At 42.9% G+C, this 72,089-nt stretch overlaps 1 protein-coding gene across 1 annotated transcript; it reads right to left on the bottom strand.

Annotated features, from left to right (window-relative positions):
- Positions 1-19,307: 19,307 nt before the first annotated feature.
- On the bottom strand, positions 19,308-53,067 carry GRPR (gastrin releasing peptide receptor). The gene is made up of 4 exons (XM_032100713.1): positions 46,325-53,067; positions 44,898-46,036; positions 27,457-27,808; positions 19,308-24,945 (listed from the first exon to the last, which is right to left on the bottom strand). The coding sequence occupies exons 2-4, from the start codon at positions 45,314-45,316 to the stop codon at positions 24,553-24,555; spliced, it is 1,164 nt and encodes a 387-aa protein (XP_031956604.1). The 5' UTR covers positions 45,317-46,036; positions 46,325-53,067; the 3' UTR covers positions 19,308-24,552.
- Between the last annotated feature and the right edge of the window lie 19,022 nt (positions 53,068-72,089).

Here is a 72,089-nt window from a genome sequence, read left to right as displayed (position 1 = left end):
CTGATCCCTAGCTATGAAGCTTCTAAAATGTTTAGTCTCTTAGCTTGACAAACAAGTCCAAGAATGTAGGGAAAAAGCACTAGGAATACAGAAGTTGTAAAAAGGTATAAATAACAGAGGTATAAAAGAAAAGGCAAAAAATTTTCATGGCATCATGGAAGCCACTAGGAATGGTGAGCATTCTCATTATTTACACTAGACCTGATCAGCTGATCTAGGATATGAATTCAAAAGCAGTCATTTTGCTTCCCTCCTTTTCTGAAGGACCCATCTCAGATCAATGGTAGTGACTCTCCCAATAATCATAAAAAAGTGGATGTGGAGAATTACATGTCAGTGAGCTTAAGAAATTATTTTAACCAAATGATGAACTATTCAGAAAGTACCTGAAAGATAAAGAAAGGTAAGGAGGCAGAGGGGATTTGTAAGGAGCAAATAGTATTACAAAACATCTAATTTTCCTCTGCAGCATAAAAGCAGATCTAGAACTAATCTATTAAACTTTACTTTGGGAACCCTTTTGATTTGATCTCACATGACATTCTTATAATCCAGCGAAAGAAATACGGCATGGATTAAATCACTAGATGATGTATACAAAACATGTTCTTTATCTATACTGAGAATTGCTTCATCCCAATCACACGCTTACGGATGATACAAAGTTGGGTTGGAATACAAGTTTGAGGTTCAAAGTTATCTTGGCAATATAGAGAAAGGGCATGAAACCCAAGGATAACTGCAAGGGAATGCTCCAAGAGATGAGCACTCAACTGCTTGGGCACAGTACATTTAACAAGCAGCCAGGTTGCTGTTTTGGAGAAGGATCGCAAGCAGAGCACAACAACGTTGTACTGTTATGAAAAAGGCAAACAGCGTACTGTGATCTATAAACACACGTGGAGTTGGCAAAACACCTAATGTATCAGTAGCATCCACACAGGAATATCTTGTCCAGTTTTGGGCACTGTGGTTAAATGAAGATAGAGGCCAACAGGGGAATGTCAGAAGAGCAATGTGAGCACATCTATACTGTGGAACTATTTTACCGTCTAAAACTGGCTGTAGACAGACAGTTCCCTGACCTGCACTAACTCATCAGGTATGTCCTGCAGCTCTCCAGGAGCATGCAAGCTCTCCCAGGTCCAGCTGGGCCACTGACTGGTTGTCATGGCCTAAAGGGCTATCCAGCCCATGGATATATAGAGATCATGACCGTGGGTTTGCAGGATTTTTTAACACACAAGCACACAGAGGCTTTTTCTTCTAAATTTCTCGATTTTTATTATAGATCACCACAAATGGTATGCAAGGATACATATTATCAATAAAGTTTATATCTCTATCTCTCAAGCCCTTACAAATTACTATCAGCAGTCAACACAGCACCAACCAGTGGTATAGCAACCATCAATTGTATAGCAGCAATCGATATTGCAGTAACCAACAGCCAACCATCACTAACAGGTGTAGGTACTATTACGGGTTACTGCAATCTCATCACTAGTGGAAAAAGCTTATCAACAATTAGCAGCACATATGCTTATGGAAGATTACTTGTAGAGATATATAATACCCATGTCAAATGAATTAGACAGATTGCAGAAGGGGCCAAAACATCCCACAGGTGGGAGAACAAACCAAACTGACTCCAAAAATGGGCCCAAAGGGTGTCTAGGAAGATAACAGAGAGACTCTCACTTCAGAGATTATCTCACATCACAGAGCTTGCAGTCTGTCAGCCGGATCCCCTGTGAGAGTCCAAGAACTTGTAAGGAGTTCATGTGGAGAATTCAGCCTGCTTAAGTAAGAAAAAATGCATGCAACATGCATTGTTCTCTGTTGTTTTACTCATTTTGCATAAAAATTAAGTCCTTTTTACATCATAGAGGCATAAGAGGATGTAGACATCATCCCTTAAAGCAGCCAATAGATCTTGTAAAACTTGATTTTTCACATATAACAAAAGATAGGTGACGTTTTCTGATTTTTTCAGAGAAATTTTTATTTTTGTAGACTCTTTCTCACCTTTTCAGATGATAAGTGGTGATTACAGTCCCTTTTTTTTTTGCACGTTTTGGTGGTATCTCAGGATGTCTCTAGTTTCTAGGCACCCTGGGTGTATTTCAAAGAGACCAGCTGCTGCACTTTTCAAGTATGTTTCTGGTTCTCATGCCTGGTTCCCAGGCTCACAGCTCTCAGGCTGGCAGGAATGTTCTCTGTCAATATATTTCAGCAGGCATTTTGTTCTGTTCAGTAATTATCCCCTTCCAGCCAGGTTGCATTTGAGGCTGCTCACATTGCTTCTGTGTCCAGAAATAATCTCTGATGTTGTTTGAATCATAAATACAGACAAAATGGATGATTTTATGGCCTTTGTCCTGGCCTGAATAGCCTAGCACCACCATATGAAAGACAATCACAATTTCTTTTAAAGTTTTAAACATGGTGCCTGAGAATTTAATCAATTGACCTTAACCCGTTTTGTTGTAAAAAATAGTGAATATGAGTCCCTATTCACTGCTACATGCCATTCATGGCTGTATATACATGAAGATACACAGGTTCCTTTCTGAGCCTTTTCTTTCAAAGACGAACGCATTTTGAACTCTTTAACCTTCATACAAAAGCTGTTCCAAGGCTTTGACTGCTCTTGCCTTCATATGTGTGTATTCTACTTCTGTTTTCCTGGAGGAGGAAAGAATCTGAACAGCACATAACATTCACAGTATAATCATGAAGTGACAGAGGATTATTATTCTGTTTGTTCTCTGTTCCTTTCGCAAGAATTCTTAATGTTCTATTTACTTTCTTGATGGCTCCTGAGCATGGCATTGAGATTTTATTGGAACTGTCAATGGTAACTCAAAGATCTTTTTTTCTTGCTTGCTGATAGCTAATTTAGAGCTCATCACCGTTATGCATGGTTAAGAATGTTTATTTCCATGTGCAATACTTCATATTTATCAGCATCTCATCTGCCATTTATCTCACAATCACTCGATATTGTGAGCCATCTGCAACTCTTCACAGTTGAATCCCATTTTATTGCCTTAAATAATAGAGTATCACCAGAAAATTTCATTACTTCATTTTTCCAGATGGCATATGAACATGTGGGATAACATGAGTTCAGGCACAAATGCTTTCAAAGAGCTACAGAGTGTAAAGTCTGTTTGTTAACTTAATGATTTAAGGACATATAATGACAAAAAAAAGGAGATTTCTTAATAGGTGAGCAGTAGATGTGTCTCTGTCTTTCCCTGTGATATTTTTTTGCCTTTAGTAGTGCTATGGGGACTCGGAAGAATACCTACAGAGGATATCACTGAATATTTCTAAAGATTCTGCCTTTTACTCTTTTGACTGTTCTGTTGGTTCTACTTTTGCACAATAGTCTGCTCTGCTCTGTATCAGGGCAAGATCTCATCACCCAATGGGTGCTACTGGTCCTTCATGCCATATTGTACTTAGTCTTTCATCATCTGATACAGAGAGATGTTTCTCATTTTCATCCTATACTCTACATCTGTAATGTCACAGCATGAGAAGCCTTTAAGTCATTGTTGTGGAAGCTTCAGACGAAGTATATTAGAGAAGCCCTGCCTCTGAGCCATGAGGTACAGAAAAGACCCCCTTGTGTGCTAAACTCTTTCTCAGAGAGGAACCCAGGGGCAGATGGATCTGATCTTAGCCTCAGACTGTCAATGGGTTAAGTAACTTTGTCCTGCAGGCTTTAATGATGGCAAATCAGATATATTTATATAAAACAAATTATTTATTATGACAAATGATTAGACAAAAGATCTTAATCAAGAGTTACTTACTACACAGTATAAAAAGCTAAAACTGCTAGCAATGCATAGTACAGTATAGTGCACTATATCTAAGCAATTATATTAAAGCTAGCAAAAAGAAGCAATTATTAAGCAGAGATTGTTATAACTCACCAGTGCTTGTGGGCAGATCCCTTTCTCTTAAACTTGAGGGGTATCTGTGGGGGGCCTCTCCCCTACCCAAGGGAGTTAAACGTCACACAGTCCAAGGAGGAATATGTGGAAGAACCTAACTGTATGAAAGTGGACTGGCCTTTTACACTATAAAGTGATTGACTGCCCATCATATATCTCCAGGTGAGTTTAGCATCTTATCTGCCAAATCTTTGCCTCGCTGTCAGGATGATAATTTGGGGTTAGTTAGCCAGACAGCTTTTAGCATAATTCAAAATAGCAACACCAGCACACGGTAAGCCCTCTCAATCCGCTACTGATAGCTTTGCAAACAGGACATTGTCCAAGCTGCTTGGCCATGTTCCAGGGCAGAGCACCTTGCTACAGTCATGCCTTCCCATGGGATTTTCAAACAAATTTTGCAAAATCAATTGTGCTTTCATATCATGCCTTTAGTTTGCTCCACTGCTCCATAGCACATATGGGAATGTCTGCATCCCCACCACTGTCCTTTTTCCCAAATAAAGTAAAAGGGTGGATAACAAAGAACTTTCCAGAGGCCACATGTTAATGGCTTCTTAAACAGCTAATTTGTAGTCATCAGTTTTTCCCCTTTCCCAAGCTTTTTGCATTGTATACAATGGCTTTGTATTTAACCCAGGGGCCTGGTGTACTGTCAACCATATCCCAGTTTCATCTATTCTAAGACATACCCACATATGCAGTTCCTTTCTTTTCAGCATTTGAGGCCAGGCTTCAACAATTACACTTTTTCCCAGGCATGGTGTCATGGCAGGATACAGTCTCAGTTGCAGCATCAAGAAGTGACATGCATCATTAGGCCTCTGAAATCCTCCCTGCACAGAGAAGAGGATTACTCAGCCACAAGAGCATTAATTTCTCACTTTCCTTGGGGCAACTGAGGGAGGATGATATTCATGGTTTTGTTACTTCTCTCTCTTCTTCTTGGTTTGTGGTATTTACAGATCAGGAATGACTGTACATTTATAAAGATACTTGCCTGCATGACTACACCCGCTCCCTTAGATGGTGCAGGAAAAAAGGTCACATTGAAGCCAGGAATCAGGGTACAAGAAGAAGCACAATTCTGCACCTTTTCCCCATCATGGCTTTCCATCTCTTGTTGGTACCCGAGCACACAGATGGGCAACCAGGATGCCACAGTGGGCTGCTCCCTCCTCCATACAGAGGGAATGTAGGCCACTGGAGACAATGAGGATCCCTGCATGGTTTCCAAGGTCCACTTGCTACTGATAGAGCTCTGCCATGGACATTGCACTACATCAAGCCTTTGCTTTGCCTAAATCCCTCTAGGAAACTTTGGGAATTTGCTTTATCTATTTGCCCACCAAAATCTTCATATTCTGCACTTGCAACACTCAGGGAAGATGAAGCATGCATCCCTTTCCACAGAGCAGATATACTTGGGCTCATGTCCTGAAGGGAGGACATTAGGCTGAGTGAATGGATGGAAAAGACAGAGGAACACAGCTAAGTTAATGTGTGGTGTTTCTTTGGGATATCTGCTCAAGTAATTCGTAGTGGATGAATCCCTCTTCCCTGACAAACCAGAGTCAGAATGAAGCTCTCACAGGGATTTGGTGTGGGAACTGGTGTTCCTCATGTTTGGTGTGGTGAGAAAAGCCCCCAGCAGACAGATATCTCCCTCTTTTCTGGAAGATGACTGAGATGGCATTGCAAAGTGGAGCAGGATGAAGTGCAGGTCAAACAGAAACCCTTCACTGAGTGAAGCTATGCAAGGACTAAGTCACAAGGAGGGACTTATGGCTGGATGGATACACAAGAGAGCAATTCAGAAAGGGGTCTGGCAAAATCTCTGTAATTAGCCACCTGAGACAGCACTAGCTCATTCCTGTGACAGAGAAGCTACTCAGACCCCTTCATGCATCTTTCTGAAGTTTGTCCCGTTTTCTAAACTTCTCAGTTGAGCCACTCACTGCAACAGAGAAGTGCAGTTGAAAATCTTTAAGCATGATAGTTAATGTGGCTTGTAACATGATAATTCTTGCCCCTCTGCAGATGTGTGGGACTGCTCCAGCAACACTGTGTTAATTGAAACTTGTGGGTCCTATCTTGTAGTAGCAAAACATACAAGCAGCTAAAATAGTGTATTTGTTGGTTTTGCCTATATAGAGAGAATGGGGTAAGTGCTACATAGGCAAAACGTAAGTAGGAATGTTTGGTTACCACTCTCCAATCCACAAAGCCAAACTGTTACTTGCAGCAGCAAACTGCTTTAGGAGGACTTTAGCCCTTGACACTTCCCCATTCCAGTCTCCTGAGTACTCAGCATAATTCATCTCTAGCTCTCCACAATTTACAGCTCTTTACATTAGACTACATGGTCCTGTGTTGTCAGATTTGCTCTCTTCCCTTCTCTCCCCTGCAGTCAACAACAGAGACTGTCTCCATTCTCTATAGTATGTTACCTTTACAATTTAATTGGTTCAGAGGTAATATATAAACAGCTGGAATAATCAGACAACCAAAATGTTACACGGAGCAATTATTATCTTTTGAAAGTATGCAAGAGAACAGAGTATCATTTATATTTCCAGTAAAGTATGTATGATGGTGGTACAACTTGCAACTAGATCATCAAATACTTAATATATGCAGACCACAGTGTTTTCTTGTAAGTACAAATGCAGAAGAGAGAAATGAATTCCCAGAACAGCAAGGAAGAGGAGTGTTGGGGTTCGTCCCCTCCTGCCATGTAGCCCTGGGAGAGGGGCCCTGAGGGCACAGACACGGGGTTTCCCTGCCCCTGCTCAGCCTCGTTCCCCATTGGTTGTTTTGTGTTCCCTGCGCGGGCAAGGACCCTCGGGTCCCGTGATTGTAAGAGTTCCTTGGCAGACCTCCGGCCATGCGGCTGGAGAAATAAACATCTCTGAAACATCTATCAAGAATCGGTCCATGTATATTTCTTTTCCTCGGGCCTCCTTGTTTGATACATCATGTTACGGTATCTCCACTGTAACAGAGGAGCAGTGGGTACATGCTGAAATGGCAGTGTGATATCCTCTGCTCCTGTTGACAACCTGACCCACGGGCTCTGGCTGTGTTTCCTGGGTGAGGTGCTGCAGCAAAGAATTCATTCCTCTCCCTGGTAATGGAGACGCCAGAACAATGAGAATCCCTTCTCAGACAGCTCCTCCTGAGTCAGTGCAGTGGGAACTGCTGCAGGCAACAAGCCCTTTTCATTTCCTGGTCATTCACCGCTCCTTCTGTCACAGCTCTTTAAGTGTCTCATTTCCTAAGCCTTTTGACCTGGTGAAACAGAGTAATGAAATTTTTGTGAAAGGCTGACTTAGCTCTGAAACATCAGTCACTTCCCATCACCATGTGAGGTAGAAAAACTTATTACTAGATCTTTCATGGAATCAGGGCATGAACTACAGGTCACCAAAAGCCAGGGTTATTTTTTTATTAGCTGCCAAAGTTTTCAGATACAATTGTCACAAGTAGTGCTCTTTGAAGGCAACCATGAGGGCAGCTGACCCCAGAAAGAGCTGGAGCGGAGCATGAAGGGGGTGTGTAAGCTACAGAAGTTGATGCCATACCTTGCAAACTGGATGGCTTTTAGCTGGGAATTTTTTCCTAGAGAGAGAGGGGGGTAATGTTGGATGTTTGATAGGCTATCCAAAGTGATGTAGCCCAAAATATAAAAAGCAAAGAATAATTTTTATTGCTTCTTCTAGCTTTTGGGGGAGGGCTGGGGGGGGGTCAGGGTGGGAATTGCACCTCTGAAGTAAAGAGAACACTAGAGAACCTTTTAAATTATCTGTTCTGCTTCAGCTGGCACAGCCAGAAGAAATGAAGCTCTGCTTCATCCCCTCTAATTTCACAAACAGAAACATCCACTAGGGGGAAAAAAGTCATATATATTTGTGGCTTGGCGGCATATCACAAGAGTGGGAAGTTTGGTCTACCTTTTTATCTGTTGCAGGTCACTCTGAATGACAGCAAGATTTGTGGCCTGATTTACCCCCAGCTGGCAGCTCAGCCCCATGCAGCTAATTCCCACAGTCAGGCAGGTGTTCTGCCATCTCCAGGAAAGACCACCAAAGATCCCTGAAGCCCTCTGACCCCTTTCCAGCAAGGTCTAGAAGAACAAAATCTGTGTGATAATTCATTCGCATAGAAAGAGAGAAACTTAGCTCCAGGGTGGGGAAAACTTATCTATAAAAAGGTATCCCTGTGAAGCCTGGGTGGACACTGGACACCCCATCAGCTGGATCAAAACTGAAGCTGGGATTGGTCTTCCTTCCTTCCTTCCTTCCTTCCTTCCTTCCTTCCTTCCTTCCTTCCTTCCTTCCTTCCTTCCTTCCTTCCATCCATCCATCCATGATTCTATTCTATGATTCTAAACATCTCTGCCGTTATCAGCAGTGTTTTCAGCAAAAATCCAAAGCGCAAACCCATCCCAGCAACTATGAAGTAAATTACCTCTATCACAGCCAAAACCAGCATATTCTGGCAGACAAAACCATAGCAAAACAGATTTTTCTCTCACTTCTTTCCAGCAGCTCCAGACATATCAATATGGCAAATAATCAAGATAACAAGCAATAAATTCCCAAAATATTTATCTTGCAGTTATACACTTATATGAAGGCCTCTTGCTCACTGCTGTTTCTCATGTCCTAGTTTTCTGCAAATTGCCTGGATACGATCCTAAATTCCTGCTGATAATAAGAATTATAGTAAAATACAGATTAAAAATTATATTTAAAAAGAACTTCTGATATCTATGACACTAAAATAATCTTTCAGGAATGCAGAGAGACTTGCATAACTACTGAAGAATACAGAAGATTAAAAGATCTGAAAGACAATTTAAAAGTAGTAATAGAATTTGTGTCTAGAGAGATTCAGAAAAACATTCTGCAAAGACAGGAAGGACAGATGCAGAGCATCTAATAAACATTTCACTCATGGCACATGAGTGATGAGCTACCCTGAAAGGTTTGGGCATTTTGGAAGGCGGTACCAGAGTGGGTGTCATGATGAAATTTATTTCTCATCCTGGCTCTCACAAAGTGTCTTTGGAGCGTGCCTTCAAAACGTTAATTAATCTAATGGGAATTTCAGGCTTTGTGGTCTACTTTAAGACGTCTAAAGTAGTCTTAAATAAGGCGTCTCTTAACTAGGTTTGAAGAAGATTGGATTATCACAGGAATTGAAATTTCCATGGCATAAGCAGTAAATCATGATTTTTTGCAGGGCGCTATAAATCTCAAATACAAGCATGCCCCACTGAAAAATGCCCTTGAATTTCTCAGCTCAGCTAGTGTTTCCTGTTTGGCTTACCAAAACTGCCATGCAAGCAAGTTACTGGAAGGCAACCTGGAGTGTAAGTTTGCAGTGTTCTGATGCAGCAGAGCCATGTCACTTGGGCAAAGAGCTTGTACCAGGGCTGGAGTCATGATGTCCATACCTGACTGGTGCTGCATTTGCAGCTTCCCATGGAAAGGCATTCCCCTAGGTACTGATAGAATCAAGTTTTGGAGTTTCCTTAGAAAAATTCTGGAATGTGCTAGTACCAGCTAGGATCTGCACTTAACTCAGGCTGCCTAAAGGCAGGTATGCCACCACCAGCTGTAGGCAGATTGGATGCACTGTGAGACAAAACAATTGCCACAGTTACGTGGAAGTGTTCCAAAGATCCCAACTTTGTGCATAATACAGTACTGGAATGAGACACCAGAAAAGGCTAGAGATTCAGAGTTACAAAAAGCCTTTGCACCTAATACCCCATCAAGCCTGAGTGCTGATCCTCTGCCCTTTAAACACTATCAGGGACATGTGTTCACCAAAACAATGTTGAAAAAAAGTGTGAACCGTGATCTGAGTCTTCAGCCTTGGTGGCATCCTTTCCAAGGGTTGGAAAGGACTTCAGTGGGAATCTGCCACTTCAAATGGGAGCTGCCTCAAGATGCCTCAGGGTGGTCTGAAATCAATATCTGTGGCTAAGAATATTCCCTGTAAGGTGAGAATTTACCATTAAAAAACACTCATCACAGGAATGACTCATCGCATACATAGCTAAAATGACAATTAAAAATTGCATTTTGAGAACCCTGTTTTAAAAACATCTCTAAACCCACACATCCATGCCAGACACACAAGAACAACCATCAGTAGGCAAGGACCATTCATACACAGCCAGGAGAAGGCACACACTCACATGCCTCTCTTCAGAATTCAAGAAAGTCCTGTGTTTCTCTGTCGCGTTTCTGTTGTCTGGTATCATGTCGCGACCTTCCCCACAGCGTCTCCAAGGAAGCCTCTCGGTGCAGCCAGCACACTTGCAAACACACACCAGATAGCCAGCTAAAACAGTCCAACGATGAATGAGCAGGAAGAGTCTTTGCATAGGGCTCTACAGGAGAGATTTAACGCATCTGCACTCGTGCGAGGTTTCAGAGAAGTCCCGGGGCAGAGCAATGGGGGGTCCAGGGTAAGAGAACTAATCGAGAAACTCTGAGGGCGTATCAGGTAACAAGGGTTGTGGCGGCCAACGGAGCCAACCAGGGGAGCAGAACTGGGGTACATTAACGTAACAGAGCATTCTGGGGGAAGCTTTTCAGTCACCATAAGCTGGAAAGGAACGTAGGACTTATCCCACTGTAGGACTCCTTTCGTTCCTTGTCCAGCAGGCCCACCAGCCTCCACATTTCTCCACTTTGGAGGGTGCAGAAGGCCGTAGTCAACCCCAAAAAATGCTTAACTCCCTGTATCTATCCATAAGAAGAGTCTAACAGGTTCTCACAGACTCTTTGGAGCTCATGGACTATCCATCCCCACTGCAAGGTAGGAGTGTTCTGTGTTGTGTCATGTGTCCAGCTCATAATCATTGCAGCACACAGGGAAAAGATGAACTTGTCACCGGGATTATAGTTTAATTGGACTGACAACACTGATAAATGCTTAATCAAAAAGACTACTTTGTAAAGGAGCTGTCAAGATTTCCTATAACTCATCATTTAGAAACATGAAAATTAATATTATCTCTTTGTTTCCCTGATACCTGTGGAGATGTATTTTGTATGGCAATGCTGCCTATTAAAGCACAGATCAGTTTGCTTCTGGTGTTTGCATTTTGTCTATACTGCACTTAGTTTAGCAATGAGAAGCAAAACCTAAAAGCAAAGAGTCATTATTTTGTCTGTATTCATGTGCCTTTGCTTTTTTTGGAAATTATGATTGCACCCACCTTGACATCTTCCACATGCTGCCAACACCTATGTTCAGATGCAAAACCGATCCTGCGCTCTTAGAAAGTCAGCATAACAATTATGCTGTTTTAAATCATGTAATAAATGCAATAAAAAGGAGTGAAAATCAGTGTCATTGCCTCTTCTCAATGAACAGGGTTCAGCCAAATCTAGGTAAGACTCTAGCTCTCTGCAGTGCCCATGTTAGAGGTAATAGCAGAGGCTGCAATGTTTGGAGAAGTGTCTTGATGTTTTGATCTTCAAGAAGAGTAGGGTAACCCTGTTTTCTTCACTGAAAGTAATTCTAGACTGTATGGCCAGTCACTTTTTCAAATTTCAGTCTTTCTCTTAGCTATCTCCATCACTTTTTTTTCCCAGTTGTCTCTTTCCTCTTTTCACCAGGCACAGTAACTTGGCCTGATTTTATCAAAAAACGTCTTGCATTGCTTAAGAAGACTCACCCCATCCATCTTTGCTTTTCCTTTGAAGCCTTATTTTCATCTAGAAAATGTCTGCAAAGAAGCCAGTGCTGCAGGTAACACTTTCTCTAACATCTCCAACATCGGAAATATTTCAGTTCAAGTTTCTCAACTGATGACACACCGCAACTCAGCTGTAGTGATGTTTCTTTTGGTCCTTCCTGCACCTCTTGTTCCTGGAAAAGATCTATGTACTGGGCAGACTTTGGAGAGTGTCATTGCAGAAAATTATCCTGGGCTGGCGAGGAAGCAGGGAGAGCACATTTTTCTATCAGCAAACATTTATTTTTTCCCCCCAATACTATATGCTTTATTTCCTTTTTCAGTGCAAGAGAATGTGTTGGTAGATCCTCTGCCTTAATTCGAATTTTAGAGCCTGTTCTAAGATCTGGTGTGTTTGTGTGAATATATAGTGACTTGTCAGATCTGTTCCCTTCTTACATGGAAACAGTGCTCACAAGTTTACTGGAGTGTCTCCTGAGGGGTAACAAATTCAAGTACAGTTACTACAAATAAATTAAAAAGTATAATAAAGAAAATAATAACCTACCTTAATCAAAGGCCAATAATCTCTATTCCAGAAGGAATAGCAAGAAGCTGAGGTTACACAAGAAAGCATAAGAATCAGCTCTTGATCATATTAATTAAACTGAATTAAGCGGCCTGAGGGACCCTAGAGTAACTCCCAGTAAAGATATCTTTATTTATATTTGACCAGCTCTGAATGACGGTGCATATAATCTTCCTAATATAAGTACAATATGGAAATGGAAGCTTCATTAACTTCATTTCCTGGTAAGGGTGTCCTTTAAGCCAGTGGCAGAAAACTTAATAAAACCCAGTAAAGTTAATAAACCCAAATAAAACCTACTAGGTAAGAGACTTGACATATTTTCTTAATGAATATCTTAATAAATCCCTAAGTCTGTGGTATGAAACAGCAAAGAAATGTGTTTTTCCCATAGAGAGTTCCCAAGATCTCCCATGCAAATAGAAATACAATATAAACTGGTAATTAATGTCAACATTGGACAAGATGCAGCAGAAACAAAGAGAAGTACGGTTCTGCTCCAGAACATTTCTACTATCTGGAAGTAATGTTAGGCAGCATAAGGTGGTTCTTTCTATCATTCTGTGTATTGTATGACAAAGCTGTTCTAAGAACTGTGGGTGTTGGTAGATAAGGAGCTGGACATGATCCAGTAGTGTGTGCTTGCAGCCCGGGACGCCAGCCGTGTCCTCAGCTGTATCAGAAGTGATGTTGAGGAAAGGGATTCATTCGCTCTACTCCACTCTCATTAGACCTTGCCCAGAGTTCTGCATCCAGCTCCGAGGCCCCCAATATAAGAGGGACAAAGGGCTGGAGCACCTCTCCTATGAGGACAGCCTGAGAGAGTTGGGGCTGTTTAGCCTAGAGAGGGAAGGCTCTGGGGTGACCTTCTGTCAGCCTTCCAGTACCTAAAGGAGCTGAAAAGAGAGCTGGAGAGGGACTTTTTACAATGGCCTGTAGTGCTAGGACAAGGGAGAATGGCTTCACACTGAAGGAGCACAGACTTAAATTAGATGTTAGGAAGAAATTCCTCTTTACTGTGAGGGTGGTGAGATGCTGGAACAGGTTGCCCAGAGAATTTCTTTACTCCTTCGTGGGTTCAAGTCATGAGATTGCTGCTGCGCCAGCACAACTTGTACTGGCCTTGTCTGCCTGAGTGGAAAGAAACCAGACTGCAGACTCGTAGAATTTGCAGTCTCTAGGCAGTTCATTATGTGCAGTGCTATGAGATGTCTTGCAACACTTTTCTCTACAGATTTTCCAATGAGTATCAGGGACGTTCCAATTTGTGCAAAGTGCTACATTAAAAAAATATTAAACTAATGGGATATTATCGTACTCCATACCTTTTCATGCTAAATGCACAGTGAAAGGTCTGAGTCATGATACTTGTACTCTGTGAAAAATACCTACTCAAATGCAGTATTTTGATTATTTCATAGTGTGTAATATTATAATACACAGATCACCTGGAACAAAATGCAATATAAGAAGCAGTTTTGTATAATAATATATAGCAGAACTGTAGCCAACAGGATAGAAAAAGAAATTGAAGTTTTAAATGGGGGATAGCATAAACATAGAAAGAGAACCTTTCCAATAAACAGTCTTTTGTCAGTTGTCTATACTGTTTAAGCTTTAAATAATATTATTAATAGTAAGTCAAACATGCAACAAAGTGTGAGCTGCATTATAAATCTGAATCAAACAATGCCAAGCAGCAGAAATTGAAGTTAGTGTGACATTCTGCCTCCTGCAGCACTCCTACACTCCTAATGTCTGCATCCAGCTCACAATGTGTGTAACGAGGATGGAAAAGATCCACAGACTTAGTGGATTGGATTGATGACCTCAAGTGCAATAACTCTCCACAAAAGCAAGATCTCCTTCAAGCTGTGAGCTGCAATTGATTCTTAGAGGGCCAAAACTGTTGTGTAACAGATGCTCAAAGTGATATGGATGCTGAAGCAAAGGTCACTCAGTTTCTTTCCAGTGAGCCAGACACAAAGCCCACCGATGCCAACATATCCCAGGAGAGCTTTCATAACATGCCTCTGTGTTTTTCCATTAATTAATCAACATTATGCAGCTGAGTTTCACAGCCAATAACTGTTAGGTGTATTCAACTATTCTAATACAAATGCTCTTTTGTTTTTATAGGCAAGGCTGACTGCAGCTTTTCATTGCTCTTTCTGTGGCCTCCTCTCTTGCCTGCTCCCTTCACAGTTCCCTGGTATTGCATCCACATTTCCACTGCTGCTGCAGGTCAGTGGTGGCAGAAATGGGAGTAGTACACATTTCAAAAACCTCTGCCAAGTCTTATGGGTTTGCATACCTGTTGCCAGTCCTGTGTTGCCCATGGGAGCAAACTGGACCTGGGATGAGGATTGTCGGTGGGATTTTTGGTGACACAGCCTCTGGTGTTGTCTATTAGGTTACTGGAAAATAACTCTTTCTAATGTTTGAAAATTGACACAAAAGCAAGTGGAAAAAATGCTTATGAAACTTGTGTGTTTTTTCCTAACTAAAAAGCAACAGATATAATCTATTTTGTCTGTCATGCTTTATTAGCTGTAAGTTTTGTGCAATTCAATATTCATGTTTTGACAGTCTTCCGTTGAGTCCATATTTCTGTAGAGGCCATTCATGAGCAATTTTAAAAGCATGGTGTATAAAACTAGAAAATACATCAAAGTCACAGAAAAAAAAAAAATCCAAATTGCAACATGTTTTCACTTTCTGATTTTTTTTCTAAATTTCCTTCTAAGTGCTATTTCAAGGGAGCTGAGACATTGACATTAATGCAAATTTTCATTTAATAGGGAAATTATTTTTCACAGCAGATTATACAGCCTCTGGAAAAGGAAACCAAAGCATGTTTCAGATAAAATAAACTGCACTGCCTCTGTGCACAGCAATTCAAGATATTTAAATTCTATACAGATAGCTGAATGCATACATACATTACTTTACAAAGTAATAAGTAATATTCATAGGAGATGTCAAATTTACACACACTTTATGAAATGTGTACAATCTTGCAGTTTGTAACTAAGCTTTTGCACATATGCATTTGGAAACCTAAATGAAGTGGGTTGTGTCTTCAGCTGTCCTCAGAGTGCACTGCTAGTAAAGCCAATCTGTGGTATGGAACTGCTTCTCATCTTGCTGTTATAATTTTTATAAAAAGCAAATACTCTGTGGTGTCTTTAAGATATTTTTAAAGTGCATGTCATAGTAATGGCTTGCCACGCTTCCTGAATTGATTCCTGGCTTGTTCTAGATTGCCAGCAACTGGTCCTGAATGCACATTCAGAATGACTAGAAGTGCTCAACAATTTTTCCTCCAGGAACAAACAACTGAACTTGAAATGCCCTCCTGGAGTTCAGTGCTCACGGCTCTCTCAAAGAGCTCCACCTCTTGGAATGAGGTGAGTTCTGCCTGGAGACTGGGAACTGCTGAGTGAGGGCATAACATTAGAGTGTTTTTCAACCCAGACTCTGTCCCTCAGACAGAGCTTACCTCTTCCCTGGAATGCAACACTACCCTTACAGGGAGCAACACAACCAATTTTCCCAAGTTTCCTTTTGGACGCCAATAAATTATGTTTTTCTGACAGATTGTCCCTTTCATGGCACATATGAGTGTGTTTCAGACCAAGGAGCATCTTGCTCTTTGCCTTCAGCCTCTCGCATAGATAGCAGAAGCGTACTGTAGGCATGAGATTGGCTTGAGAACTTTCTGGATTTGCTATTACCTTCTTCTGAATGAATCTATGGCAATAAGACATTTTATTCTGACTTTTCCTCCCTATTCAGTCTGCTACAGGAGTAACCACATGGCCCAGGGGAGACAGGCCTTAAGTTAGATTTACGGTCTAACAGAGCTTGAGCAAGTTGCCTAAAGTCTTCCCACAGGGTCCCCATGGCCATTGGAAGTGTTTTCACAGCCAGTTCCCCTTATCATGCCAGTGGGGAGTTTGACAAGCCCAGTGGGACAAATGAGCAAAGACCCAAACCACCATCTGAAGAGGTCTCCTATGTGCCTCATTAAAGTGAGTTATGGGGAGTAAAAGACCCCTTCTCCTTGTTAAACAATCCTAAGAGCCTGCCTAAGGTGACATGAGATGGTGGTGATAGGGCAGCAGTTGGTAAGAATAAAAGAACAGGGCTGAGTGCCTGCTTTTTTCAGGGCTACAGGTAGGAGAGTGGCACCCCACACCTGGGGACTACACTCAACTTTGTTGCTGACCTCCAGGGTCAGGGGGCCACCCATTTCTACCTGCTTTGACTTGGGTTTAGGCCAATCATGAAACACAGATAGAAACATCACTCTCTTTTTTTTTTTTTTAATTCCTTGAACCCTTTGAAGTGCTTTGGAAAGAAGACTTGTTCAATGGACAGGTGTTATAGTCTTCCTTCTCTGTCTCAGTGCAGAGCCTGGTGTCAAATCCACCCCCACTGAAACCCAGCCGCAGGGAGATGTTGGTGTGGATAATGCACTGTCTGACTCTGCAGCTGGAAGTGCTGACACAAAGCCCAGACCCATCCACTTCAAAGCAACATACTGGGTGGACCTGACTTGCCTTGAAAACACAGAGTAGCACTTACAAAGAAATGTTCAGCATAAGGCAGGCATTTTACCATTAAGTGTAATTAATTTTCATTAAGATAGATTCAATCTTTTATTTCAAAAGAATTCTAGGATTGATTCTCTTTAATTCATATCCACTTACAGTAAAACAGTCAAGCTAATCACAGAAATCATTTGAAGTAGCTATTTCCATAAACAAGCAATTAGGCACTTATAAAATGAGTTTTAGATGTGATTTTAATATAAAATGAGATGTAGTCTTAATTGATAATCTTAGAATTAAGCAGAATGTTATTCAGTCTCTATTCTTTAAAGATTTTACAATTGCTGTGCTCAATTATTATGAAGTGCAAGGTAGACACATAAATATTCATCCAGCTGGCCAGCAGTGAGGGTCTTTCCAAGGGGGTACTCTTTCATCCCTTTCGTGGCATGACCTGCACAGCTGCCCTACCTGTGTGAGGACTCATTAACTGTGAATCCACATCCAGCTCCACCAATTTCAAGGTGCCAAGACTTTCAAGGTGTCCTGTACAATTAAACTTCAGGCTTCCTAGGGAAGCTATTACAAGGGAGAAGTAAGTTCTAGGAGATCTGTAGCCTGGGCCTGAGTGAACAGGACGTGGTGTGCCTAAGCATGATTTGGAGATGTGTAGTGCCTCTTCCAGAGGTCTTGCAGGAGGCTGTCCAGCTGCTTACAGCCCCAGCTGCAGGCAGGATGGCAGGGGTGGACCCCTGCAAGCTGTTCTGGGAGGAGAGAGGGGTCAGGGACAAGGTGGTCTGACCAGAAAGGGGTGTGTGAGCACAGGGCTGGCCCAGGGCTCCTGGCTCTGGGGAGGGTCTGGCTGTAGTGGTGCATGTGAGATGTACAGCCCCTGCAAGAAACACCCTGTGTCAGGGAGGGCTGCAGCAAGAGCAGCTTGTCCAGCTCATCTGCTGAGCCCCTCTGCAGGCTGGCTGAACTTGCTTGGGTGGGGAGTCTGTAGCCACCCAAGCTAAAATACATTTTACAGCCCAACAACTTTTTTGTTCCTAAATAAATATCAATTTACAGAAGACCTAAATCAGCTAAAGTCAGCTATCTTCCATCTATGTTTTCCAGGTTTAAAATACAGTATCACATATAAAGATGGTGTCATAAAAATTACAAACAAAAATTAAAATGAAGTGAGGGTGGCACAAATATTTCATTGAGGTGGAGGTTTGAACAACGCCGTCAAAATATTTCCTTGCATCCTTGAACTGCTGCTACCTTCCTCTTGGAAAGGGCAATATCAGTAATCTCTAATGATTTATGGTGAATGATAGAGGCCCATCACCGGCTGTGGTTTCCCAGTATGGAGAGGATAAGCTACCTGTTATCATGGCCCAGCACTAACAATGAGCAGTTAGCGTTCAGGGGATTGCTCACTGCTCAGATAAGCAGCACTGAGCTTCTTGCCTTTAAAGAAGGCTGAAAGACAGGGTTTTCTTCCCAACTGAATACCCACAGATGGTTTTCTGCTGTAAAAAAATGTATTTTGTCAGAAAAATGAGGAAGAATGTATATTATTTCTGCCAAACCATGCACAAAAGTGTAATTTTTCTGGGTTTTAACTATAACATTCATTCCACATAAATCAAGCTAATTGGGAGAATCAGGATTACACATATCAGTAACAGGTTTCCTGTTTTCTTGTTAGGTGCATAGAGGTGCTTTGAATTTTTGTTTATTTGTTTAAAACAAAGAAAAATTCATCACCTGGATTTAAAAAAATAACTATTTGAGTTCAACAAGTATTTTCATAAATAAATATTTGTGTTTAAAAGTAAAACTCTTCCATCATCTGATATTTTTTTCTTGCTTGCACCTATTGTTGCCATGCAGCAGAATCACACATCTTTGATTTTTCATATTTAAACATTTTCTAAAAGGCAATATTTGGAAATACTGCAAAAAAAAAATGCCCCTTGTAGACAGAGATGAGGAATCTGAATTGTTTACCTGGTGTCAGTATTAGAAAGCTTCTATGCTTTTTGATCCTTTGTGGTGATTTTTCAAACCTAGAATAAATAGTTTTAGAGAGAAATTGTACCTGATAATCCTAAACTAAAGCAAGAACAGCTGAAAGCTGTGATTTACTCGGCATCTTCATCTCCCACCAGGTTCAGTGTAAATGAAGGGAATTCAGGAATCTCAGAAAAATTTAAATTCCTGATGAAGAACCATGTTTTATCCTATTTAATTTCTCCTGAGTAAGCATGGACATAACTCAGTATAAGCATGAACATAATATAGAATCATAAAATGGTTTGGTTTGGAAGGAACCATAAAGATCATCTTGTTCCAACCCCCCTCCAATGGGCATGGACACCTTCCACTAGATCAGGTTGCTCAGAGCCTCATCCAGCCTGGGCTTGAACACTTCCAGGGATGGTGTATCCACAGCTTCCCTGGACAACCTCTTCCTGTGCCTCACACTCTCACAGTAAAGAATTTCTTCTGTGTATCTAACCTAAATCTCCCCTCTTTGAGTCTGAACCCATTGTCCTATCACTACAGTCCCCGATGGAGGGTGGCTCTCCGGCTTCCCTGTAGTCCCCCTTCAGATACTGGATTTATTCCTGTTTGACATTAATTTAGCATTTCACACCAATTCAGCAAATGGCAGCTATGTACTTTTAATAACTCTGCCCAGTAGCACTTGTGACCCAGGACGAAAGCACAGCTGCCCTGTGGGGAACAGCAATATTTCCCCGCTGTGTAACACCCACGTTCTCACCCAGGGACCATTTTTCCCACACCTCCACCCTGCAGATAGTCGAAATGACACAACTGCCATGTGTCACACAGGACAGGGCAGACTGAACCCAAAGGGCTGCCTTGTTCAAAGCAAATTTCACCTTTCCACTTTTAGACATGTCTGTGTGGACCCAGCAGGAAAATTCTTCAGCCTCCCAGGAGCCAGGGATTTCAGGGTCACTGAAACACAGCATTCCTTACACAACATGGTCTGAGTCATTACTGCAATGCTTCCAGTGCTGATGGAGAGAGCAGAGCTGAAAAGGGGGTGCAGAGCCACCCCAGGGTCACAGCCAGGGACTGCAAAGCTTCCCAGGACTGGGCAGTACCTGAGTGCACAGTGCTGGAGTTGCCTGCCAGGATTTTATCTTGGGCACAGGTTTTCTTGAGTTGTATCTTGGGCACAGGTTTTATCTTCGGCACTTTGAAATTTACCAAACAAACAAAACACTGCAGACAACGCTCCAGGTTGAAAGAATCAGCACTGCAGCTGTGCCAGCAAACACTGCGAGAGCTCTAGATAAGGGATCAGGCTGCTGCGGCAGTGTAAAGTACATCGTGTTTTTGAAACCAAGGTAATGAGACAAGGAATGAGAAACACACACAAAATTGCAGCTACAAATATTTCAGTTACATGCTGGGATATTTCAGAAAACTTTCTTGAATCTTCCTTCCTTCCCTGACCTCAACTGCTGAACTGAATTTATTTCATTATTTTAATATGAGGATGAAAGAGAAACAATTTCAACCTCAGGTTTGCTCTTTCAAAGGCATTAAAAAATGAGTGCAAGTTTGTGAAATACATTTCAAAATACTTTTTGCAAGGAACTTTTTTCAATGCATTTTTTTTTCCCACAGACCCACTAAATTGTCTTAAAGATATTGAACAGGGAGCCAGGATCTGAATAAAATGAAGAATGTTAATGCAAATTGACATCTCATTTGAAAAGACTAGATCTAATTTTCTAAATATTAAAATAACTTGTATTTATCTTAGATTCTGATGAAAGGATTGCATTTTACATGGAGCTCCCCCTAAATTTATGCCTATCAGATGCAAAAACCAAGTTAAAAGGAATCATAGAATCACAAAATCATTAAGGTTGGAAAGACCTCTAAGGTCCTTGAGTTCAACCAGCAGTGAGGTCACCACTAAATAATACTGAGCAACTTAGGTAGGAGTGAGGCTGTGACACATGTGAACAACCTGCAGCTGCCTTTCTGGAAAGCATTTTCCAGACCACAGCCATAACCATCTTTCCTGTTCTTGGAGGAGTCACTACCTCTGTTTGTAAGAAAAGGGTAAAATCAATACCACTTATTTAAATCTGCAGTGCTGAATCTTCATAACTCTCCTGTGTTCAAAACAGCACCTTTCTCAGAGAGGCAGAGTAATTGATTCAGCTTAGCCCTAAGGGAGTTATAACACTGCTCTTCTCCCCATATTTATGATTTTCTCATTTTTATGATTCATGATTTATGATTTTAGCCCCTTCGCTCAGAAAAAAAAAAATTCAGAAACTTTTGAAGTCTCTTGTAGAACAAGAGTAATCTCTTGTTTGTTACTGAACAGGAGGACACATCATGTAGCACACCTGGTGTGGTTGCTGTTGAAGTATGTAATTCCTGCTTGCCTTTGATTAAATTCTTACAAGGTTAAAGAAAATATTTTATAAAAATACCTTAGGCCAGATAAATTTTTCTCATTTTGAAATGTCATAAACAGCTCAAAACTCAACCAAACTCTCTGAAATGTTTGCAGACTGAGCGTCTGGTACTGTATGTGGCTTTATAGTAAACACTGGGGAAAGCACTGAAAATTTTAATAAATGAGGACCTTAGATAGCTCAGTAAATTGAAATTAACATCATAGTGACACAGTCAGCCAAGCAAGGGAATTGACTCATCTATAAAATAACCCTATCCCATTAGTTTTCAGGCTGATTAGGATGTGAGGGCACTTATGACTGCAGGAGGGGGTGACACAGGTGTCAGTGCCCAGGGCTGGTGGGGGAACAGGGCAGTGTTGCCCTTAGCAGCACATCAGCACAGTGGTGTGGCCACATCCTGAGCTCATGTACCTGCATGTCCAATCTCATCTGGAGGACAAAAGGAAAAATCAGGTGAAGTTTTCAGAGCTCTGTCTTTGGCATCAGAGCCTGTTTGAGCCCTTGGAGACACCAGCTCCCACTAGCATCACAAAGCAGTTGCAGATGCAGGGCTGAGTGCTTTTACACTGCACACATGACTTTTTCTACAAACACAGAGCAAACCCAGGACAAAGTTTTACCAGCTTTCATTTATCTTTTGGTGTGGTAATGAAAAGGATCATCATCAAAGAGTGTTGGAATCCTGGGTTCAGAGAATTTTAGTCTTGTACACAGCACCCAACGATGTTCCTTTACAATTACCACAAGGAGACTTTTTCATTTGTGGAAATAGAGTTTGGTCTGCCATTCCATCAAACCCCAAAGGTGGACCATGCAGCATTGGGAGACTTACTTTACTAACACCTAACATAAAAATGATTAAAGAACACAAGCATAGAGAAAAAAGATTTGTTGACCAATAGACACCTGATTGTAATGGTAATTTTAAAGCTTGGAATTTTGGAAGAAGGTTTGCTGCAGCTCTCTTTGTACTTCATGCTGCTGCAGGAGCAGCCTTGAAACAATTGAATCAATTAGGCTGTTGGCTAAGTAAGAACTCTCATGCCATTTCTCTCGCATTGAGCAACTTGTTAACAAATGTTCAAAGTGTAAGACATGCAACTTAGCAAATAGCAAATAGCAATAGATTTCCTTTTGTTAGTGCACAGACACGGATGCAGACTTTGATGGAATGTGTTGCATGAACCTTTCTGACCATTCTGTATCAATACACAAGAGCATCCAACAATTAGAAGAAGGTCTCACTAAACTCAAAGCTGAAAGAGGATCATGTTTGGATGATCTGTCTGATTGGTTGAGCCTCGCTCCACTATGGAGAGAGCTTTTGAGAGTGGGCATGTATGTTTTGATTGTCATAGTCATCATGGTACTTGTACCTTGTCTACTTCAGTGTATCCGACAATGGTTTAAGAAAGCAGTTAAAGCAGTGCTCATGGTTCAAACAGGAGGGGGAGATGTTGGAATCCTGGGTTCAGAGACTGTCAGTCTTTCAGTGCTGACAGGTAACGATCTTCAAAAGCACAGTGCATTTGACCTGAGGCCTTGGGAAGAACTTCCCAGATTATGTAATAGCACTGAGATTGTTGCTGTGTAATTAAAGTTTTGTCACTGGGTGGAATATGTAGAGATGTAGAAAAATAAGGTTTATGGGATCTAGTAACAAGATGGAGGATTTGGGGCATAGGTTTGTTCTTCTTTCCTCCTTCTTCATCACAAATCTAGGTGTTTGGTATTGGTTCAAAAAACCCGCAGTGTGGATCATGAATAATTAGTTATTGGATTATAAGTAAAAATAAATTAGTTGGCATTCCATAATTGGATAGTGTGGACTTTAAATGGCCTTGGAAGTTAGAACTTCAGGGCCATTTTCCACCTTGTTAACTTAGAGGCACATTCCGTGCAGCTGTGCTATAGATAAGAAATAATAAACACCAATTAGAAGAAGAAGCCCCTGGCATCTCCTGCGTTTCAATCTGAACTCTGAGTAAAAGAACTCGTGAAACAGAGGCAAAGAAGAAAAGAAACAAAAAGGAGAAAATTAATAAAAGAGGATAAGGGCCATTAAAAACCCAATAGTCTGCTGCAGTGATTGGTTTATGGCCTCATTTGGCAGCAGTTTTATTTATCAGGTGTGCAGCTTCATTGCTTGTCTTATAGCCCAGGTGCTTCAGGAGTTTGTTATCTGCAGGACACTGTGCTCTTGTTTCCAGAATAGATGATACCCGGCACAGGACTTGTTCTGGGGTGAACATTACAGTAGACCTGATTCTCCAATCAGTTTTGGCACTCTGTCTCCACAGATTTCTGTGAATACAGCAGGAAAAAATGTAGGTTGGAGATCAGACCTTGCATTGTTGACAGGTTTTGCTGAAAAACAAGTGTTTTACAAAGCACTACTACAAGAAAAATAGCTGTACTTCAGTTTCTGCTATTGCCTGCCCTTAGCCAAACCCAACTAAAATTTTGTGGTACCACTTGGGTGGTGGATCATTCACTATCTCACACCTTTGAAGACAGGAAGAACAAAACAGTAATGCTTGGAAATTGCCCTGCTGTGTCCTCCGCAACATGGCAAAAGCTCACACAGTTGAAAGCTGTAAACATATTTCAACTCACATTTATTCACGTTACTGCTTTCACATTGACGTGGTGCAAGATACTGCTCATTTCAAATGGAGCCACTGACATGCCCCAGTAAACTCTTGATATCTTTCAGACCATGAATTAATACTGTACTCAGAAAATTAATAAATGCTTGAAAAGTCTGTAAATGACCTATGGTGAACTCCTTTGTAAATTTACCTTATTTAAATGTATTTTTTTCTATGTCAAAATACATTACACCATGAAATGATGGATGCAACTGTTCTGAGAAATTGTGTGCACCTCATATGGTCTTTATCACTGCTGTAAGTCTGCATAAATTTGGGATTGAGCAGGATGTGATTCTGCAGAGCCAAAAGAGATTTGATCTTAAAGTGCTCATTTTGCTCTCACTGAAAGCACAGCAGCAGTTCCCAGGGAGATCCTGTGGGCTGGTGCTCAATGATCTGATGCTCCGGCGATGCCTCAGTCCAGGGTGAAATTCTGGATGCTTCAACTTCATCCCAAGATGAAATGCTGGATGCTTCAAGCTCCTCTGAGTTCTCTGAGCACACCACACCTCCTTGCATGCGTGTGTGCATGCATGTGTGCGCTGCTCCCCAACCCCACGGAGCAAAGCCTGGCAGCTGTGCTCAGCACTTTATGTCCCTGACTGTGCCCTTTAAACACAGCCTTCGTGGCAGATGTGGTTGCCATTGATCAGGCTGAAGGTGGCCAGGGAGTGGTTGGTGCTCTTGAGGGAGGTCATTCGTGTCGTGCTCCTGGCCATGCTGTGGGAGCGGATGAGGAGGCGAGCTCTGCAGCACAGCAGCTGGTTGTTGAACTGCTTCCGAAAGCTCTTGCTGAGCAAGTAGAGAGCAAAGGGGTTGACACAAGAGTTAGTGAAGGCCAGGATCCGAGCGCAGATGCTGGCAATGAAATGCAGCACTGAGGTGTCCACCTCAGAGTAGTGGTAGGAGCGGTATAAATAGATGATGTGAGTGGGCAGCCAGCAGAAGGCAAAGAGGCACACGAAGACCAGCACGGTCCTGGCCAGGCGCTTACGGGACTCAATCTGGACGAAGAAAGAGAAACACAGATTAGCTGCTATTCCTAGCTCAGACCAGTGGCTGGCTATTTTTGCCAGTGCTGCAGCTTTCAGGCTAACATATGGCAGGTGGCATGTCCAGAGCAGGGAAATCTGGACTGCACGTAAACACAGTCAAGAACTCTCCTTGTCTCTCCTCAACCCCTTTCCCTTATAAACAAATAATTCTGAAAATTTATTACATAAGAAGTAGTCTTTCCTTTCCTGTTTAGAAATAAAATTCCAATGGCTTGTCACTTTGCAAAATCCCAGCTCTGGCAACAAAAGTGTGGACAATCTTCATTAGTTATCCACACATAATATATACAATCATATGTAATTTTAATATATCACCTTATTATTATTACTATTACTATAATCAGTTATCATGTGGGAATCTGGAATATTTCACAGAGCTCAGAGGCAGGACATTCTGCCACGGGGCCATGTGGTGTATGTACACAAAAGTGCTGTCAAGAGCTCACAGCCCTTTGAGACCAAGTGCAGCACTCAGAGTCTGGAGGAGATGGAGAAACAGAGAGAGGATATTCTGTACTTGGAGAAACACCAAGGCAGCAGCGAGGTGGACCCTTCAGCTGAAAGCACTGGAGCCACCAGGAGAGAGCTACAGGTGGCGAATCGATGGGTGACCACCTTTCAGCATAATCTGAGCTTTGTCAGGGAAAGGTGCATTCACAAAGCCAGCTAGCATGCAGTATAACCTTCATGCAGAGCAGCCACACTTTTGTTTTACTTACTTCTACAGGCTTGGACTCAACCCAAAGGTATTTCTCAACTGAGGGGAGCTGAGATAAGCTATACCTTGTCTTTTGACCACAAGTGCTGCACACTAAGATAACAAAGCCACTGAAAAACATATCTCTCTTCCTAATGAACACAAAAGCCATGAAGGAGGTTGCCCAAAATGAGAGGACAGACAGGGTTGCCCAGAAAAACCTGCTAAAATGCACTGCCTCCCTGTGTGAGGTAGTGTGACCAGAGTTTGCAGGATTGGAAAGTGTAACACTGCTGACCTTTTAGGGCTTCCTAATGTTCTCCTCTGTGGTAATCCCAGTAATGCTCCTCAGACACTCCTAGGGAATTAGCTGCATCCCACTTATTGTATTTAAATAGGATGTGAATGGCCTCCAACTGCTCCTGGCCCCAGCCCTGCTGCCCTTGCTCCTGCAACAGTGTGGCCACAGTGCCTGGCCCGGCTCCCAGGACACTTCCCCATCCTCATCCCCCTTCCAAGCTGCACAGGTAAATCAGAAACTGAGCATCTTACACAGGCTGATCTATTCTCAGGACAGCTGCAAGCAGGAAGCAGGCAGGAGAGACATGACAAGCCCATTTTGACTTTATTCTGTGCCCCTTTAACGGCACCAACTAAAAATCAGCCATTGAGCTCAGGAAGGACTGACATGTACCAGGTGATAACGTCTCTAGAGAGACGGCTGAAAATTAAATCCTTTGAGAAAGGGCTCTCCTTGGCTAACCATATATGCTTTTTAAATGTATTCTTAATTTGATATAGGGCTATTGAGGCCACATCTGCACTATAAAGAAAGGAAGCAACGCAATAAAGAAATCGATACCAGTTATCTCAAATGGAGACGTATAGCAGTTGAATGCACAGCAGGACGGGAATGATGGACGGAGAGTGCTAGAGTGCAGCCTGGCCTTTTTCTTTCTTTAGAGCTCTCTCCCCAAAACCAAAAGGGGAAAGGGCTGCTTGTACTGTTCACTTTATTGCCACTAATCAAAACAGCCATTGAATCAGCAGAGGAATGGCCTGCGGGGGGCGGGGGGGGGGGAAGATTTACGCACATTCAGAAGTGAAAAAGGACAAGGATTTCAGGGATCTCACACCATTTGATGGGAAGAACCAAAGTCTTTCCAGCCCTAATGATTCAGCACAGCACCTGAAGGCTATGTGAGATGATTGTGTTGGGTCAGCCTAAGGTGGAGGTGTCAGCTGGGTGCAATTGAGTGGACAATTGCGCAGCTTAGAACCATTTGTGCCAGTTTAGCTGAGGTTGAAGCGCACCTCGTTTAAAAGGAAGAGGTAAGGCAAGTCAGATAAATGCATCAAGGTAAACAGGCTGTTTAGAAACAGGCAAGGTCTTCTCTCTGACAAAGCAACTTTGTGAAGTTTTGATTTTCTCCTATATCACCCCTTTGCTTCAATCTGTAAACACTTAGCTCTGCCTCTTTCCCTGTATCCTAGTCAATACCTTCCTAGGCTTTGGCAAGGGTGTCCTGCTATGCTTGCCATGGTAACCACTCTGCCAAAGTCTCTGAACTTACAAAGAGGAGATGCTTTAACTGTTTAGCCCTGCATCGTGGCTTCTTTCAACCATTTTCATTCTTTTACCCCACCTAATCTATTAAAATCAGCACGATATACACGGTTTCACAGTATAAATTTTCCTGTATTCTCTCTCTCCTCCCAGATTCACAGAGAATGTGGATTTTTGAAGAAAGTCAAATCTCTACCTGTTTCCTCACATGCACGTTTCCTTCCACGGGGATGTTGTAAGCACTCCGGATCAAATTCTTAGCAATAAAATAATAATATACTGAAATGACAGATAGGGGAATGATATAAAATATGAGAAATGATGCCATTGAGTGAATTTTGGGATGCAGCCCATCTGAATGTGGGTAAGGAGCACAGCTGATAAAAGTTTTATTAGTCCCTTTGTCATGGAAAGGGTGCAGATCTGAAAACACTGCTTCAGGGATGGCAAGCAACATGGATACAATCCAGATTATAGCAGCTCTCACACAAATCTTCATCAGTGCATGGGATGCTTGGATCTCCATTGGCCTTACTATAGCTTTATACCTAAAAAAACAAACAAAAAAAAGGAAATAGTTTATTGGCCTAAACATTCGAGCATAGTATTCCTGCTTTTCCCTTCTGTTCAGAATTAAAACCCCAACAAAGCCATTCTTTACTCCAGATTGGATTTTTTCTGATGTTTTAAATTTCAATGTTTTCAATAGATTTCTCATTTTAAATCAGAGCCACCTGTCATCAGTTCATTCAGTTTCATGTGTGTTGATTATGAGTTCATTTAATTTGTAATTGACCTGACAAAGCACAGGGCTCCCTGACATTAACATGTTAATTAATATTAATGACATTAATATATGTCCAAATAGCATTAAGACAGGAAGTGCAATCATAGACTTCCCTTCAAAAGTTTACAGCAGCTTAAACCCCTTCACAGAATAGTGTTGAAGGAAACTGGGCTGCGATTTTGCCACACATTTCAAGTTGTGCGTATACTGGCCTCCTTATTTTTTCTCAAGCTACAAAGAGCATGTTTCCTGTTTTAATTGCTGTTTGGTGGTGTAGCTGGCAAGAGTTTTCTCTAACTCAATGCATTCAGGTTAAGCAGCCAGAATACCTAACTGAGCTTCTCGCAGGAAAAACTCCACATTATTGCTTGCTATTCTAGATATGTAGATATATTTTTTTATTTGAAATTTTGTCTTTCATGATTTCAGCCTTTCAGAAAATTGTACTTTAGAATCCAAGAATATCACAGAATTAAACTTATTTGAAATTGGTCTGCACAGTGAGAGGAATGGAAAGCATCAGTGCTTCATATATGCTGGAGCCCTGCTCTGGCAGGATTTGACACTCTAAGTAAACTGCAACTCGCATATGCATTTAAGAAACATGGTAGAAGAAAAAAACCATAATTAGGAAGGAGTATCTACAGGTTTCACAAATTAGCATGTAGGGTCATTATTATAACAGTTACAAACTGTTAGATATTTCTTTCAGGTTCTGTCTCACTCTGCCCATGGTGCATTTGGCTCCCCTTTGCTCACTGCTCCCTGGGGATCGGTGTGTGCCTGGGTCCTGGGCTGTCCCAGCCCACTTTGGCATGGCAGGCATCCCATCAGCTGCTTCAGAGTCCATTTCTAAGCTCCTTCCAGCATCCTGGCTCCTTCACACAGTTGAACTGGGCACCCGGGTGGGAGCAGAGGCAGTGAGCACAACACCCTGCCCGAGTCCAGGCAGCACACCAGGGCCCCTCCACGCGCAGCCCAAACCCACACTCTACAGACACTCCATGACTCCCCATCTGCTATAGCCTGCATTATCCGAAAGCTCAGAATCTGAAAGAGGAGCCCATCAGTCCTGCCCTGTTTTAACTGGGTAACTGCTTTATTTGCAGGCTAAGCATGCATTCAACTTCTGATTATATGCAATATCCTGCTCAGCATACTTAACTTTCCATTCATGTAAGTATATATGTGTCTCCATATCTCTGTGTGAATTTTATATACATACATATACTTATATTCATGTATACATAACTACATACATAGTTACATACTTTTTTAATGAAGACTGTATCTGGACATTTATTTTGTCATTTGCAAATATTTCTTCATACAGATGTTTTGTGTAGAGGACATTTGCTTTCATGTACTATGAATACCGTGCTCAGTAGTTTGCTGTTTAACCACTTATGCTCCAAGCTCCCCTTTATTCCAGCTGTAGTGGCCAGACACAGTATTTTTAAGGCTTGCTTAGCACCTCTTTAACTTCCACTCTGAAACTGGGGATTAAGTGGTGTCATACCACAAAGCACAATCTTCCAGCACCAGATCATAAACTCAGGCAAAGAAAGTCACGGCACTTAAACAAATATGATGCTCCGGCTATTGCAGTCATAAAACAGAAGTGCTAGGCAGATTACTAAAGGAGTGTTGTTGAAATAGCTCAATTTATAGTCTCATTGTCCAGATATAGATTATTGACAGAAACACTAGCTCACTGAAAATCTTCAGTAAACCTTAAAGAAGAGAAATGCAAAAGGAAATTAATAATATATCAAGGTACTAGCAGATTTATTTGGTTCAAAGGTCTTTCTGCAGATGTCTACTGTATGCTTATCAACATGAAATGTTAGCATGATTATTTCAGGGATTTTCTTACAAAATATAGACAGTTGAGAGAATATTTTCCAGTATTATTTTCCAGGAACGTGGATAAGTTAAAGAATATAGAGAAAGCAAAATTGTTTGATTTTTATTAACATTAACAGAGTTGGAATAGACAAAAAATTACTCCATTTCAAGTTATTAGCACATTTTAATTAGAGATGGCATTTACAAACAATTTAATTTGGACAGAATCTAATTAGAAATGTTTAGGAATGCTGGCACTGATTACTAGGCATTCAGTTTCTTTTTAAAACCTCCTACAGCAGATGTAAAAGATCTGAGAAAGGTTTTAATTGCAAGGGGTTCAGTGTAGACTCAAGACACGGGAGTGAAAGAACAGAAAGATAAAACAGAAGAAACAAAACTAGAAAACAGACTTTGAAAATACAAGTTCTCAGGTGCAGAAGCACAGGTAGATACTTTCTTAATAGCCTGACAGTCAAATTAAATTATTTTGCTGACTGTGTGACTCCCTTGATTGTGGGTTAATTTATTCAGAGATCTCCAGTAATCTCTGCTAGTCTCCGAGTATTGATGTGTGACTGATCTGTACTGATCTGGTAGGAATCCCCATTTCCAGTCACCTTGCTGATGTGTCAGTGGGTCTCTCCCAGTTTGTGTTTCAGCTGCTCTACTCTCCCACGCCAGCTCGGGCTCTGGAGAGCAGCTGTAGGGGCTGCTCCCGGAAAGGGCACGGAGGGTGGGGGATTCACATGAGGAATGGCCCCCCAGGCTGCTGCTTGGGCTGAGACACCACTAGATTTTCCTGTTGCTGGTGTTCAGGGTGTGAAAAAGCTGCACCTCCTGGTTGGCTTCTGAGTGGGGCTCAGAAATGCCTTCACTCCTTTTCTTTTCCACACCACTTTCCTGGCAGGGTCAAGCCTGGGTTTTATAATTTATTTGACATTTCTTCAGAACTTCATCAAGGTAGACTGGGTTTGAGTAGAAGCTCATTCTGCTTTTCAGCATGTGTATTTCCAGTTTGTATGTCAAATAATATTTCAAGCTTTCCACAGCTTTGTCCCCTGCATTTTTTTTTTCAATGAGCTAGCCTAAGGCACATAACTTTCCCATATTTAACATCCAGCATGTGAATATTTCAATCCACTTTGAAGGGGACATTGATGAATATACCTATACACCTTAGAGAAGCCATGGACATCATGGAGCTGAGCTTTCATACAAAGGTCTTGCCACAGCATTATTTTTAACCCAGGTAGAAACATGGGCTCTTAGAGTATGTGTCACATTGCATGTTCAACTGTCTGCAGTAGATCTAGACATGGCACTGGACTGATCCCCTCCGCTGCTCGCACATTCAGTCTTTAATTATTATTTGGAATATACATATTTTTTTTTCAGCTAAACTTTCCCTATCAGCTTTTAAAGAAATTTTTGGAAAAGCTTAAAAACCAGAGGTACAATTCATGCCCTACAACAAAGGCCAAAACTTAAAAATATGCCTTCTGAATATTCAGTTGAATAAAAAAAGACACAGTGAAGAACTCATGCCAAACAGCCCAGATGAAAATGACTGTGTTGCTGATCTGATCGGAAATATGAAAAAGATGCTGATCTTTACTACTGCTAGTGCTTGAATTTCCCTGTTCTCACCTGTGAAGCAGCAACTTGAAGCAGCCATGTACACTGCAGCTGCCAATGACCTCCCAGCCAGGATAGATGCCAGTCAGCTCTTTGTCTTGCAGTCTCACTCACAGAAGCCCTCAAACAGAAATTACTCATGGGGCTATCCTCAGTGCTCTTAATACAATTGCAATTCATGAGGCACCGTGAGGATTTCCCCCCTAAGGAAATCCTCCCCACACCAGACACAGTGACCATGGTGCTGTCCCTATTCTCCAGGTCAGTCTCCAAGAGGAAGTGGGTGATTGTGTGGCTTCAACCCGGAACACCTGATCACTTTTTAACTTAATCCCCAAAATTCATTGTGGATTGGTAGGAGCCCACACAGCACGTGCATCTCCACTGAATCCTTGAAAATGTCTTTTATACATCCCTTAGGATCTCTATCGTGCTCATTGAGTTATTGTTTCTCACAACTGAAGCTACTGAAATGACCATAAACCACTAAAATGTGATGCACCCAAGGTCTTTGTGTGGTAAATACTTTCCTGCTGAGGTTACTATGCCAGGGAAACAGGAAAACTGTGTTGTTGTCCCTGTGTTAATTATAATGTAACTGATGATAGCATCACCTAATGTACTCTAAAGCTCACGGTATGCAAACATTGATTAATACCATGCACTTAGCCCCAAAGCTGCAGCTTCGAATATAAACACAGAAGAAGGTGTAGCATGAAAAATACAGTTACAGATATACTGTCCAAAGATACCAACCAAAATATGCCCCCAAATGGATGTCAAAGTTTCCTAGGTGTAGTTTCTCTGTTGGTACAAAAATATTTTAGCCATCTTTGTGCTCCTCAGCTGAGCCAAGAAAATACACACCACCTGAAGCATAAACAGGCTTTGCCCTCAAAGCCATACTGCCTATATATTTCTATGCATAGAGGGGCTGCAGTTTTGCTCTCTGGGGAAGAAAGGACCTTATCCATAAAGACTGCAGCCTCAGTGCTTCCTTCACAGCTTTTTCCTGTCGCCTTCATCCACTTACTTGTGCCTGTTACAACAGCCACAAAAATTAAATTAAAACAACTAAAACATGGGGAGGAAAATAATTTGTTTTCCTGGGATTTAAAATTAATTTAGCTCCATATGACTAACTCCCCATTTTGGTTTTTTTTTTTTAGGGAAGTAACTTTCTGCTGTGTGGAGAAGCTGGTGCTATAGGCAGCCTCAGTTTGCTCTCCTCTTTTATGATTGCTTTGTATTAATGCCTTTCTCCCTTCCCTTATGCCAGCAAGAAAAAACTAATGTACATGACCCAGGAGTGTAGGGAGCAAAAATGGCTGAAAGAGGCTCTGCCACAGAGTACTGCCCTTTTCTATCTCAGTCCTTCCAAGCACGTCCATCTTTCTGCAGCTTAACCTCACACCTGCAAGAAATATAACAGAAAAAAAAGCCTACCCATCCTTTTTCCACAGGAAAGGAACACTGTCCCTCCAAAATGAATTTGCAGGAGTCCCTAACTGTCAAGGAAAGTTTCCTCCAACAGTATCATCTGTTACTATGTCCTACACCATTTACATAAATAGATCCTGTGCCCCACTCCTGAATTTTTATAATGGTTTTAAAAACCAAGTGTGTTAAAACCTGTTCAAACAAGATTTCAGAAGCCTTGTCCACCCTTGCTTCATTACCAGTCTCACTGTTTACACTGCATCAGGCTGGTGGAAAGATGTGCCATACTGACACTTTCTGTTTTCTCTCTGAAGTAAGATATCTGCTTACGAAGTTTTGAATCTGTTTAAACTGAGCTGTATTTTGAGAATCTCTCAAGCTAATTTGAGCTAATTTGAATCTCAAAATTAAATTTAAAAAGCAGGTGTTGGTTGGAATGGAGTGATGTCTTACAGAAACAGTCATGTAGATTGCTGAGAAGTGAAAACACTGAGTTCTTCCCAGTTCTAGAAAACGAGCTCCTGAAATTGCCACGACTTCCTGCGGTAATTATGGAAGAACTGCCTCTCAGTCAGCATGTCCCCCATACTTCTTCTGTTCCCCCTTGTAACTGAAATGGGGAGAAAAGTGCAATTTGCTGTCCCTCTGATCCCCAAACATCTGTTCCCGTTTGTAAGGTTAATGTGAGCACATTGGTCTGGCCCTGGCCCGAGAACAGACCGAACAAAAATCCTTTCACTGAGATTTTGTAATTATGTTCTACTAGCATCACATTATTGTTTTGCCCACATAATATGAAGGACTGGCTCAATTACCATTCAAAAAAGCCTCAGGCAACAGAGAAAAATTGATGCTATGGAAAAACTGCATAAATGAAGAAGATGGAGCCCTGTTGAGTGTGATGCTCCACCTGGAAAGCAAGAAAAAAGTCTTACTAAATATCCAAAGAAATTTATGACAAATGCAATACCACAAACTTTCCTTATTGTTTCCACCATGGATGTTATGAATATTTATAGCTCTGAAGACAATTCAGTAAATCCACAAAATTGCTAGACTGTCTAACCCATCAACACACTCCAACAACCTATTCTGGGTCTATCTGCTTTCTGCATACTTAGTTAAGATTATCATTATTATGCATGATTCTTGAGTGAACATCTGTTATTAAAATCTTCAGTAAATTGCATATGGGCACAAAGACATCTCTAATGGGCAAATCTTAAATACATTGTCAGGTACTGCCTACATTCTCTTTTTATTAACTTAACATATAAATGAAAAGAAAAAGGAGGCATTGATGGAAGTGGCATAGTTCTTACTTTTAAAGCATATGTTCAAAATTCAATCTGTATACCTGCATACTGCTACATCATCCTGGAATATGGACAAATCATAATTTCAGTCCAGGAATGTGTAAATTCAGAATTGAGACAGGGTGTTTTAGAGAGCACTGAACTGCACTACATATTGGGGAAGGAGAGCTTAAACACTAGTCATTTCATAGTGAATGTGTTATTCCTAATCATAACCATCCACAGCCTCAAATATTTCAGAAATTACCTATACATATGAAAAACAATGGATTAGAAGGTTACTGCAGGAAATAAAGAACAACAGCTGCATGGATGATGCTTTTCTTATCAGAAAATTCCCCTTTGCACCCAGGGTATTTATTCTCAGAAAGTGATCTTCAGCCTGATGCCAGGTTAAAGATTTCAGTGGGGCCAGCTTCACAGTTCCTTGTGAACAGATGTGAGACCTGCTGTCTGAAGCAGGGATGGGACCCATTCATTTACAGAACCACAGAATATGCTGAATTAGAAGGGACTCATAAGGATCATTGAGTCCAACCCCTGGCCCTGCACAAGACACCCCAAGAGTCACACCTTGTGCCTGAGAGCATTGTCCAAATGCTTCTTGAGGTCTGTCAGGCTTGATGCTGTGACCACTTCCCTGGCGAGCCTGTTCCAGTGCCCAACCACCCTCTGGGTAAAAAACCTTTTTCTAATATCCAACCTAAACCTCTCCTGACACCACTTCAGGCCATTCCCTCTGGTCCTGACACTGGTCACCACAGAGAAGAGATCAGTGCCTGCCCCTCCTCTTCCCCTCATGAGGAAGTTGTAGACTGCAATGATGCCTCCCCTCAGTTTCCTCCAGGCTGAACAAACCAAGTGACCTCAGCCACTCCTCATATGGCTTCCTCTCAAGACCCTTCACCATCCTCATGGCCCTCCTCTGGACACTCTCTAATCGTTTAATATCTTTCTTACATTGTGGTGCCCAGAACTGCCTCCAGGACTTGAGGTGAGGCCGCCCCAGTGCAGAACAGAGCAGAGCAGAGCAGGACAAACCCCTCCCTGGCCCAGCTGGCGATGCTATGTCTGGTGCCCCCCAGGACACGGTTTAGAAACATCCTTTAACTTCAAAACCAGCAAGCTTCCACACAGCTCTCCAGCACCAGCTAAGCACTGCACACATTTTTATGGGCTCAGTGCCTGGGTAGAGCCAGAGGGATGTGCCTGCTCTGTGTCATGTGATACCAGAACACATGCTGTTGTTGGGATTTCAATGTGGTGAGCATCTGGAGTGGAGCTGGGAGAACTGGTGCTGGCACCGGGGCCACTAGGCATGAGAAGGAGCAAGCCCCAGGGATGCTTTCCATCCAAGGATTTGCTGCCTCAGTCCAAGTCTCTAGGGATGTCAGCAGCTTGGGAGTGGGGGATCTGCATGCCTGAGGATTGAACCCTGACCAGGGCAACTAAAGGTGGGGCCTCAGACATGAACCCCTCATTTCACTAGAGAATCTGCCATATTTCTCCTGAAAGCACCACCTTTGGTGCATAAAGACAGCATCACTGAGTTATCTGAGCAGGTGGCATAACTGCTGGATATCCCACAGAGCCAGTTATAGAAATTCATTAGAGTTTCTAAAAATGGCAGTTTCTCAACACAAAAAGTCCTGCCTGTGATGTACAATAAATCAATACTGTACCTTGTTTTGACAGAGAAAGACGAGCTCATCATTGACCTAAAAATTAGCACGTCCATAAGCTATAGCAGCTGTGGTGTGCTTACCTTAATTTTGTGGAAATAGAATAAAAAGCTATATATATTTAGAACCAAGGCCAGGTTGGATGAGGCTTTGGGCAACCTGGTCTACTGGAAGGTGTCCCTGCCCACTTCTGAGGGGCTGGAAGTAGATGACCACTAAGGTCTCCCAGCCCAAACCAGTCTGTGTTTCTATGATTCTGTTAACTTTAGAGAAGCACATTTCCTAAAGTTAGAAGCAACTTTCAAATCAAATGACTGAGAACATAAATGTAAAGGGGCAACACTAACTATACATTAGTCGCTAACTTCCAGCCTGCTCCCTGGTGTCTCCCACCTTGCCATGAAAAAAGCAGGCAAAAAGCTGCCCTGGATAACAGAAAATGAGGAGTCATGCCAAAACCTCAAAGAAGTAATTAAAAAAATCAATATGCAACAGATGGGAAAAAAGCAAAAGTAAATGACAGCAAGTATTGGAGTTTTAAAATGTTGGTGGCTGATAAGGGAAGCTGAGGGAGCCAACAAATTATCAAAGGTCACTCTGTAATTGACAAATGTGCATTTTTAAATACATCAGGAATAAAAAAAAATCAGTAAGTCAGCCATACACATAAATGGTGACGATATGAACAATGATGAGACAAAGTGAAAAGCAGTAACCGGATATTTGTCTTCAGGACCAAATATGTAGGAGATATATGTGGTTCTATACTATGTGTACAGTACTACAGATGTAGCAGAAAACTTGTGAGTTGTATTAAAGAAGATGTGAGCCAACATCTGCTAACATAAACTAATTTCACACCAGCAGGCCTGAATAATTTGCACCTAGGAGTATTAAAGAAACCAGCTGAGGAACAACTGGTGTTAATTTTTTTACAGATCTTGAAAAAGTGGTGAATTTCCTCAGAAGTGGAGAACTGGCTTCAAAGTTGTGGTGTTCAGAAAAACTGGATGGTGTGATCAAGAAAATTGCAAATATTTGGGCTGCCCAAGGCCAGTTGTAGAGAGAATAAGAGATAGGTTAATCCTGCTAACAGGTGATAATTAATATTAGTCTGTCTTGTTTAACACACAGCAGATTTCAGGTTTTTTATCTTGTCACAACATGATAGGGGATGTAAATAGGGTGTAGGCCATGCTGGTGTACAGAGGAGCTGCAGCTTTCATGGGCATGTTGGCACAAGTGACAGTGCACGTAGATATGCACGTGTGAGCCAGGGTACATGTGGTTCTCCCTCTCCTATCCACACAATCCCTGTCCCACTCCCACAGGACAAGGGTTAAAACTAGGACTCCTGGCCTGGGAAGGGGGAGTCCCAGGTGGGGACCCTGAGCCCCATGCTTCCCTAGCAGGGCATCAAGCGTGGTGGTAAAAAGCAGTATGTGGAACCATTTGTAGCCTGGGTCCTGCGAACAGGCTCTAGCTGCAGTGTTATTTATTGTGCATATCAGCTGCCTTGAGCAGGCTATAAAACCTTTGCTGGAAAAGTTTGCAGGTGACACAGTGGCTAACCAGACTGAGAATGTTGTAGACTCATTGGGATAAATGGCCATAGTCTAAAAGAAACCATTTTAACTCAGTTATGTGTAAAATACTATATACAGGAGCTAAGTGAGCAGGAGATGCAAAAAGCTAGTGCTCTGTTAAGGAAAGAAAAGATAAGAGAAGACATTAGAGTGACTCTTCTGCATGTGACAAAATGAGATATCCTGTGGGATTCTCATCGTGTCGTGGCTTTAGTGTAATTCAGTATAAAGCTAAGCCAGTTATATGATGCTTAAGTCCTTTTTGTGGCTTCAGTAAACATAGGTGTCGTAAGACATCATCACTACTATATGAACCTTCAGCAGCATGTAGGGGCTGAACAATCTATTGCTATCCCTGACTGCTCTAGTCACAGAGACGTAGAATAGCTTGGTTAGGAGGGGACCTTTAAAGGATCAACAAGCCCAACCCCTCACAATAAGCAAGGACACCTTCAACTAAGTCAGGCTGCTCAAAGACCCATCCAACCTGGCCTTGAACACTTTGAGAGGCAGAGTATCCACCACTTCTCTGGGCAACCTCCCTCCAGTGCCTCACAACCCTCATCGTAAAAAGTTTCTTCCTTATGTCTAACTTAAACCCACTGTTTTTCAGCTTTAAATGATTGCCCCTTGTCCTTTACAGGCCTTGCTAAAAAGTCCCTCTCTCTCTTTCTTATAAACCCTTTTAAGTATTGAAAGATTGCAATAACCTTCTCTTCTCCAGACTGAACAACCCCAATGCTCTCAGCCTTCCAGTTTTGCTCTGAGTTAGGTTATTATGCAGTGGTTAGCGGCCAGATGAATTTCAATTTGAAATATGATAGAAGTTCTAAAGAAGAGAGGGTAACAGAGTGCCAGACACACAAGAGAGGGCAGGGTGATATATGCACCTTTAGTCTGAATACTCAGAAAGCAGCCTCATGTCACTGGAAACATTTGTTCTAATCCAAATCCTGTGAGATATTCAATAGCCTCTGTGCACAGATGTGGGCAAGAAATACTGCTGAATTGATGGCTAGTACAGTATCTCCTAGTCCTGCATCCACGTCTCTGGTTCTCCCAGGTCATTTGAGCATTCACATCTCAGTCTCATGCTTCAGGGTTGCCTGAAGGTGTGAAGAAACATTTTTTTCTCTCAAGGTGTCATGGTACTGTTTTCTGTCCTGCCATCCCAGGAGCTGCAGGAACTGACTGTGGACAGAGGGCAAGTGAGGACAGGATGGGCAGAGCCCTGACCACGCTTCTCCCTTTGATGCTCCGCAGTCTTCTACAGTCCAGTTAAACTGATCACTAGCCCGGCATCAGGAGGGGAGTTTCTGCAAGGGATCTCCAGCTTTCTGCTTCTATCAACAGCATAGCAACTGGCTTGCTGCTGGGATGCCTTCAGGTGCCTCAGCACTGTGAGGGGGCCATGGACTGTCCCCGTTTTCTGCCCCATGGCACAGGGACATCGAAAACCCTTGCTCTGCCTGAGATCCTACGCAGCAGACATTGGGGGTCGGCGGGGATTGCAGAGCCTGCTATGGACACGAGCTCATGGCCCTTGATGTCCTAGATTGTATTGGGTAAAGTGGGCACCTGGGCGTCAAACTGCTGAAAAACAAGGTGAGGGGACTCCATAGGGACAGTGGTGAAGTCTCTTTCCAAAATAAAGGAAAACAGGTTATTGCAATGGCTGTCTATGAGCAAAGCAGTTACTAGATGTTTCACAGCATGGTTGTGCCTGCTTCTCCTTTTTCAGCTCAGCTCCCTCCTACTTTTCTCAGCCAGGCCATTGTCCACATTTGAACATCATGTAGTAAGACATGAACTGATGGGTCCACCATAAGCTCATCTCCTTGCAGTGATGGGGAAATCCCAGCCCACTGCTGGGACACACAGCTAGCAAATTCTCCACAGAGAGTTGCTCTCCTTAATAACAGCGTGTACAGCACCTCGTACTATGAGACCATGACAACTGATTAGGGGTTTTAGGTTTTACTGAAATGTAAACAATAGGTAATCTGACTTTTCTTCCTTTTGATTGCTTAAATATTGACTGTCTCCAGCACATTAGCACTGACTCTAAACTCAGATTTCCGCACCAGTCCCACTGCTATAAATGGGAGCTCTAATCTTCCTGGTTATAGAAGTTCATCTATTGTGTTTTGGCCATCTGCTCTGGTTAATCAAGATACCCAGAAAGTTTGTGCTGTTTGATCAGTTGCTCTTGGTGCAGATGGATTCAGGGGCTGAGGAAATGAGAGCTAAAACTACGGGTGTAAAAAGTGTTGAGATTATATTGACACAGTGGCCAGCAACCAGGATCTAAGACTCCTATACGTCAGCTGAAGGAGCTATGTGTGTATCACCCGGCATCAATCAGCATGTGGAGGGCAGCAGCACACGCTGTGCCAATGGCAAGGGTGGACATGGGGCTGCCCGGTGCTTCAGTGCACGGGAAGGCTTTGGGCTGGGCCTCAAAGTCCCTCCAGTTTTCTTCCCTGGCTTGGAAGGATTGATGTTCTGTCTGAGATCACATCAGTGGACCCAAACTCTCCACATAGGGTATCATTTTGTCAACTTGCATTGACTGGATTAGATGCTGTCTTGGTAGTTCAGAGTGGCTTTTTCTGCCACCCACTCAAACCTTCCTGGGGCTGCACAGTAAATTACAGCACAAGTAAAATGCTCCAAAATAGTGCCTTAGTGTCCTGAAGGTATTTCATGAATACTGTGACTAGAATTCCCAGAATAAATTCATAACCACTATGGACTTGGCACTTTACAACTGATGGTATTTAAAACAAAAAGTGTCACTCTGTAAATCAACTAAATGGAAATCTGTGTTGACTTTTCATAGCTTTTCATTAGGATGGCATGCTTCCCTTAGTTCTCTAGTGGAGATATAAACCAGTGATTGTAAAATAAAATAAATGAACTGGCAAATAGAGATTACACCTACTGTAGTATTGCAGGTAATATTAATAGTAGGGGCTGGAGACATCTAAATCATAGAAGAGATGAGTCCACTAAACAAAGAATTTTGCATGCTTTAAAGTGTATTTCTAGAAATTCTGGATTTATTTCTTTTCTTGCACTGCTGCTATTTTTAGGAGTGTTGTTTGAAAGTTTTATGTCTTAGATAAACAAACTGTCATATGAGTTCAGAGGAGCATCAAAAGTTGTGTTCGTGATGCATTCCAAGAGACCCAGCAGAGCTGGGAACCCTGCAGCATCCTTGCATCCATCCAGGCACCCAAGGCACTGAAGTCCACATTTCCAAAGCTAACATCTTCATTTCAGGTCTCCCACACAACCGCAATCCTGCTGTCTGCAGCTGGTTTTACCACTGTAAGCCACCTAATCTCCTGTGTAACATCACTCCACATATCTCACTACACTGTCACTCCCTCCCTCCAGAGGATTGCAGGCAGCTCTGGCTGGCAGGCACTGCTGCAGTTTTCCAGTACTAAAATCCACATAATCCAAGGTGCTTAAAGTAAAGATGCTACTTATAAACTCCAATTACATTTTACACTTACTCTGCTGTGTGCTTGTAAAAACAGCATTGCTTCAGGAAGGTTTCGCTGCATGAGCACCAGGGCATTTCGATCTTTTACGATGCTGGCCTAACAGTAGGGAGCTATGATCAATGCTTGACAGCCTGGTTAATTCAAATGCAAATGTATAAACCCTGTCAGTCACGGGAGAAAGTCAATTAAATAAAGACGTCTCCCATGACATCAGCAATTAAATAGGTGCTTTTCGTCTTGCTGTGCAAAGATTTTCCTTGATTTCCTGTCCCTTGCTGAGACAGCCTTGGCTGTTCTGCCTGGGCTAGAAGCCCAGGTGTCACTGCTCTCACGCACCCCTTACCCTTGCACTGAGGAGGAGGTGAAGGAGGAGGGCCGAACCCAAACTCCCTTTTTTCTGGGATAAGCTGAGCAGTAGCTGAAGAAACCACTGCCTTGACAGTGCAGAGCAGCAGGGCAGACAGATGTCCTTCCCCCTGCCAACCTCATTTACAGTCTTTCTAAAACACACAAACATCACGCACACGCATGGGCTGCTCTTGTATACTCAGCACTGGTGCCTTATCACTCATGGAAGGTGGCTGTAAGCACAGCACATGCCTTAACCCTCTCTTAGCTGCTCTGAAAATTTGATGTACTTGCAGGAAAACAGGTGTCAAGCTCCCGCTGCAAATGCAGCCAGACAGATGAAAGCACCATGCAGCCAGTGGAGTGGTTCCACAGGAAATACTTTTCTAATATTGTAAACTCTTTTTTGCCCTTTCTTACATATTGTCTGAAATAATGACAAAATCTGAATGGAATCTCATGACTGTACACAGAGCCATCCTAAGCACCCAGGGACCCTCTGGCTGTCCCTTCCTGCTCAAACCTGTGCAGGCATGCTCAGCTGTGTCCATATGTGTCCACACAGAGCACTTGCAGGCTGGGAGGCTCCCACTGCAGGAAAAGCTGAGGTCAGCAGTTTGCCCCTCTGTTTCTCCTTGAGAAGTCTTCAAGTGAACAGCCAGTCTTCAGAACAATCCCTCGTTCCTGGCGGGTCAAACCACTGAGCAGCTTTAGGTGCTCTATGCAGGAGGCTGGCACTCAGCCAAGTGGTTGCCATCTCTGGCAGATGAGAGATTCCTAACACAGGGGAAAGTGGAAATGGAAAGACTAAAAGTATACCTCAGGAAGGCATATACTCTTGCACCAATGATGTCAGTGCAAAAACCTATTAAAACTGGGCTCCTCATTTTCAGAAGGTGATCCAACGCAGCCAGGATGATTTGTACCATTGCTGTAATGCAGCATAAGTGACTCACGCTCTCACATACTCTATCTGCCCATCACACCTACCCACTGCTTTACACCTTGTGTTCTATTGGTCATGTCTCTGGAAATGACCCTCTTGTATCACACTCCAATGCTTTTCTTCACACACCAGACTTCTGTTCCCTGTGATGTCTCTCTAGCCATCACCATGATACAGTCAGTAATGCCAGAAGTTGTTCCCGCTTGCTTTTGTCAATGGAAGGATGCTGAAACCAAGAGGGTTGTATGATAATTTTTTGCAGATGATGAATTATAGACAAAAGGTCTGTAGTAAATTGACAAGTCTCCCTTTCCTTGGAGACCATGCCATGTGATGCTACTCAGAGTAGGTTTAGGAGGCTTTTCTCTCACATGTCTATGGCTTTGATTAATGAGAACAGGGACATTCACATGCCTCATGTGAGCATCTCAGGTGGAGTTCACATCACCGAACATTAACCATCTCACCACCATGCCCCTTTCTTCTGCAGGTGTTTCCCTTCAGGCAGCGCCATGTCTGTCATCAGAAATGGGTGTCTATGAAACCACACGACGTTCCAGGCTGAGCAACTCACCTGCAGCAGGGTGTTGGGCTTCCACATCCTCCACAGCCCCCAACAGGCATTACCATGTTGATTCACATTCAACTCACATTTTGAAAGCTTTCCCTTTACATTTTAAGGTTATTTCCCTAATGATTCTGACATGATTAATACTGGGGTCTGTAGTTCAGGGTGACAGTTTTAAGTAAATAGACTAACAGGCTGTGAGCTGACAAAATATAGACTGTATTATTTTGTAACAAAATTAACCCAGCACTGCTGTTAATTTATCAAAATAGAAACTTCAGCAAACATAACAGATAAGGGACACTTGTGTTTCAATGCACAGCATATTAGATTCATAGACCTAACAAAGTTACAAGTTTCATTATTATCTCATTCTGCAGTGGACCACAGATGCATTAGAAGAGGGTAAAATGACCACTTGGAAATTGGAACATTTGATCACCCGTGCAGCATGATGGTTAACAGGTTCCATATACAGCTGAAGTTCAGAGCTTGAAGTCACCAAACCCCAAGCTTTAGGTCTTAGATAAACTGTCTTAGCTGCTGTTTTCTGTTCTGTTCTATCACTTCGGGCAAAAAGTGCTGTTCATATGCTGCTCAGTAAAAGCATTTGCAATGTTTACTTTGTGTAGCATGTGATCAGATAGCAATAGATCTCTCTAACATAATCTTCTTTACAATGCATTTTTCTGTTCCTTACACCCCTTAAAACAACTTACATTACAGCTTTGGAAAGATGTATTTTCCTGGAGAGATACTTACTGTTTTCCCAACATTTTCTTCAGAGTGGTCGGGGGGATCCAGACACCACATCAAACTCATGAGTAAAAGTGCATGTGGTCCTTCACTAGTGTAGTTTTCCTATTTTCACAGCACTTTAAAACATATTGCTTTAAGACTTTTATCTGCACATAGGTGTGTTTGTCATCTGCTACTGGGACAGACAGTGCTATTTTTATATATATCCTGACATGGAGGAGTGGACAAACATATTGACTATTCTGTCTCTGAAACACTAAGGAGTCATCTGCTTTTGTCGAGACTGCAAATACTATATTGAAATATGTGTGTGAACTAAATTGAAATATGAACAAAAGTAGTCTGGTGTTTTAAAGCAGGTTAGCAAGAAACAGTGGCATGCAAGGGACTACCCACAGCAATCCTAGTTTCACTTATTTGTGAGCAAGGATGCAATCCCCCATGTCTTTTTTGATCAAAACAAAACTGAAATAATTTTTCACTCACTGGTTCTGTGTCACTTCATCATGGTGACAATGTATTCTTTAATTTCTTTTGGAAGCATCCAGAAAATAAACCAGCATATTTAATACACATTATTTTTTACTAAACATTATTGGAAGAGGAAGTTTCTGAACCAACAGCACAGATCAGTTTTGACTGGCTAAGGGGCAAACATTTTAATCATGGGAAATACACAGGCTATGGCAAACTGCGATTCCTGGCTTCAGGCAAACTCATTTGAATATCTGAAAAATATTTTACGAAATATTGCCTCACATATCATTAACTTTAAGGAAGAAAGCCACTGGAAAGAATTGATTCTCACTGCACTTTAAATTGCTGCTCCAGTGCCTTCACACTTCATGAAGTATGGATCAATTATCTTTTGGGCAAATATGAACATGCTATCTTTTAGCAGAGCTTCATTAATGGTATTTTCTCTCTCTGGTCTTTAGCTTGATCTGCTCTTGTCTCTATTTGAACTAATGTAGACTATTAGCTAAATTGCACAAACATTTAGTTTAGAAAAAGTATCCTGTGTTCAGTCTCCAACCTCCTCAAGTTGTATGCTAATAATTACCAGAAATTACCTGAGGTGGTTCTTCTTCCCTCATTACATTAAAAATAAACATTTTACCTGAAAATACGAATTTGTAATTGTGCATTTTATGGAGTCATAATTATGCAGGCTTCTTTTCAAGGCAATAGCAGCCAAGCTTACCTGTCAGCTGAGAGAGCAGTGAGAGTAAAGACTGACACCCCTACAGAGGTGAGCTGTATGAAGGGGATAAGTTTGCATCCAGTTCTGCCAAACAGCCACTCATCAGCAAGATACCTGCTGGCATCCACAGGCACACAAGTCACTAAAAGCAGCAGGTCTCCCAGAGCCAAACTGGAAATGAACAAATTAGGGACATTTCGCATGGATTTCACAGTACAGAAGATCTTAATCAAAGTGATATTGCCGATAAGACCTATCAGAATGATGATCCCGTAGATCGTGGGGATGGCATAGAGGAACGCTGGGTAAAACCAATCTTCCCCATGGAGGGAGAAGTTTGCACTCTGGTTGACAGAGATGTTGTAGAAAATGAAGTTATCTGTTTCTAGGTCTAGCAGAAGGCACTCTCCAGATGCCATCGTCCTACTTTGCTCTTCTTAGAAAACAGCTTTCTTCTTTGAAAGTCCTCAAATTAATTTCTTGCTTTAATTTTGTGGCTCCTTGCTGGCTTTAAACAGTCAGAAAAGTTTAAAAGTCATATTACTTTGTGACACATCTTGTCAATAACCAAATTGAAAAGCACCTGCAGCTTTCTCCACAGTCCTGTTTCCATAAGGTGAAAGGAGAACATGTTTTTGCGTGGTTGAATTGTGAAACTTGCCTTTTCCTCCTTGACTTGTCTTGCTGTTAAGTATTCCTCAGCTCTGGAAGGCCAATTATCAAATTCAAAGACCAGCAAGTGGCAGGCATTTTCACAAACGGGGCTTGTTAAACTCCCGGCCTCAGGTCTGCCCGGCAGCTCCGAGCCCGAAAGCAGGGAGTTACAGAAACAAGAACTTTCGGGAGTTGCTGCCACGCTGCATTGCCAATCTCTCCCGCTTTCGGTGCCTGCCCTCGCCAGCCGGATTTAAAGTGAGAGGGGAAAGCGGGGTTCGGCTGGCGGCTCGGATCCTATAGGCAGGATGTTCTGGACGTCAGTCCTTGCGCTGCTTCCCACGGTGTGCGCGGGCTGCCGGCAGCGCGGCGGGGGCGGCGGGAGCGGCGGGAGCGCCGGGAAGCGCCGGGAAGCGCCGGCCGCCTGCTGGATGCTCGGGGCAGCGCCGCGCGGGGAGGGCGGGCGGCCAGCACCGCCCTTAACTCTTTAGGTGAAAAAATACACATCTGCTCACTTAGGGCTCCTGACGTGCGTCACCGGCTCGCCACCCACCCCCTCCCCCGAAAAACAATCAACCCCAAAATCTCACCCCCCAAAAAAACCCAAAACCAAATCTCCCCCCCAAAAAACCCCAAGCCCCCCCCAACAAACCAAAAAACCCCCAAACCCACCAAAACCAAACAACTCTACCCCAAACAGACCAACCAACCAAACAAAGCCCAACCCAGTTAATTTCATACTGCAAACAATGTGTTCAGAAAAGCCATCCCACCTTCTTCACTAAAAGCACACTTATTTTCCTTGCACTCCGGTATTCAATTGTTCCAGTGAAAGAGAATGATGATATGAAGCCAAATTCATCTTCCCCTCTCCTCCCTAGACAAGTGAAATTAATAAAGCCAATTAAGATAAAACCCAACATCGTCGTTAAGGTAGGCAAATGAACACTAGCAGTGTGAGCCTGAAGTTATCCAGGGAAGCCTGAATTCTGCACCTTTTTTTGTTAATTTTTTAATTTGGACGTAACAATACTGAGGGACAAAGTTCACCACTCTATGCGATAATTTCTATTTATGAGGTACCCATCATATTGGCATCCACAGATAATGCATGTTGAGATGCAACAGAAAGAAACTTGCTTGGCTTATAACAGTCTGGAAAAACTCCTTCTTAGAACTGAATTAAGATATAATTATTACTGATGCCTTACTGCTTTATAACAGGCTATTCATGAATATATACAAGGCCTTTCTGGACTGCAGAGATACATAGTTAATTTGGAAGCCAGCCTGCAGAATTAAATGAAGCTGTAATTTATATTTTCTCTTGCCACTGCTCATTTTTGCAGGCAAAAGAATGTTTCACCAACTGCTAGAGTTACTTGGTAGTGAGAGGGGAGGTGATTCAAAGCAGGCATTAAAGTTTGATCACTGGTTTCTGCATAAAAGAAGCATTTCAGGACACAATCTGGAAAATCTCCAGGGGTTTGAAAGTGGTGTCCCAGGGTGGGATTTGAAGCAGGAGTCTTCAATAGTTGTTGTTTTTCTGCCTCATTCTTGTGACATGGGTCAGTGTTTTCAGCTGTTTTTCTGCTGTCCACTCTAAGTCAACAAAGGACTTATGTGTACCCTTAACTTTAAGTAGGGCTCCTTACATAAGTTTTTCAAGCCAAACACCCATGAAAGTGCTGTGCTGAGAGCTTGAACGTGCAGAGGAGAAGCCAAATTTCCTGGTACTCCTTTCAGACAGAAGCCTGCTTTTAAGAATAGGCTGGAGGTTACCACCGTTAAAAGCAGAGGACGCAGAGCAATTGTGCACAGTCTGATCGGGGCACACGGGCACTTCTGCTGGTCAGGGCCAGCTCTGGGCAAGGCTGCCAGGTTGGATGGATGCCATTTGGAGGCAATGCCTTGTTTGGCACAGCAGGACATACCAAAGGCACAGAGAGGAACTGTGGAGCTACTGAAGCAGCCTTGCCACACACCATGGTGGGACACCTTTCCCAGGACTTCCCCCAGCATATCTGGGAGCCTGGTGATAGGGACTGCCTGACAAAGGGATGCACACCTCTCCCCTCCCTCCTCCCACACCTTGCCTTCTGAGCATTGGGATAAAGTAGAGAGGACACTTCTGGAAGTGTGAGCAGCCATTTGGTGTAAACCTGATGGACCCCTGTGCCCAGCAGCCTCATCAGTAGTTAGTAGTGACCTGCCCTGAGTAGGAGGTGGGGACTTGTTGTCTCCCTTCCCATTCAAATGGCTTGTTGACATTGGGATTTGTAAACCCACCAAATTTAAATTTTTTAATTTTATTTTTCCAGATGGAAAACAAAGTGGTCAGTTTGACAAAAATCCTCTAACAGAGCCACTAAGTCATCACTCTTCACCATTTAGACTCTTCTACACTGAAATCTCTCTTCCCTTTACATGGCAAACTATGTGGGGTGAGCAAAGCAAGAAACGAGAAGCAATGCTGGAAATCCTGCTGATCCTCCAGCAGACAGTGATGTTGATCACGCTTTTGAGATGGGGCACATCACCATATCCCAGATGTCTCCATCAGTGAAGGAAGGGGCTCTCATGACCTCTAGGAGGGTGCACTTCACCTTTATCTTTGCAAGGTTGATAGTGCATTCCAGGAAGCACTTCAAGTCTAAAGTTACAGGTTTCTCATTTTTGCTTTTGACAAATCCAGGTTTCAGGTTTAGGACAAACTCTTTTGACCACAGAGAATGAGAAATTGAAAAGACAAAAAAAAAAAAAAGAAAAAAAACCCAAACCCTAAACCAAACAAAACCAGATTCTATAATGCTTGAAACAGTTTAGATTATTAAAAATATTCATTATTTATGTCAAATGTAAATAGACTGTTTCAGGGAAGATGAAGGATACAGGCTTTATTCACCATTGCCTGGCCTGCAGATGTCCCCCAGAAGTAACTTAAAAATGCTGAGGATGTTTCCTAGACATGTTTTTGTCTTGTCATAAATTTCATTTGAGAGATTTTGTTTATAATAAATAGTATACCTTTTTAATAATTTCACTCTAGCATTTACCTTCCCTGAGCAGGCAAAATGTCTGGGCATTTGTATGAGCATGCCACCTCTGTGTTCATTTCAAGATCCCAAGCCTTTCTCCAGAGGAAGGTAAGCATCAATACCCCTGTTTCACCACTGGAGTAACCTGCATGCATTAAAACAAACAAACAAACAAAAAAAAAAAAACCCCAACCAACCAACCAAAAAAAAAAACTCCAAGAAGCAGAAGTGACTGGCACAAAGTTACTTAACAAGCTGTTGGCAGAGTTGTGAATGGAATAATGCAGGGCTCATGAGCCTGGTCCTGCATTATAATGGTTTTTGGTTGGACAGTGAGAGATTCCCCACATGCTTTCAATAGATGCCTTTTTTTCATCTCTCAACCTTTGTCCAACCTCCAAATGACAGCTGCAAAAAGACAACCTTCTTACTCCTTGACTGTGCACAATGAAGTAGATTTGTAAAAGTATGATGGGCAAACTTTTCAAAAGCACTTAAACCTATATGAAAGGTAATGAAATTTAGGCTCCTACGTTGCTTATGAGCTCACCACCCAGAAGTGGAGCCAGAGTTTCAAACAAATGCAGTTTGCACTGAGAAAAGTACACGAGGACCCGCTTTTCAAAGGCTCTTGGAGAGCTGCAGCTGCTGCAGTCACAACTCCAGGCAGATTTTCAAAAAGCCCAAACAGCCAGTGTGCCAAGGTCTTTTGAAAGACACTGATCATGTGTTCTACATATCTAAATGCACCACTTTGGAAAATCTAATGCAGTAGGGGATTCTGAGGCCCTGTGAGGTTCCATGGGAGATGACCTGGTGATGGAAGACAGAGAATGCTGGTGTGGCCACCAGCAGACCCTGAGGCTGGCCCAGCCATCACCTCAGAGAGCTGGAGCAACATGCTGCACCAGCGTGGGAAGCCCATGCAGCATCCCCCACATCAGGCATGTCCAGCACCCAGGGGATGTGGGGGCAATGGGAATCACCTCCTTGGAGCATGGCTCTTTGCTAGGGGTGTCATGGTTGCTTGTGTGACTTCCCTTTTTAGCAGCCTCTTCCCATCTCAGAGGAGATGGATAAACTTGCATCCACAGTCAAGAGTCAGGAGAGGAGTCCCTGTGCTCAGGGTTCTGCTGTTTCCTGATAACGGGATTACTGGGGCTAGGAACCAGTGAACCAGGGATTACTCACTGCTGAGCTTGTGAAGCACAACATCCGCTGATTTACCAAATATTCTCCTTTCGCAAACTCTTCATCTCCCAGAGGGAACAAAGCAGTGTCGTGCATCCTGCCTATAATGTCTTCAAGCAAATTCTTCATTTTTATTGCTGTCATCCCTACGTGCCCATATCATGCTCTGTGTTCACCATTCTGTTTCAGTCACCAAGTTAACAGAAACTGTTCACAAAAGGGTGATTTTCTAACCCAGTTCATTCCAGGGTTCAGATTTACATCAGGGCTTTAGAGAGTAAATTACATAAACTTTTTCTTGAGCAAAGATCTGTACTCGTACCTGCATGACTGGAGGTCAGAGGGGCTGGGGAAGGAACTGAATATAATTCACAGCATAAAAGTCCCCTGAGTAGATACGATGTGCTGGTTTCTTGCATATGGAAGAATGGAAATGAAGCGTTGTCAAGTTTCCTCCATCCTGCAGCCTTGCTAATGCACAGCCTACAGTGCAAATGAAGATGCAGGCCACACAATGTGAAGTGCTCTCGCTGTGCCTTTGAAAATAGCTTGCTCATCCTAAATTAGACAACTCCTTCAGTGTGTTATTTAGCTTCACAAATCCCTTACTTATTCCCGGCACTTCATCATGACACACAGTCATCAAAAACTGACATGGCTGGAAAGGATGTCTGAAATGCCTAACACACTGGATGTGTGCTCATGGAGAAGGAAGTGTTTGAAGGAGACACATGCAGATACATATTTACAGGAATATTCCGCCAGGCTGAAAGAGTAACACAGCCATAACAGCATCTGAAAATGCAGTAAGTGAAAGAGTAAAGGTTTCAGGGTGGGCCAGCAGGAGCAAGGAACCAGGCTGTACCTGGTAAATGAGGGAGGAAAAGGGACTTGAGAATGCAGAGAGCTGCCTGTGTGAGCCTCTTGCAAGGAGGGCACATTTGGGAAAGATGCACAGAGAGTGTTGATGTGAGCCCAATGCAAGGAAAAGGATCTTGGCAGCCCTCCAAGAAGCAACAATGCATTTTTTGAGAGCAAAGAATGCTGTAGCAGGCAAGATATGGGCAAAAAATCTTAGCTAAAAAAGAGGTAGGAAAAGTTTTATTTCACATACTTTATACGGACACACACCTCCCCATACCTACACCCTGCAAGACAGAAAGACCTGGGGATGCAGAGAGAGCAACAAGTAGAAAGCAGGACCGAGTGAAAAGCAGTCAGGAAAAGTGCTGCCACCTCGGTGCAGAGAAAATATTAATGTCTCGTTTAACCATGCTGAGCTCATGATGGCAACAAATAATTCCCCAGGAAATATTGCAGATTGAGATTCCCATCCTGATAGATGGAGGCAAAGTCATTGAGATTTGAAAGTCATCTGCATGGAAAGGAGACATAAGTTTGTGGATAAGGACAGCTCAGAGGGGCAAGGAAGGGTACAAAGGAAAGATCATCCCACAAACATCTGAGGGGAGACAAAAAGAAACCATCAAAGATGCTGCAGAAGGAAAAAAGCATGCAGAAAAAGAGAAGGCAGATGAGAAAAGCAGGGGAAGCCAAGGTTTTGGGTTAAATGTAAAATCAAACACATCATCCTAAGTAATACATGGCCAAGTAAGGTGAAGCTAGTAGCACAGTTTGGGCTAGAGGAGTCTTAAAGAATTATAGACTTTTGTGCATGAAACTTCAGTGCAGTGGAAGGGATGAATCCAGATTAAAAGTCTGGGCTGGAGCTGTAAAAGAAGGTGCTCTTCTTCCATGCATCTGTTTTCCAAGATAAAAGGGGAAAAAAATGGATCTGGGTGCAAGAAGGTTGGGGACAGCAGCATCAGAAGGGCAAGAAAAGTGCACGTAAGTCATGTTTGTCCTGAGTTTCCTAATTCTTCCTGAAGGGCACTTTGAATTGGGCACTTTATAGCATGGCACTTTGGTCAAACACTTCCTGAAAGCTCTCCTGCTCTTGGCCATCAGCAGAGCCAGCTCTTCCCTGCAGTTGCTGGCCCTTAGCAGGGATGTGGAAGCAGTTCCCTGGCAAGACCGCTGAGGAGAGCAGAGCATGGAGTGGCATACACACTGCAAAACAGGCAGCCCCAGGCCTGTAACACCACCTCAAGGTAACAAATCCTTCCTACTAACACCTTTCCTTTCAGGACCTACTGCCAGACAGCACTGAGCTCCACTGGGACCTTTAGGAGGTACCTCAGACTTCACTTGGTGGGTGAAACTTGGGCAGAGTCAGCCAGAGAGTTTATTCAAATATTAACTCTAGCGAGGTCAGGCAGGATACTAAGGGCCAGAAGATCTATGCTGAGACCTAGAATTATGAGCATCAGCCCTGTGTCCATCAGCATCTCAGCTGTGTCACTTCACAGGAAATATAGGTGCCATTTTAACAAGACTAAATCTTCCTTCCTGACCCCTGGCCTGCAGAAGTATCATTTAGGACATGCCAGCCCTTCCTTGGGCTGAGCAGTGCTGATGCATTCACACCCAGTTTCACTCCCTTCCTTCCCTGCATTATCCCAGCATCCTTGGGCTCCTGGGGTTGGAATATTTTTTCTCTCAATGTTGTCACTGACAAGTAGCTGGTGCAATAAATTATTGCTTAATGCATGATGTTCTTTTCCTTTTATAAGGTAAGATGTACTTTTTTTTTTCCATCTTCATTGTCATGGGAAGGTACAATTCCCCACCTACAGAAAAACACAAAAACGGAAATATTGTTATTATTAATAATAAGAATTGTACTCTGGGAGATTGGAACAAATGAAACAATTCAGTGTCAAATATGTATTTTAGAGAAGAAAAATATGTTGAAGGCCTTCATCAACAAGGTTGTTTAAGCTTTTTTCTAAACAAATGGTTCCAAAGCTAGCTGGCATAACTCACAAAGAAATGTGCTGGAGAAACACAGCAAGGTAATATTACCATTTACCATCTTTGTATTGTACTTGAGGGATGTTTGAAGAAGAAAATCATGTAATGTAGAGTCATGCAGTAACAATCATTCTAAACAAATTGTTTTTGTCTGCAGCTGGTATCTGATTTGTTTTCTATTATACTCCCTCACATGAGAAAGAGAGCAAATCTCAAATATTTAAGGGCAGTGATTTGCCTTCTAAGTTACAAGGGGAAGAGGCTGTAGTTGTGACAAGCAAGAGGCCCCGAGCCCCCGGTGATGCTCGGGGTTAAGCCATGCGCGAATCTCTCCGAGGGGCGCATTCCCGCAGTGTGCTCCAGAGACTTCTCGCGGGGAAGGAGAGCTCCCTGGACCCTTACAGAAGCTCTGAGGGCAGTTTTGCTCTGACAAAGCCTTCTGCGCTTTGTTGGGGTAGGTCGGATGCGCCCCCGCCGCCCCCTCCCCGGGGCTGAGCCTCCCGAGGCCCCCCTCTGTCCCGGGCCGACACTGCCCCCCCTCCCCCCGCACCGACACTGCGGGGCACGGCCGCCAGAGGGCGGCGCTGAGCCGGCGGCGCTGCCGGGCGGGGCCGTGAGGGGCCGTGGGGGAGCCGTGAGGGGCCGTGAGGGGCCGTGAGGGGCCGTGGGGGAGCCGTGGGGGGCCGTGGAGAGCCGTGAGGGGCCGTGGGGGGCCGTGAGGGGCCGTGGGGAGCCGTGGGGAGCCGTGGGGGAGCTGTGAGGGGCCGTGGGGAGCCGTGGGGGAGCCGTGAGGGGCCGTGAGGGGCCGTGGGGGAGCCGTGAGGGGCCGTGAGGGGCCGTGAGGGGCCGTGGGGGAGCCGTGGGGGGCCGTGGGGAGCCGTGGGGAGCCGTGAGGGGCCGTGGGGGGGCCGTGAGGGGCCGTGGGGAGCCGTGAGGGGCCGTGGGGGGGCCGTGAGGGGCCGTGAGGGGCCGTGGGGGAGCCGTGAGGGGCCGTGAGGGGCCGTGGGGGGGCCGTGGGGGAGCCGTGAGGGGCCGTGGGGAGCCGTGAGGGGCCGTGAGGGGCCGTGGGGAGCCGTGAGGGGCGGTGGGGGAGCCGTGAGGGGCCGTGGGGAGCCGTGGGGGGCCGTGAGGGGCCGTGGGGGAGCCGTGAGGGGCCGTGGGGGGCCGTGGGGGGCCGTGAGGGGCCGTGGGGGGGCCGTGGGGGAGCCGTGAGGGGCCGTGGGGAGCCGTGGGGGGGCCGTGAGGGGCCGTGGGGAGCCGTGAGGGGCCGTGGGGAGCCGTGGGGAGCCGTGGGGAGCCGTGGGGGAGCCGTGGGGGGGCCGTGAGGGGCCGTGAGGGGCCGTGAGGGGCCGTGGGGAGCCGTGGGGGAGCCGTGGGGGGCCGTGGGGAGCCGTGAGGGGCCGTGGGGGGCCGTGAGGGGCCGTGGGGAGCCGTGAGGGGCCGTGGGGAGCCGTGAGGGGCCGCTGCCGCCCCACCGGGCACCGACACCGACAGCACGGACCGCAGGCACCGACACCGACAGCACCGACCGCAGGCACTGACACCGCCGCCACCGAGAGCCGGCCGAGAGCCCCGCTCTGCTGCACTCCGGCCTCAGCAGGAGCGAGAAGCCAGCAGGCGACAGATTCGGAGAATCTTCCTACAGCAGGGAGAGAAAAGGGCAGAAGTTGAGCAGAGCTTCTGCTCTTGTCTCAGTTTAATTTAGCTCTGATTTTAGTTTCGTGGGCTGTCCCCAACACCCATTCACAGGATTCGTTTTAGTGGCTTTGCATATCAACAGAGCATCTGACTTGATCCTTATTGCTTAACTCCAGCTGTATTTTTGATATGAGAGCACAGGTTAGCATGTCTGAGAAGCAAGGGAAGAATTGGGTTTTCTGGAAAGCAAAGCCATCTGCCAGTGTAGTTCCCTTACTCAGAACACCTCCTATGAATTTGGCAATGCTAGCTTTTTGGCCAAGTAGTGGCTTTGCTCTGACAAATGGTAGCAGAAGGAAGGGTGGTGCAGATGTTACACTGATGTCCATAAAGTGTGGAGAGGGAGCTAGGGTGCTGTAGGGCCGACACCAGGCTTCTGATGTCTGAAGAAGACAGCATATTAAAAAATAAAATCAGTAGCTATGTGAAGAAATACAAAGAGTAGGGGAAGATCAACACAACATTCATAGACGGAAGTCATAGCTCTCAAACCTAATACTATTTAAGTTAGGAGTCAGCGAGGCTGTAAATAAGGGTAGTCAGACAATACATGTGTGCTTGGACTCCATGAAAGCTTTCATAAACTTAGGGTTTAATAAAGGTTACAAAATAGGAGAGTGCTTCATATAAACAACTTCTGAAAATATACAGGTAGACGGGTGTTCAGAATGGTATTGTGGTATTCTCTGAGCATCTAACAAAGGATAAACTAATGAAGGAAAAAAAAGGGGGAAATGAATCATTTGCAACAAGCAATTAGATTAGCTACAATGAAGACAGAGGGATAAAAGGATTTGAAATAGAATTGCAATGCTGAAATAACTGGGTTTTTATCCCCAGAAAAATACTGCTTCAGAAGGGAACCTGAAAGTGTGAAATTGGTAAAGCTTAGTCTGATTTGGAGTATAGCTTTGCTTGCAATGAGACAGACAGCCAACTCTGATATCACACTGCTTTTCTAATGGCATAACTTCCCTGAACTCTGTGATTTGTTGTCTTGATTTACACACAAAAAAAAGACACATAACAGCATTCAGCAAATTCAATTCTGAATTTATGGCAACTGCAGAGAGAGACAAAATTGAGATGCAGAACTGTGAGTGCACTGGAAAAGTCAGCCCTGAACCAGGAGAAGAAAGCTCTTGATCCTTTGTAAAGAAGTAAGGCACAGTGTGCAATTCCCACTCCATCTATGGAGAATACATTTGTAAACATGTTCCTAAACTTCACTCAGAAATCAGACTGCCGAAGGTTTGTAGAGAATGTGCCAATGGATATGATTTAGTAGGACCTCAATTCAGTTATGTCATTCCAATAAAATACAGCTGTTCTTCCTACTATGGATGTTATCCACATGAAATAAGAGAGCTGGAAGATCCCTGGAGTTACAGCCCTGATGGCTCTCACCATGAATACCATGGGGAAAAAATCTTTCAGGAAGATGCATAAGCCCTCAGCTAAAATCAAATCAAAGTCAGTGTAAAACACTATATATTCATGAATGTATTGACAGCTCTAAGCACTCATTCCTGTGTCTTGGCAAGTCAGTGTCCCATCTTATTTAACTGAATAAACAAATTATTGGTTTTCTGGGCAGACAGACAAGTGTGTGAAAAACAAATGACTTTTTGAATAATTTTCTCAGCATATCATTGTGCTTCAGCAAACATCTTATTCATAGAAATCCCAAATAAGGGGCTTCTGATACAATACAACTATTGCTTTTTCTGCATTTCATGGAACTAATCCTATTATCTGTCAGACTGCATTGTTAGAAGAGAAGAGAATTCAAGTACAAAGTGAATGTATCATCCTGGAAGTTCAGTGAAAATGTGAATATGGAAAAGACAAAGCATCTGACAAATGCTTTGAGGATTCTCTACCAAGGAATGACTCTGCAGCCATTCAGCTGGAGCTGTAGTTGTGACACTTTGCTTTGATCCCTTTTCTTGGGACCCATGTACATTGGACACGTACCTTTTTTTATAACTTTGGCGTGCTTTTTATCCACCTCACAATCTACCCATTATTCTAGTGCACTTGTATTGTTCATTTGGATGAGATATGCAGCACTAGAAAAGGCAAATGAACTGTTCCAGCTGTCAGTAACTTTGCTGCTGAAATTAAATTATTCACTTCTATTTAACAAAGGACTTTAAACCTTAGGCAATATAAACACATTGTGGACTACATGAAGAACATGGAGGTCCTCAACTTCCACCTTACAAATCTGACAGGAAAGAAAAGATTTTCAGGAGGCATTTATTTTGCAAAGATGTTGTCAGTAAAAGTAAAGGAGATTAGCTAGCCTCAGAAAAACAGCTATGCTGGCGGGGTATTGGACACACAGAAGAAAGTCATCAGAGGACTCTGAATTATCAACAATTATCTGTAACACACCAATTATGCTGTCACACTGAAAATCCTTTCCGGGAGCTTGAGCAGTGACTGAAAACAAGACTATCCTTCACCCACCTTCTGTGAGATTAAACTTTTCTGCCTAATCCACTCTGCTCTTTCAGGTGTGCCAGAACACAGATATCATATTAATATTTAAAATGCTTGGGAAGAAAGAGTAGAAATAATTAAATGCTTTGCCATCCAAATCTGAAAACCATTCTACCCCTTAGATGAAAAAAACCCAGTAGTACTGATAAGACATTTAACAGCAGTAACAGTTGAGGCTCCTCTCTGTAATGTACAATGCAAATGGACCATTTCAGGCATGTTAAATATAATGAAGGTAAAATGAAACCATGTCCCCAACAGTGTCTAAAACAATTTTGAGGCAGACTCAACCCAGCACAGCTGTAAAACTTTCAGCCACATCTGAAAACTCAGTACAGATTTTGTGGTTCTTTTCCAAACCTTGGTAGTCAAATGGGAGGTTTTCCATTAACGCCAATAGGCTGCACTGGGAACACTCTTGGCCAATGTCTAACCACAGCCATTTTTTCTGACATAAAAACTTTACCTAAGCTGAAGACCAAAAAGTATCAAGACATTCATACATGGGAAGGCACCCTACATTTCCCATCTGAATAGCTCTAATTTGAGATCAAAGAACCAGAAAAGCTAGAAAATGTTATTATGAAAACTCTGTGAGAGAACTGATAAATGAAAATACCTTTTTCGACAGTAAGGTCTGTGTGTGTAAAGGCAATTCAAAGTGCTCTTTTTGTCTGTTCTTTCACTCAGAATGGTTATTAAGGGTGCTCATTCAGTCTTCCATGAGGATAAACTAAGCCACAATAAAAAGCTATGAGCAAAAGTTTTCCACTCTGAGAAATCACCTATCAACTTGTTAGTGGAGTTCAAAGATTCTTACTTTTTGTTGTCTTGTCCTATTGCTCAGCACCACTGAGAAGAGCCTGGCTCCATCCTCTGACACCCTCCCTTCAGATACTGATAAACATTGATGAGGTCCCCTTTTAGTCATCTCTCCTTGACGCTGAGCAGGCCCAGTTTCCCCAGCCTTTCCTCCTAAGAGAGATGCTCTGTTGGGGCCCTCCCCCCTGCCGTAGGGTCCTGGGAGAGGGGCTCTGGGGGGGGAGACACGGGGTTTCCCTGCCCCTGGTCAGCCTCATTCCCCATTGGTTGTTTTGTGTTCCCCTGCGCGGCCAAGGACCCCCAGGTCCCGTGATTGCGGCAGTTCCTTGGCAGATCCCGGCCATGCGGCTGGAGAAATAAACATCTCTGAAACATTGAAACATTTATCAAGAATCAGTCCATATATATTTCTTTTCCACGGGCCTCGTTGATTGATACGCGTGTTACAGCATCTGCACTGTAACAAAATGGTGGATAATGCGGGCAGAACGATCCCCGATCCCTAAGCGACTGATTTGTGAGTAAACCCTAGAAACTCTGGATTTCTCTTCTTGTTTTTGTTTTGTTATTCCATATCTAAACTATGGAGGAACCGTGGAAAGACTCTTGGCTCTCAGAGCCGCATATGGACATTTATCTTAAACTTCAAAAGATTCTTGAACAACGGTTTGTAAATTTTAGCTTAATTCAAGCTCGAAAAGAACTGAAACACTTCCTGGCATGGTTGTTTAAGAATTTTTTCTGTGTTTCTTGGGATCTGATTCTTACCAAAGACTTTTGGAAGACCGTTTGGACACAGTTAATTTCTGAGTCAAAATATATGCTGATGGAAGAATATTTTTGTGACTATTATTTAATTACCGAGACTGTTGAGCAATGTCAGCTGTGTCTTGGCGAAGGGAAGCCTGCCTCAGAGTCTGTGAGACCCAGGCCACGTGGACCGAGTGCTGTCTGAGCAGCAGCGAGGCAGTTCCTGTGCGCGGGCGGAGCGGCATGAGCTGCAGTGTCGGCAGCAGAGCGAGGCGTGGCGGGAGTGGGGCGACCCGGCGGTGCCTGCCTGGCCCCATGCAGCGCGTGGTGGAGCGAGCCCCGTGAACGCCCGACCAGGAGGGGCGGCACGTAGGTGGCAGCTGGCGGCGGTGATGGTGGAGCGGAGCCGAGCCCAGCCAAGACACGCGCTGGAGCAGGGCGTGGGGGAGTCATCGCTCGGGGCCCTGCTGAGACGTGGGTGCAGCCCCAGGCAGCGGCAGCGCAGCTGAGAGCAGAGGAGACAGCGCACAGGGAGCTGAGCGGCACAGCCCGGCCCGGCCCACGCAGCCCCAAATGTGACCCCGAATGCGACCCCGGGAAGAGCATGCAGGCACTAGCAGCCCCAACAATTCCAACATGGGAGCAAGCAAAAGCGAAAGAGAAAGCAAAAACACAGTGAGACAGAAAACAGCAGCCACTTGGGAAAAGGAAAAAATCACCATAGCTAAGGTTTTAGGAATTGTAAAATGGTATAATGTTAAACAAAATTATGGTTTTATAACAAAATGTGACAACCAGCAAGACATATTCGTTCATAGAACCGCTATTAAAAAGAATAACCCTGAAAAATGCATCCCAAGCTTGGGAGATGGAGAGGTGGTGGAATTCAAAATTGTGCAAGGTAGAAAAGGCTTACAAGCATCAGAGGTCACTGGGCCTGATGGTGTTTTTGTGAAAGGCAGTATATATGCTAAAAATTGTAGTCATGTTAGACAATATCTCCATTATAAGCCCCCTCCTACAGTCTCCCTTTCCTAATCCCACTTTCCCCTTTTACCCTATACCCAATATGAACTTTTCCTAAATTTACCCCATCCCGAGTTTATTCCTAATCCATTTTTCACCCCATGGCTTCCCTATACAATTCCCTTTCCCTACAACTCCTCTCCGATGCCGAGGGGGGGATGAAAAGGGGGAGGGAAGAAATTAAACCCTCTCCTCCCTCAGTTTTCCCACAAAGCATGCCCGGAGAGTCCTGTCTCCCTTCTGTCAGCCTTAAGATGTTCCAGAGAATCTGTTTGGACATATAAAGACTCAGGAGGGTGGCTTGTTTTGTTTTGAAACTGTCCTTGTTGTCTTCAATGTTAAGTTTTAAATCTCTTTTTGTTAAAAATAAACGGGTGAAATGTCGGGGTCCCTTCCCCCCTGCCGTGGGGTCCTGGGAGAGGGGCCCTGGGGGGGAGACACGGGGTTTCCCTGCCCCTGCTCAGCCTCGTTCCCCATTGGTTGTTTTGTGTTCCGCTGCACGGGCAAGGACCCTCGGGTCCCATGATTGTAAGAGTTCCTTGGCAGATCCCGGCCATGCGGCTGGAGAAATAAACATCTCTGAAACATCTATCAAGAATCGGTCCATATATATTTCTTTTCCATGGGCCTCGTTGTTTGATACGTGCGTTACAGCATCTGCATTGTAACAATGCTCCAATCCCTTAATCATCTTTGTTGACCTCTACTGAACCCACTCCAGGATCTCCATGTCTCTCTTGTCCTGAGGAGCCCAGAACTGGACACAGCACTCGAGATGTGGCTCCACCAGGGCTGCATAGTGGGACAGGATCACTTCCCTGAGCTGCTGGCAGTGCTCTTCCTTATGCACACCAGGGTTCCATTGGCTGCCTTGGCCACCAGGGCACACTGCCAGCTCAGATGCTTCTGTATTTTGTGCTGTTCATCCACTGCACACTGAAGGCGTGAACAAGTGGGAAGATGGGGAAGGTAAGCATATTCTAGTGGGGCAGGACTCCCACTTCACTGCCAGAATGAGGGCACAAAGCACACACAGAGCCCCTGCCACAGCTGGCCCTCCTTACGTTTCTCACCCTGGCTTCTCATCTCCTTCCCACTCTTGAGCCTTGCACTCTTTGTTAATGCCTTTGGCTCTGCACCTTCCACAAACGCAGCAGTCATTACTCCAACCAACCAATCCATCTTATCCTTCCTGTATTTGGTTCAATAGAATAATTAACATTTTCACTGGAGCTGATCCAAACGGCCCTAATCAAGAGGAATTGGCAAGCTGGGAAACTCCCTGCAGATTCCTGTCAGGGATGAAGTAAGACCACCTTTTCTGTAACAGATACCAGGATTCAAAAAACTACTCCTCTCCTCATCTTCCCCAAGTTCATAATTTATTAGAAGTAGCAGAAAGGATTTCAGATTTTTAGATTAATGCTATGGGCCCCACCTGTGCAGCATGGGGATAGATGCAGGATATGTTATATATTCCTTTACATTGGTTTTGGTTTTGGTTTTGGTTTTTGTCTTCCTCTTAGATTTAGGCATCACAGCCTCAGGCAAATGTAAAGATACAAACATCTGGTTTTTAATGGATTACGTCCTGAAAATGAAGTACGTTCTCTTACAAATGCAATTCTTATCAAAGGAAAAGAAATGCTTAATTATGGGGTTGCTGTTATTTACTAACAATTTACAGGAACACTGGCCTCAGACAGATAAGCAAATTCTTATCCATGTAATCATCCAGTAAATTCATGGCTGTTGGTGCAAAGCCCTCTGAAATATGAAGCAACTCACTTTTCTTTCACTGAAGAGTGAAGCAGACAGTGAGAATGAACTGAGACACAGCTGAAATCTAACCCATTTCCTACAAGACAATTGCCAAGCTTTGGTGTGTTTCCTTTGGCAGAAATGCTCTCTCAGAGCACCAAAGTGTATTGTCTGAGGGATTGACCTTATCACTCTCCACAGCTGCCTGAAAGAAGGTTGTGGCCAGACAGGGATCAGCCTCTTCTCCCGGGCAACCAGCGACAGGACAAGAGGACATAATCTTAAACTGCACCAGGGGAGGTTTAGGTTGGACATTAGGAGGAATTTTTTCACAGAAAGGATGATTAGATATTGGAATGGGCTGCTCAGGGAAGTGGTGGAGTCACTGTCCTGGGGCTGTCTAAGGAAAGACTGGATGTGACATTCAGTGCCCGGTCTAGTTGGCAGGTGTTGGGTCATGGGTTGGACTCAGTGATTTCAGAGGTCTTTCCCAACATGACTGATCCTGTGATTCTGTGATTCAAAGAAAGAAATAGTAGTGAAGTGCTGTTATACAGTGAACAGAATGAAGTAATAAATAAGACTCTTAACCACTCTGGAAGCAAAGATTATTCTCCTTAAAAAAACCCACAAATGAACAACCATGAACATGATCTGCATTCAGTCAAAGCTTTCATGTTGTCATGCTCCATTATGAGTGTCTGCCAAGCTTTGTGTCCAGTGACATACCCTCTGTTTCAATGACTCCTGTTCAGCTTGTTGAGTGCTTCTGCTCCTATTTACAAGTGCAGCCGTAGTGTCTTGGGGCAGGCTTTAAAGTGCGTAATCTGACCGATGTGAGACAGTATTTGAATTGACGTGTGAAATGCGAAGTGTGCTTCTTAATAGTTATTTATTTCTCCTTGGAAATGCTGAATTCGCTTGAGCCCATGCTGACAGTGATCCATGTTTATGAAGATTCAGAACTGAGTCATAAATACTCTAAAATAGCCTGAAAATCCCACAGCAAGTGTGTAACGGGAACATGTTCAGTAATAAAGAGAATTGGACTGGGAACAATGAGACCTTTCCTGCTGACATAATAATACCATGACATTTTACTGCTCTTTCTTCTGTGGCTATCACATACTCAGGACCTTGCTGTACAACCTGTACTGATTTTGGCCAGTATCTTATTCCATAGGTGAGACTGGTGAGACTGCTCATTATGTAAGATGTTGCTCCCTATAAGTAATGGTATTGTGGTCCCTAATGAGTTTAGATTGTTTAAATAGTGCTCAAAAGACAAATGCCCTGATTACAGTACCAGACAGAGATAAGGAGTTAGATTGTGTGTGAGAGGGTCAATATTCTTCTACCTTTATAAAGCTAACACATTTATGAATGGAGCTCAACTTATGAATTACCCGACTACCTTCTGTATCAAATTTGTATCAGATTTCTCTTTCCTCAATTTTACAGAATGGTGTTTTTTAAAGGACAGTCTATAAAGTGAACAGCCTGGGTAATCTTGGAATCTTTCCTTTTTCATTAATGAAACAGGATAAAAATCCCAGCAGACTCTATAGTACACTTATCCTTAGGAATGTGTGAATTGAGATTAGTCAACAATTAAGTTATCTGGTGTTGATTTTACATGCACTACCAACCTGCTAACCCGTGGCTAGCAGAAACTCTTGACACTATGAGAAGTAGAGTCTTTACCTTAATGTTGTTTTTTTCAAAGGTAAACAGTAAAATGTTGTCTATGGCAATTTTCACAAAAATGTTCTCATTCTTTTTTTACACCTCTCAAAAATACATGAACAAGTATGTTCCGTAAGTACTTGTTTGACAGAAATTATTTTGCACTCAGTTGAGGAAACTCAACCTCCACATTTTCAAAGAAGTAAATAGAACATTGAATTTGAAAAGAAGAATGCTTAGCTCCAACTTTTACTAATTTCCCAGTGACTGTCACCAGAACATGATCAAGATGGTTCCCTTGTTGTGCAGAGGATTATGATTTCACATTTAGGTCACTGAATTATAGTATCAGAGAATGGTTTGGGTTGGAAGGGATCTTAAAGATCATCGAGTTTCAACCCCTCTGCCATGGGCAGGGACAACTCCCACTACACCAGGCTGCTCAAAATTTGGGAGTGCTCAGTGTCTAGCAGAACAAAGCAAAAAGTCTTCCCTTTAAAAGCCTGTACTAAATATTATCCATGGGCAAATCAAAACGTGATCACCTCTTTTGATTCAAAACAAAATAGGCATGCCATGAATTCCATCTCAGCTGGAAGGTGAGTAGCAGAGCAGTTTTTCTCAGAAAGGAGAGTATTTCAAATGCTGTGCAGAACTCACAGGAATATCCCTGTGCCAATCATAGGAAGCTAACTCACTTGCATTTGGAGCTGTAGAACAGGAGAAGGGCCGAGGGATCAGCACAGAGAGCAATCACAGAGTGCTGGGGCAATATCTTTGTGGGAAAAGCAGTCCTTTTTCAAGAGCAAAATAAGGCTAGAGGTAGCCTGGGAATAAAACTGCCCTGGATCCCAGCAGCAAAGCTGAGATGTAACTCTAGGCTCAGCCTAAAGGCACTCAGCAGCAAGTGCTCATGCCATGTGTACCCTCTGAGCTCCCAGGCAGTGATCAGCACAGCTCCCAGAGCTGGGAACTCACCTGCAGGGAACTCTTTCTCAAAGCTCTGCGAGACCCTCTGTGTCAGGCTTTTCCTACCATGAACTTAGGGCTGCCCTGTCACACTGGTGTAAAGGAGGCTCTTCTGAGTTATCTGCACTTCTCTCCTCTCCCTCTGTAATTTAAATGTGACGAGAAAGTTGTTTTACTGTTGAAGCCTGATACAATCTCAGGCCTTGTGCTGCTCCCTGATTTAGCTCTCTCCCCCACTGGGATCTCTGCAGGGAACAAGGCTGTCATTCTGCAGCTGCTGTAAGCTGCAAAAACGGGGGCAGCTGTCACAAGAGAAGTCCTGCCTGTCCCTTTGCTGGGCCATGTGTTTTCCACATCCACCTTTGTGCTCCTATCACTACTGGTACCTGAGACCTGAGGTCTCAAGAAGCAGGTTCGGCTGGCAACAGGAGCTGAAAGAAATGAAGAAACACTTTTTACATCCAGATTGGTTTTGGTGTGGAAGTTACCAAGCAAAATATGATGCATGAGCTAGAGTACAGGCAGGCAGGCAACTTGGGGAGATGCAGCAGGGCACATGGCTTCTAGTTTACTGCTTAAGATGGAGAGTATATCCTTATCCATGCACCACACATTAGAGCACTGGGGGGAAAGTCTGTCCTCTTCAGGGTCTCATGGGATCTGACTCTGGCTGTAAGGTGCTTTCCTCCTGTTCCCCATAATGGTACTGGGGAAAAAGTGTCATTGCAGCACCCCATCTAACTGTGCAATAACGCATGTCCACCTGCAGCTTTTTCCCAGTCTCTAAACTCATGATGTTCTTACAAGTTTCTTCTTCAACACTAATTATTCCTTCAAGAAAATTCAGGGGTTTTAACAACTTTTTTTTTCACTCCACTGCCTTTAAGGCAGGACTATAAATCATACTAACTGCCTCTACATTATGTAAATGGACTCCTTTGCAGAACATTATTCATTCAATATAAACAGAGCTATTACACCCTTTGATATTTGCCTAAAATTGCTATTTCTTTTCCCCCTTCCAAAGGGGGACTTTTAATCTGTGTCATCTTTTCTCTTGTGTCATACATTAAATGAGAATGTGCTGCAAAAGCTTCATCCCAACTCTCCTTTAAAAAAAAAATCTGTGTTTGACCTGCTATCTTGCTAGCCCTCCTTCTGATGTGTGTCCTTTTCATTGGTTCATTTAATTTCCTTCTGTCTTTGTGCATTCTCTTCTTGTATTATTAGGTGATACTTTCCCTTCAATTTTCTTTCTCATTTTTCAGAGCATGTTTCATGCTTCAATACAGGGCACTTAAAAAGTGTCTTCTTTTGCCATGTCATGGCCAAACATCTTAAGCAGCTTCTTTTATGTCAGTTAATTCATCATTTTGCCAAAGCTTCTCTGGGTTTCTATATTGTTCATCCTAGTGATGCTGTTGGCACAAAAAGTTGAGTACTAGAGTACTTCTGCTTCTCTGCCACACTGATGTTGCATTATGTATTTGTATGTTGCATCAGCGTTATCTATAACAATCATGTTTTGATCCAAGAGACCCTGAACAAAAGAAGGACGATGAAAGCAGTTTCCAGAATATGGTTTTTAGACAAAGGCATGGGAGCCTCAAAAGCAGAGTAGAGCTCAAATTTTTCCCAAGTTATCTAGAGAATGACAGAAATCACAGAATCACAGAATAATTGGGATTGGAAGGGACTTCTGGAGATCATGTAGCCCTGGCCCCCTGCTAAACAGGTTCACCTGGAGCAGGTTGCACAGGATCACATCCAGGTGAGTTTTGAGTACCGCCAGAGAAGGAGATTTCACAGCGTCTCTGGCAGCCTCTTCCAGTGCTCTATCATCCTCACAGTAAAGAAGTTTTTCCTCGTATTTAGACGGAACTTCAATTTGTGATTGTTGCCTCTTGTCCTGCTGTTGGGCAGCACTGAAGAATCTGGGCCCATCCACTTGACAACGGCCCACAGATTATTCTCCATGATGAATTTTATCTAGTTAATGACCTCCTTAATTACTGAAAATTAAGATCAGTTTTGTGTGCCATTTTTATAAACTAAAGATGTAAGCTAAGGGATATCTGGCTTTGAACATCCGAGGTTGCTGAGTTGCTTGAAGTCTAAGGTGCAGTGCAGTTTAGAAACTCCACCATACTCTAATGTTAAAAGATGAATTTTGGTACAGTTAAAGTTAGATAGATCTTCTTTATTGCTCTATTTCAGATAGAAAAATCTATGATGACAGTTTGCTTCTCTGTATCATTTATTTCCCTAATTTTTTCCCCATGGTGCGTCTTTAATAACAGAGACACACGGAGTCAGTCACCCTGACAAAGCTCTCTTTCAGTCAGCAGCTAGAAACTCACAGTTGATTTTATCCATACAAGTGTCATCTTTCCTTGTCTTTCTGTCAGTGTTTTTGAACAAAATGTCAATTAATTCATCTGCAGCTATAGTTTCTTTGAAATGTTGTAAACTTTTCAGTACTTCTGAAGCTAAAACAATTAAGTGTGCCAGTTTTTCTCTTGGCCAGCATCTTCTGTGCATCTTTAACTGATACAGACTCCACTGCTGTTTTCTAGGAAATGCTCTTTATAATCTTAGTTGGAAGCTTACCGCTATATAATTATTTGAATGCTTCCTGTCTCTGATGAATTGACCACACTGATTCTGCAGACTTTATCACAGAGTGAATTTTTGCTCCTTCATCTAATCCCTTTTATTTCCCCCCTTTTTTTTAAATTTTAAATTTCTCATTTTGTCAATCAACATCATAGCTTTTGACAAAAATATTGGTACCTCTGCAAAATCAGGGATCTGCTGAAGGAGGTTTTGTTCAGTTAGATATAACTGGATGTTGGAAACTCAGCTGGCTTCCAAACTGTCTGAAAACTTCCAGGAAACCCCGTTGTCACTGCTGTGACAAACTGTCCACAAAACACTCATGAAAGATGTTGGATGATTTTCCTGTAATGGGTAAGGCAGACTGATGGCATGTTTGGAACAATTAGGATCAAGATAATATTGTTTTCTTACGGATTATCCCATCTCTATGTTCTTTCCTTTCCTTAACCTGGGACAATTTTATCTGAAGCTGTCTTCCCACTTGAGGTCAGTTTCAAAACACAGTCCAGTCCCAAAGAAATGGAGGTTGTGAGTGGCTCAGTTGTGAAACTTCTGTTGCAACCAAATTGTTCTAAAATAAACTCTACATATATATTTCTACAAACACTGATCATTCAGTGTCATTTCACTCTAATCCACCCCAAGGGATCTATTAACAAGAGCCTGCATTGCTCTCACCTTCTGGGGCAGGTTGTAACAGAGATGAAGGGCCAGATTTTGCCTCAAACCTCTGGCAGTTATAGTCAAGGACCTTTGCTGGAAGTTTTCTTAAAATCTTCAATTTCTCTTCTTCAAAATTAAAAATTACTTGCCTAGTTACAGTGAAGCTGGAGACATTTAAAGCCACTGTCCACTTCCATATGAGTCACCCTGTCCATGCCTTCTGGAAGTTTTGTGTGCATGCTTTTCACCTTTGCACTTAAAGGTTTTACATTATATGTTTCCCCCCAGGCTCAGAAGAAGAGTAAAAAAGGAAAACTCTCTGTATTTTAAATGTCTCATGAGCCTCAGCTCACAAACTTAGAAATAATCTTCTGTGAGAGCCACTGTTTACTCTTTCCAGTCACAGAAAATTCCTTGTGACCGAAATTGTAAAAGGTGTTTATTTGAATGTTTAAACCACTGACAGTTCTTTCATTCCCTGTTAGAGAAGTTTTAGTGTGTCCTTGATCTTATTGGAACAAACTGTAGGCAAATCATCCTTGTTTGTCTCTCTTTCTATGGCAACCCCTTCTAGCTTCCTTTTCAGTCCTTAGAGGGGAAAACCTTCCTTTCCTTTGCCCACTGCCAGCCCTGGGCACTGCTTTGACACTGTTCCCAAGTCCTCCTGATTCATTGGAGCCCCACACAGAAGTTGTTACAGACTGTGTCTGTTGTCCAGGGGCTTCAGATGCAGAAGAGGGGAAAAGTCCTGTTCTGTTTTCAGTGAACCATCACCTGCCTTTGCCACACAGGGTTTAATGATGCAGTGACTGCACTCTGCAGCACTGCAGGACATCAGAGATGTTATCTGCCTTGCTAAAAGCAGTGATGTTAATTTTACAGCTCTCTATTATGCAGGAAAAAAAAGGGATAAATTTCTGCTCACATAAATTTGCTCTGCTATGTTACTGTTACTAAGACACCCTCCAACCAGGCAGGGGACAGGTCAGGAGCCATCACAACGAGCTGGGCATGATCGAGCTTTTGGCTGAATGATTTGAGAGGAAAGTGCATCTCATCCCTATGGACCAGGTAGAAATGGAGTCAGAAAGTGAAGTAATAAAAGTATTTCCTGTGGAGCTTCCTCTGAATGGGTGCCATGTGGGAAATCTGTGAGGTGCCACAGAGCCAGCATCCCTATTGGGACTAGGACTAGCAGAGCTGTCAACTTTCTTTCTCACGCTTGCCTATAAATCATGCCCATTTCTGAAGTTTTGGCCACCAGCAATGATCCCTACTGTCAATTTAAGTCCATATCCCTAAGGAGCACAATTTTTCAGAAGAAAAAATGGTACCAGTTTTTCTCAAATGGAAGTAACACCACTTTAATCCAAACTTTTGGTGGACAAGGGCCATTTAGTGAGCCCTGAAATCCTGTCCTAGACAAAGTCTCTGTCAGCAGACAAGAAACATGGGTATTTCATGTCTAAAGTTTAGACGCTCTGGATCTGCTAGACTGCAGAGGTATTTAATCTTAACTCATTACTGTGAGTGATTTGTGAACATCCTGAGGAATAAAAACAATGATTTAGTTTTCATTTATTTTCATTACAATATTTATCATTTATAATAACTAGGACAGCTTCCTGCAATTTGGGAAAACCTCCATGTATTCTTACCTAATTTAATGAGTCACCATGGAGCCTATATTGCATTTCAAACACTTGGAGTGAGCTAGTCATTCTTCACCTGCCTCCAGATTTCAATCAACAGCTCTGGGAGGCAGAAAAATGAAAGAAAAAACTGTTGAAATATAATCAGAGGAATCATTTGCTATCACTTACAGAAATTAAACATGTTTATAGAAAATGGAATGATTATATAAAGGCTTCTCAACAGGAGTAAATTTACTGCCAGTTTGATTTGTAATGATTCAGTCAGAAAATAAATAGAAGTAAGCCCTTGATGATAAAAAAACACTGTTATTTAGAAATATGATTCTGCTGTGATGCAAAGACAGTCTTGATAGAATGACTTGACTGTTTTGTATTTGAAGTGTGGGAAGATAGTTGGAGACCAAGATCTCTTGGATATATAACTTAGTGATTGCATCATAGATGGAGAATGGGAAGCTTACTACAAAGGTTTTTGAGAAGAACCTTGCATGCTGAAATAGCAGATCAAGGTCTGCGAGCACACATGCCTCATAGCACAATGTTACCTCAAAATCCCATATAAAATTAATTATATCCTCCCGAACTACTCAACACCACTAAGTCTAACCAATGCTATGGATTCAGTTTATTTTCTACCTTTCTTTTGCATTCCCAGATGGAGGACAGTAAATATGGAAATAAAATTTCAGTACAAGTCAGAAGCAGGTGCATTTTTTTTTTTTTGATGCTCCAAATATTTTCGTTTATGAAACTTGAGCTGAAAAAGGAGCAAGTGAAGATTGCTGATGGACATTGTAACAGTGTGAAGAAGTGTTGAATAGTTAAAAAAGCCATTACTGTCCTCTGGACAATCTTTTTAGTGCAGAGTCGGCCTGACTGTACTTATGTGGAAACTTATATCACACTAACTTCTGTCAGTAAAACACACAGGCTGATGCCTGTGTGACATGTAGGGGCACATAGAAGAATGAACTTCAAAGCACCTAAGTAGACAGAAATTTTATCTGCACTATTCCTTATCGAAGTTATCCATGCTGCTTTTCTACCCTTTCTTTTCCTATGGAAAATTGTCAGCAAACTGTACTGTCTGCCCCAGAAACACCCTTTGTCTTGACTCTTGATGATTAAACAGGTTTTGAAGTGCCAGCCACTTACTGTAGTCATGCTGTTGAGTGAGGATAGTCTGATTAGATAGAGTAAGGCTCTAAACAGCTAAATCTCACAAGAGATCAGCTGGCCTGTTTTTGTTTTTTTTGCTAGACTTCGCCACTTTAGCAAAACATCACTTCAGGCTGCTTTATGATACATCTTCTTCCTTCAGTGAGGGTGTTTATATTGTGATTACAAGGCAGCGTAATCTCTTTTTGGAATGTTTTGCCTGCTGTAGCATTGCTCCTCTAAGAGCAATTGCTTTCAAGGGAGGGATAAGTCTTACTATTTGATAGTCCCTCTTAATATTGGTTAGGTGTTAATGGACTTTGCCATTAATAACATTTTTGCTTTTTACTCAGAACCCCTCATTACTCAGGATGTTTTAGGCTTCATTTGCTGCTGTCTTTTGAATAATCCTCCTCTGAGGCTAATTTATGAAGAGGCCATCCTTAAGGCAGTTCATGAATATTAGTCAAGAGTGCCCCTTACAGATAACTATTATTTGTTACTGCCTTAGCATGAAACATTAAAGAAGTAACAACAGGGATGGCAGGTGACTGATTTTGAAATTCCTTCAGACCCAACATGGAGCCAGCAAAAGCCTCTGAATCTACAGAGTCAGAGGCTACAGAAGTCAATCCACACAACTGAGTCTGCAAAGCTCCTTCACCCCCAAATTTGGTGTTTGTATATCTTGAGAGAAATGTTAAAAGTCATTTTTCTGAGAATATACAGATAAATAGTCAGCCTTCTGCTAGGTTGTCTCTTCAGACATCCGTAAATGTGTCAATGCTTATATATATTTGAGACAGAGATACATCACCAGTTAAGCTCTCCTGGATGTACCAAATCACCTCCAAGAGCAGACTAAACAAGGTCCATGATATATTGGGAATAATTCTCTCTCTCTCTCTCTCTCTCTCTCCCTAGCCTGAGCAACAGATTAATGTAGCTGGAGAGGTAATAAAGAGTAAGGGTCTCTCTGCGCTCCACAGGGCAACCTGCTCCTGTTACTGCTGTAAGTTCTCACAGGAATTAAAGCAGGAATAAAATCTAGAAGAAATTTCTCAAAATAACATAGAAAATCTAACAAAGATTTTTTTTTTAGTTTTACAAAGGACACCCTTTTCATCAAAGCTTTTCTCTTACTGTCTAGAATACAATAAAACTGGATTAAGCTGTGTAATTCTTATGCTGAAGCATCTTTCATAAGCTTTTTTGCATGCTTTTACACTAATCAGGGAATTCTCGATTCCCTTTGGTATAGTGTCAGGTTGGGGGGGCTTTCTGTGGGGTTTTTGGCCTTTTTTTTTTTTTTGGATGCAAGGAAGTGGAGTTTAGGCAGATTATTACAGAATTAAAATCTGCTTCCCTTTATAGAAGAGCAGTTCTTCATATTGTTCAGTGAGACATACAAGGATTTAGCCTGAGAAGGTGGAAATGTAAGTAAACAGGAACATGACATTTATGAGCATGCAGGCATTTTTGCATTTCAATCCACATATGCAAAAGTTAGCTACTCTGCAACTAACTTGTTTTGCATCTGAGCAGAGAAGGGTGCTATAATGAAAAAAATTCAGAAGATGACATGACCACTTAAATTCAGTTTTAAATTCATGTGTATTTTTGGAAGTGTAAGGCATGCACACTTCCAATGTAAATCACTGCCACTTGAACACAGCTCAGGAGAAACACTCCTGAGCAATTGGCTCTGTTCTGTCTCAAAGAGGCTGAAAGAAAACAGTGGGGTTTGTGGTTATAAAGTTTCTAACTCATTCAATACGTAATATAGACAAATTTTCAGTCCTTTGGAAAAGATACTGATTTTCCAAGATCATTCTAATCTTCTATGGTGTTTTACAGGCTTCTTATTTACTAAATCTGTTTTGGTGTTATGATTTCAAAGTATTCATTATATATTCATGAAAGTATTAATAGAATAGTTTGTAGTATGTTATTTGTAGTATGTTATTTTAGTATGTTATGGTTTTTGTTGTTTCTGGGAGGCATTTCCAAAATAATATTGCTAATTTGTCCTTTCAGTTTGAGGACTTTTGCATGATGCTAGTATATAGTCAGGGCGAAGAGTGGGTCTGTCCATTTCTATCACAACTTACAATAAAAAA

This window comes from Corvus moneduloides, chromosome 2 (genome assembly GCF_009650955.1).
Source record: "Corvus moneduloides isolate bCorMon1 chromosome 2, bCorMon1.pri, whole genome shotgun sequence".
Lineage (NCBI taxonomy): Eukaryota > Metazoa > Chordata > Aves > Passeriformes > Corvidae > Corvus > Corvus moneduloides.
The sequence above is the reverse complement of the archived record's forward strand: the minus strand, read 5'-3'. Positions and strand labels throughout refer to the sequence as shown.

What these genes read in the sequence shown, in the direction of transcription:
- GRPR (XM_032100713.1), bottom strand. Translation starts at nt 45,316, where the DNA reads ATGGCATCTGGAGAGTGCCTTCTGCTAGACCTAGAAACAGATAACTTC. An exon ending in ACTGCTCTCTCAGCTGACAG is followed by an intron (nt 27,809 to 44,897) that starts GTAAGCTTGGCT and finishes TTGTTTTTTTAG; the next exon opens with GTATAAAGCTATAGTAAGGC. An exon ending in ACGTGCATGTGAGGAAACAG is followed by an intron (nt 24,946 to 27,456) that starts GTAGAGATTTGA and finishes TTCTTCGTCCAG; the next exon opens with ATTGAGTCCCGTAAGCGCCT.